The sequence below is a fragment of the Microtus oregoni genome, unplaced genomic scaffold (genome assembly GCF_018167655.1).
Source record: "Microtus oregoni isolate MIOR12 unplaced genomic scaffold, Mior012 000081F_ref0000091, whole genome shotgun sequence".
NCBI classification, from domain to species: Eukaryota; Metazoa; Chordata; class Mammalia; order Rodentia; family Cricetidae; genus Microtus; species Microtus oregoni.
In genome coordinates, this window is record NW_024544541.1 from 4,910,884 (window position 1) to 4,982,972 (window position 72,089).

The following is a 72,089-nucleotide window of genomic DNA, read 5'->3' on the forward strand; positions in this document are numbered from 1 at the left end:
GTCCCCTTCTTGGGGTCCCTAGTCTTATTAATAAAAATTTAAAGCTGGGTGTAGTAGTGCACACCTTTAATCCCAGCACTTGGGAGGCAGAGGCAGGTGGAACTCTGTGAGTTTGAGGCTAGCCTAATCTACAGAGTGAGTTCTAGGACAGTCAGAGCTACATAGTGAGACCCTGTCTTGGAAAAAAAAAGCTAAATAACTAAATAAATTTAGTAATGGGCTTACACAAATGCTCAAAGACAATTTTTCTCTTTGGGCCATATTATTTTTATTAATAATTTTGGGATTTCATATCATGCATACCATCACACTCACTTCACAGTCCTCCCAGGTTTTTCATCACCCTTGTGACCCTCCTGACCACCATCAAAAAAGGAGAAGAAAGAAAGAAAATCCCACAAGTCCAATTTGTGTTACCCATATACTTTCTAGGGCATGGTCAAACTCTCAGTAGATAGCCCCTTAAAGAAAACTGAGTCCTTCCCTGCTTGCGTCCCCTGCCAGAAGCCCTCCATTGTAGAGAACTATACATCTGCATCCTTATCACAAGTGTTTTTCCAAGACAGATTTACTTTGTGTGTAGCCCCGTTTCTCCTGGAACTAGTTCTGTAGACCATGCTGGCCTTGAAGTGACGTAGATCTGCTTACCTCTGCCTCCTGAGTGTGAAACTAATGTGTGAGCCACCATACCTGGCCACGTTTTTCTTTTGTGCAACGAGATGTTTAATGTTTTGATTTTTTTTCTTTCCTCCTTCCTACCATTCTTGTTCTTTCTTATATTTCTTTGTCTTTCCTGCATTTTGCTTCTTTGTACTTTTTCTTCTAACCTTGTCCTGTTTCCTCTTTCTCTGCCCCTTTCCTTTATTCCATTCATTTATTATTTTTGTCACAATTAAATTTTTTTTGTCCCTCAGTTGACAGTATCCCATTTGCACATCTTTAGTCATAGGTGTTATAGTAGTTCACTTTAGTCAGTTTTAAGTCTATTTCTACACTCATTTGGTGGTGGAGTTATTACAGTGAGTTCTTTTCTTTTTTTTTATTTTACTTTATTTTTTTAAATTTATTTATTTATTAAGGATTTCTGCCTCCTCCCCGCCACCGCTTCCCATTTCCCTCCCCCTCCCCCGATCAAGTCCCCCTCCCTCATCTGCTTGAAGAGCAATCAGGGTTCCCTGACCTGTGGGAAGCCCAAGGACCGCCCACCTCTATCCAGGTCCTGTACTCTGACTGGTTGATTGGGAGCAGAGCTCTCAAGAGAATGTGGCTGATCAGGTCAAACCAGAAGATGCAGCCACTCCAACATTGGGAAAAAAAATGCAAAAGTATCAAGATGATTGCTCAAATCACCCAATGAGCAATTCTAAAGGTACATAAGTGGTTGAAGTGCCAGAGAAGTAATCAAAAACCCAACTGCAAGAAATGTTGATGGCAGTACAGAGGTAGCACAACCCTTAAATTCAGCACTTTGGAGGCAGAGGCAGGCGGATCTCCGTAAATTCAAGCCCAGCCTACTCTACAAGGGAGTTCCAGGACAGCCAGGGCTACACAGAGAAACTCTATCTAAGAAAGAAAGAAAGAAAGAGAGAGAGAGAGAAAGAAAGAAAGAAAGAAAGAAAGAGGGAAAAAGAAAGGAAGGTTAACATCAATGATGAAATAAACAAGCAAATAGAATGAGGAAGCGAATTGAATTGAAGATAAAGAAGTCAACAATATCTCTGAGAATTTCAGCCTTGTATCTGAGAACTTCAGCATGGAATTTGAGATTTGGGGGAAAATGTATGTTGGGAATGAAAAACTCGGTAAATAAAACTACAGTGATAAGTGTTATCAAGATACCAGATCAAGCAGAGAGGAGAAAAGCAAGTATGGAAGGAAAGGCCAATATGACATCTATCTAGAATTTTTTTTTTAAAAGAACAACCACAAGCTTCAAGAACCCTGGGAAATGATCTAGAGATCAAACCTAACAATTTATGGGTAGAAGGAGCTGAGATAAAAATTAAAGACATTGTTTTGGCTATCCTGGGTTTTTTGTTTTTCCATATAAAGTTGATTATTGTCCTCTCAAGGTCTGTGAAGAATTTTGATGGGACCTTGATGGGGATTGCATTGAATCTATAAATTGCCTTTGGTAGAATTGCCATGTTTACTATGTTGATCCTCCCAATCCAAGAGCAAGGGAGGGCCTTCCATTTTCTGGTATACTCCTCAGTTTCTTTCTTCAATGCCTTAAAGTTCTTGTCAAATAGATCTTTCACTTCCTTGTTTAGAGTTACCCCAAGATATTTTATGCTGTTTGTGGCTATCGTAAAAGGTGAAGCTTCTCTGATTTCCCTCTCTGCTTCCATATCCTTTGTGTATAAGAGGGCGACTGATTTTTTGGAGTTGATCTTGTATCCTGCCACATTACTAAAGCTGTTTATCAGCTGTTAAAGTTCTTTGGTGGAGTTTTGGGGGTCGCTTATGTACACTATCATATCATCTGCAAATAACGAAAGTTTCACTTCTTCCTTTCCAATTCGAATCCCCTTGATCCCCTTATGTTGTCTTATTGCTATCTATTGGGAGCTCACCAAGGCCAGCTGGACTGTGACTGAAAAAGCATGGGATAAAACTGGACTCTCTGAACATGGCGAACAATGAGAGCTGATGAGACGCCAAGGACAATGGCAAGGGGTTTTGATCCTACGTAATGTGCTGGCTTTGCGGGAGCCTAGCCAGTTTGGATATTCACCTTCCTAGATATGGACGGAGGGGGAGGACCTAGGACTTACCACAGGGCAGGGAACCCTGACTGCTCTTTGGACTGGAGAGGGAGGGGGAAAGGAGTGGGGGGAGGGGGAGAAGGGTGGGAGGAGGGGGAGGGAAATGGGAGGCTGGGAGGAGGTGGAAACTTGTTTTTTTTTCTCATTTTCTCAATAAAAAAAAATTAAAGACATGCGGGTGGTGGTGGCACAAGCCTTTAGTTTCATCACTTGGGAGGTAGAGGCAGATGGTTCTCTAAGTTACAGGCCAGTTTGGTCTTCAGAATGAGTTCCAGGACAGCCAGGACTACCCAGGGCTATACCACCCACCCTGTCTCAAAAACAAAAGAAAACACAAAGCAAAAATTAAAGCATAAAAATCTATCTAATGAAAATAAAACAGAAACAATGCCAAATCTCGGGAAAAAATCATAGTTATCCAAGTACCAGAGGCATTTAAAATCCCAAGGAGACATGATCTAGACATAAAATATCCATTACAGAAACAGCATTGTGGCTGAGAGAAAAATCACCACCTCAATTATTAAAGGAGAACCATCAGGACAACAGAGGACTTCTCAACAGAAGCCCTAAAAGCCAGCAAATCCTGGCATGATACATTTCAAACTCAAGTGAAAACAAACCCCAACAGTCGACCACAAGCACTGTCTCCAGAAAAGTTACATTAGCACCAGGTGAAGCAGCAAGGAAGACAGATACAAGTCAAGCACACCTCAGTACTAAAACACCTAAAGGAATATCACACACAAAGAAATGGAAAGGGGGTTCTTAATCAGAAGAGCACAAGAGAGAACACATTTCATAAAAGAAAGAAAGGGTCTTAGAAAAATAAGAATGATCCAAACCCCAAAACAGCTAGATGGAAAGAAGAAATAAAAATAAAATCCTGGTAGATAATAATGAGTTGTCCTCATCAACCTAAACCATGAAACCCAATATAGACAAGTTCAACAGAACTGCCATATATGGGCAGCCCATGCATGTTTCAGCATTGCCAGGGCATAAATAAATAATAATAAAGGTAATAATGAACTGAAGATAAAGAACATGACAAAGAATCAACGAAAGAAACTTTTTTCCCCCAAAACAAGATCAACAAAAACTTAGTCTAACTAATAAATATAAATAATTCAAGAAAACCAAACATGGAAAAAGAGGCGTTAAACAGATGACAGTGAAATCCAGAGGGTTATTAGGAAGGTCTTTGAAATCTTGGAAAATCTAGAAGCAGTGGGCAACTTTCTAAGACACATATCAATTACCAAAATTAAATCAAGATGATATGAACAATTTCCACAGATCTGTAAATGAACAATGAGATTGAAGTGTCACAATGAACAACTGATGCAGCAATCAATTAGTAAAAGAGATGTGATGTGTGTGTGGGGTCTTCTATCTATCTGTTGCTTTCATTGGTTAATTAATAAAGAAAACTGCTTGGCCTGATAGGTCAGAACATAGGTAGGCAGGGAAGACAGAACAGAATGCTGGGAGGAAGAAGGCAGTGAGGCAGACGCCATGAAGCCAGACATGCTGAATCTTTCCTGATAAGCCACCACCTCGTGGTGCTACACAGATTATTAGAAATGGGTTAATCAAGATGTGAGAGTTAGCCAATAAAAGGCTAGAAATAATAGGCCAGGCAGTGTTTAAATGAATACAGTTTGTGTGTTGTTATTTTGGGTGTAAAGCTAGCCATGTGGGAGCTGGGCAGGACGAAAAGCAGGCCTGCTTGCCTCCTCACTACAGAGATGTTTTCAAGAAGACCTGAGACCAATGTTCCACAAAGTGCTCCATAAACTAGAAAAGGAAGGAACAGTGTCCATCAATTCTACAAATTATTATCCTCACGCCCAAATCAGATAAGCATGCAACAAAAACAAAATACCCTAAAAAATTTCCCCAATAAACATGTCTGCCAAACTTCTCAAAAATATTTGCTAATTGAGTTAACAAATCAAAAAGTACTATGATGATCAAATTTGTTTCATCCCAGGAGCACAGAGATGGTTAAATACATGTCAATTAATAAAAGCAACACAGCACATAAACAGATAAGGGATCCTAGCACATTATGAAAAAATATTTCAGAAATACATTATAAAATAGAGTTAGGACAGAAATCACAGTCTACCATGGATTCATGATGAAATCCCTAAAGAAATTATAAATACAAAGAATATACTTCAATATAACAATATCCATATGGCAGAACTACAGTCAGAATTACACTGCGTGGGGAAAGATGAAGTGCTTTTCTTTTTAAATCAGGAATGATAGGAGTGAGCCCGCCTCCTCCTCCATTCTGTTCAGTGTGCTGCTTGAAGTCTTAGAGAGAGCACTAAGCAAGAGGGAAAAAAAAAGATAAGCTGGAAAGATATTAAATCATCCCTACTTAAAAAAGCAAGCTGAGTGTAGAGTTGCAGGCCTGTAATCTCAGTGCTGGAGAGCTGAGGCAGGAGAGCTGCTGTGAGTTTGAGGTCAATCTTGACTACATTGTAAGTAACAGTCTGGCAAGGGCTACATAGCAAGGCCTTGTCTGAAGAAATCAAGCAAGCAAACAAAGAAAAACCACAAGAGAGAAGCCCAAAATCAACTCACCTGACTTTCCACACAGCCACCTCAGTGAATGAAAGTGCAGAAATTGGGTAGTCACATGTATAAGAAGGAAATTGCGTCCCCACACTCCCAAACAATTACCACTTCAGTTTGGGTCAAAGACTTAAAGATCTGCAGCATGAAAACTGCTTGAGCAAACATAGAGATAACACAAGATACAGACACAGTGAAAGCCTTTGAGGACACCAGTACCCTGGGGGAACAACAGAAACATTGTCAAACGGGATTGCACAAAGTTGCCAAGTTTCACACAGCACAAGAAGAAATCAACAGTCATGAGGCAGTGTGCATAATTAGAGACAATCTTTATCCACTATCTATTCGTCAGGGGATTAAAATAAAGAATACAAGACCAAGCCCCTACCCCCCTACATTAAGGCTGAGCATGGTATCCCACCATAGGGAATGGGTGCCAATAAGCTAGCTTATGCCAGATAGATCCTGGTCCTACTGCCAGGTTCCTCACAGATAGCCCAAGTTTCACTACTGTCTCCCATATATGGAGGGCCTAGTTCGGTTTCATGCAGGCTCCACAGCTGTAGGTCTAGAGTTCCTGAGTTCCTTCCAGCTTGGTTCAGCTGTCTCTGCCCGAATTGAATGTAACAGACTTTGTTGACTTCCCACGAGAGCCCTGCTGGGAGGAGTGGATGGTGGGTGGGTTGGCAGAGGGGGGTAGGGGGCAGGAGGAGGTAGGTGAAGAACTGTAGATAGAATGTAAAATAAAATTTTAAAAAATCAATTAAAATAAAAAAATCAAAGGGAAAAAAGAAACAAATAAAGCATACATACAAAATTGAAAAGATTAATTGCCAAAATTCAAATCATTCAATCAATAAATGGGAAGGTGAATTGGACATATTTTTTTTTAAAAAAAAAGTAGTGTCCAATAAGTATTTGAAAACAAATCAACATTTTTGGTCACCAGGAAAGTACAAATCAAAACTACATTGAGATTGTGTCCCACCCTCGTCAGAACCATTAGGACATGAATGACGTGCTGGGCATCGTGGTACACACCCGAAGGCAGAGACAGGCAGAACTCTGGAAGTTTGAGGTCAGCCCAGTCTATACAACAAATTCCAGGTCAGTCAGGGCTCCATAGTAAGAAAACATACACACACACACACACACTCACACACACACACCAAAAAGAAGGCAAAGTTTTGAATGCACATGTGTGAGATGTAAAAAGGTTCTCTATTTTATTCATTAAAAGAATAAAAGAAAGTGTTACAAAAATCAAGACTCAGCCCTAGCATCAGTTGTGGCAGAATCCTCTTTGGCCATTCTCATCCAAGGTACCAGGGATGATGTCTCATTTCTTTTATTCCTGTATTTGATTTTCCCGCCTTTCTTCCCTGTTGTGGGTTAGAGTGGGATCTTGCGCGTGCTAGGCAACTGTTCTCTCACCATACTGCAGTCATTCATAAGCCTTTGATATAACTAGCTACAGCATTTACAAGGTTCAAGGAACAGGGGAAAAAGAAAAACTTCCTTTCAAAAAAAGGAGCACAGCCATGAAAACCATCTGCTATATGGTACCAGGTCACAGGGACCCCCTGGTCTTCCAAGCGCTTCTTGTAGAGCAAGCCATCATCCCGGACAATGTCCCACTGAAGGGTCACCACAAATGCCTCAGGAACCTGAGCAATAATTTTGTCATCTGCTATGAGGGGACAAAGATCTTCCCTCATAATATGTTTGATTTCTAGATAGGCAGCCTCATTAAAAGGTGCAGGTGACTCTGGTTGCTGGTATTTGCTCCTGAACATTTTAGGGATGTTCTCAGGGCCTAGCCATTTCTCATACTTCTTCCAGGCATGTGGGGGCATCCAGGCACCTGTCAACATAGCATCTTTCCAGGAGGCATCAATGGCCAGATATCTAGTAACACAGGTCATCATGAAATCTTTGGTGAGAAATGGAACATTTGCATTCTGCAGATGTGATGGAGACTGGAGGAAGAGTGGCTGGAGCATTGGATATATCAGGACCTGAGCCCGGATCTTGGGAAGATCTTCTCTGCCCACCAAGGCCTGTGTGATAAATGCTACAGCCCCAGCTCCAATGCTGTCTCCGCAGAACACAACCCGGGAGGGGTCCACCCCATAGGCATGCAGAGACTTCAGGAAGTGAATGGAGGCATTCAGACAATCATGTGCAGAAGAAGGATGATGGTAGTAAGGAAGCTTTCGGTACCTACAGAAGGAAGACGGGGGACAGCACATCAGTGTGTGCAGGGAACTCTGAAGACTTTTTGAATTACATCCTCTACTCACCCAAGAGTCTAATTGATTTAATCTTCTACATGACCCCAGCAATGGAAGAGTGTCATCCCTATTTTCCCCTGTGTGAGTTTGAAGAAGCTGCCAAAAGTCAGTTACTTGAATTCTCTATTCAAACCCATGTCTTGATTAGATATAGTTGACACATCATGCAAGTTGGAACCTATTGGCTTTGAAGATAGAATGAGGGCTAGAGAGATGGCCTAATATTTAAATGCTAGGTTCACAGCTAAAACTATGATGATAGAACAAACTATAAAGACAGAAAAGAGGAAACTGAAGATTTAGTTGATCCTGCTGTGCCTGTAAGCCTAGGTAGAAAGAAGAAAGATGAAATCAAGGTATGGCTGTGGCTGTTTTCAACTATGGAAGTGAATGAAAGGAGGAGAGGGGACAGGAAGGAATGAGAGGGGAAAGGGGTCAAGAAAAAGAGAGGGGAGGAAAGGAGAAGAGAGTGAAGAGGAAGAGAAAAGGAATAGAGAGTAGAAGAGAGGAGGGGAGAGGAAAGAATGGAGGGTGAGAGGGAGGGGAGGAGAGAAAGCTCTTCACAAGTCTGGCTCAGGCAACCCTATCAGGCACTGTCCACTGAAGGTCCTTGACAGTGCAAAGTCTCTGGTAGTGGCTGGTAATATAAATCTAGCTAAGGATGAGCAGTGAGCAAGCCAAAAGCAGTGCTTCTATATGGCTTCTACCTCAAGTTTTTGCTAGAGTTCCTGCCTTGCTTCTTTTGGTGATGGATGGTGACCCGAAGGTGAAAGTCACATAAATCCTTTCTCCTCTAAGTTGCTTTTGGTCAGAGCATTCCATCACAGAGACAGAAAGCAAACCAGGACAGCAGTTACTTAACGATGCAGCAGGCGCCTGCAGACGATCATCCAGCAATGACAGGGGCCTTCATTGGGATTTCCAACCACACTTACTCCTCTCCCATCATCTTCCAGGCCTTCCCTGGGAGAAGGCTCTCATGGGTGTGTCACAGTGTGTCCTCTTTATTTTATGTCATTGAGTCTGTTTATTCCAAAGACATTTGTTTGCTTTTACTTAATTTTTAATTGTGTGCACATGTGCATGCATATGTACATAAGTGACTGGCAGGGCCTGAGGGAATGAGGTGAGGGCATTGGATCCTCTAGAGCTGGAGTACAGGGGAGTACTAGACACTTAACTGGGGTCTTCTGCAAGAGGAGTACATGCTCTTAACCACTGAGTCATCTCTTCAGCCCCTAGAATACATTCTCTTGATTTTAATTATTTTGACTCCACAGGAAAGTTACTAAACTGTTAGCTTTTGAATATATTTTCCTTAATTTTATCCTGCTAGGATTCCTTTATCTTGGCATACCCTCGTGGTTCTAAATAGTTATGTAACGTTCTCTAATATCACATGGTTCAGACGCTTACTTAAAAGACTTCTTTGTTGAATAGCAGCGCCATCTCTGTGGGCAGCCTACATCTACATTAAGAAAGAAATTTGTCCCTGAAGCATTTTGTAAAGCAGAACTGTGGGCAGCCCTTTTCCCTCGTCCATCCTGGGACAGCTTATAGGAGCTTGCAGCTGACTAAAATTGGGAATATTGTACTCAGTAGGGTAAAAAACAAATCAAGAATATAATAAAACCACATATTGTCAAACTAAAAAAAAAAAGACTTCTTTGTTCATATCTTAGTGCCCAGGTGGTTGATTCCGTCATTGAGACATTATCATACCATGAAACTTCTAGCATTATTAAAGGCTCAATTACTGGTGGATTTGTAATTTTCATAATTTGGTTTCATCTTTCAGTAGTTACCATAACTGGTACTATTTTGGAAGTACTGTCACCTACTGGGGCATCTTACTAGCCCACTTAGCCAATGAGAACTAAGAGCACAAAACAGAACAGAAAGAAAATGTATAGTGTGGTAGAAAAGTTGTTGACACAGAGGATGAGGCTGCAAAAGAGTTTAACATATTTAAAAACAAATTGAGGGGATATAGAGCTATCTTAGTGGGTAAGAGTGCTTGCGGTTCGATCACAATGACCAGAGTTCAGATCCCAGCACCAACAGTTAGGTGTCCTGCAAATACCTATAACCTCAAGGGATCTGATGGTCTCTCCTGGCTTCTTTATACACCCACAACAACATATATACACACATACTAAAACCTTAAAATAAATAAATAAAACAACCAAATCAAATACTTTGTACTGGGGCAAAGGGAAAGAGTCCTCCAGAGCTTCTTAGATATTAAACTGATTTCACTCATGACAAACTCCAGGATAAAATTATAAACTCATTTGAAAGACTTTTGCCTGAGATTATAGTACTGCCAGGGTGCCCAGCTTGCACTGGTCCACCTAGAAAATTGTCCTCCCGGAACACATTTCCTACTGATAATTGCCTAGGCATTCAAAGTTCATTGTGGCTATGTTCTAAGGGAGCCCAGCAAATGCTGCAACTAGTGGCGACCTGGGCATCATCTACACAATGCTGTATGTGCAAGCATGTGAAATATAGTCACTGGGTTGTGGAGACAGAGGCCAAGTAAAGTATGAGACAGCTGGTTTCCCTGCACCATACCTATGAGAAGGAATATGTAGGCTAAGCTCCAATGAAGACCTGAGGAAATAGGAGATCCAGGAAATTGAATAATATGCTGAAGGACACCACAAAGAGCAGATGGAGGTCACATAGACTTCTGCCAACAGGACTATAGAAGTACGAATGCCCGAAATTCTGGGGTATGAAACCATATCACCACGTATCAAATAAGAGCATAGAACTCTAAGACTTCATGTTTGCTCTGCTGTCTATTAGCCTTTCTTGGCCCTGGCTTTTGCCTCTATGACACCATTTCTTCCTTTTGTGAATGAGAATGCTTGTCCTGTGCCACTGTATGTTGGAAGAATGTAATTTGCTGTTTGAATTGTATGACCAATTCACAGCTAAGAATGGGACCAAAGTTCAAAAGACTTTAGACTTGAACCTTGTAACAGGGCTGAAACTATCAAACTTTGGGACTCTAATACTAGATGCATTTTACATGATGAGTTGACCATGACCCTTGGATGTTCAGGGGTGGGATATTATTGTGTGTGTGTGTGTGTGTGTGTGTATATACACACACATATACACACACACACACATATATATATATATATATATATATATATATATATATATTATCCCTCAAAAAGTTTATGTTGTCACCTTATTCCCTAGATATGGATCAAATCATTGATATATAACTAGATTATGGAACACTGGCATCATTGATGGTATATTAATTCATGAATTTATAATTTGATGGAATTATTAGACTGTGAATCTAATTGTAAGCTATAGCTTAGGTTCCGTCTTTGAATGTTACCTTGTCTCTGGCCCCTTCTCTCTTTGCTTTCTGGTTACCACAATAAGAACACATTTGATGTATTATACTCTCTTGCTTTGATAATATTCTGCCTTACGGAACAGCAGTGGAACAAGCTGGCCATAGACTGAATTAAGGTTATAGAACTTAGGGTCAAAATAAATTCTTCCCCCTTTAAGTTATTTCTTTGGTATTTGCAATAGCATGGGAAAAAAGTGCACTAAGAGTAATTAATTTTCACCACGGCTATCTCACTCAGTTCCTAATGATGAATGGCTTTCCAGGGTTTTTCTCATTTGTATGAATCTATGCTCATATGTGAGAGGGTCTGTTGGGACAAAGACATGTAGGAATGCCCCTCCTTGTATTTTCCCCTGCTTTGTGAAGAAGCCGCCCACCATCTGAGACTACTCACCCCACTGACAGCAACACTGAGTCTGTCTCTCGGGCCAGGAATGTACACAGGTTATGGTAAAAGTCTGCAAGAGAATAACAGGCATGGCGCACTGTATGAAGAGAACCCAAAAACTCCCCGCCACAGCCCCATGGAACCAACTGATATGGGGACCATGGGATGATCCCTCTGTTCCTAGTATTGTTCTTCTGAAGTGACTCAAGCTACCATGCCAGGGCAAAGTAGGACATCTGCCATAATTTCTTGAGTGTTGGGGGCATAAGTGAACTTTGGAGCACATCTTCTGCACGGTTTAATTTTAAAGTGGGGGAAACTGAAGACCAGGAAGTTTTGAGGTTCTAACTGAACAAAGCCATGTTTGGAGGATTAGCCTGTGGATATGAAGAAATTCACATATTGAACTGAATGTGGCAGCACATGCTTGTGACCCCACCTCTTGGGATATAACATCAAGGTGAACAGGAGTTCAAGTCATTCTCAACTACATAACAAATTGGAAACCAGCCTGGGCTACAAGAGAAGATTCACATATTTATTTGATTAGGAAACAAATGATGAGTAGGTGGACAATTTGGATTAGTATGGTGGTATATTTGAAACTCTAGGAGGCAGGTCCACTGGCATTAGTGGGTAGAAAATCTTTGCCCAGGTTCAGGAACAGAAAGAACTCTCTTTGATTTAGCCCATTCCCTTGATATACAAGGACCATTATCAGTCTTGTGTTCATCTTATGTCCAGGCTGCCACAACTCATTGGATAACGATCTTTGAATTGTGCCAAGCAGGCAGTATGAATCTCTAAATGGCAACAGATAATTCTAGTATTTATGGAGGCTTACTCTGTGGGTGCACACCAGTTACATTGTTAGGCAGAGGATGCAAGTCAGCTTGGAGGAAAACATGACTGGGGAGGTTCTGATCTGAGCTGTCCAGTCAGCGTCTGTCAATGACCCTACCCTCATAGGTTCTGAACACTGCGCAGTAACTTTATTTGAAGACTTTTCAAGTAGGGTGGATCCACCTAGGGGAGGAACTGAATCAAGGTATAGAGAGTGTCTGTGATGTGTGTACCCTTAAAAGTCTCAAGAGAAGTTTGCATAGACAATATGGTATCTCTAATAACTGTCCTGAACCCTAGGACCTGCGTAGACATTGTTGTCTTCCAGTCTTTCAAGTAATTCCTGTTTCAGAGCTTTGAACGTGTTACTTGCCCCCTTTTTCAACTTATTAGGACAAGAGTGAGACAAATGGGAGACCACAATGGGCGCTAAATCATGGGGCCAGGTAAACAGCATTTGATGCAGTATCTTCCAAAATCAAAATTAGAGCCAGCGTATGTCATGAAGAGCACACTTCCAGGACTGTGTTTTGTTGCACCAGGTGGCTCTAGTGAGGGAAGGGGGAAAGGCTTACATCTTCCGCTCCTCCACTTGCTCATGCCTCATTTACCGCACATCGAGAAAAAATAGAGAAACTCCTTAAAATACCTGCACAAACAAGGACTTTTGGAGAAGGGCCCGAGTTCTCAGGAAATAACGCACAGGGACGCAGACAAGTGTAGAGACGGTCTACAGAACAGGAGGCCATCTTTCCTAACCGTGCATCTACTGGAGAATTGCTATTTAGAATATACAAAGAATTCAAAAAACTGAGCAAGAAATCAAACAATCCAGTCAACACATGGGCTAATGAAACAAACAGACAGCTCATAAGATGAAATAGAAATGGCCAATAAACATGAAAAAAGAACTCCAACCTCACTAGACATTAGAGAAGAGCAAAGTTAGACTTCATTGAAATTCCTTCCTGCCTCAGTTAGAACATCCATCATTAAAATAATAAGCCATCAGAGAAGTGCAAATCCAAACAATGCTGAGATTCCATCTTACACTTGTAAGAATAGCCAAAATCAAAAACACTGATGACAACTTATGCTGGAGAGGATGTGGGGTCAAGGGAACACTCCTCCATTGCTGGTGGGAGTGTAAACTGGTACAACCCCTTTGGATATCAGTATGGGAATTTCTCAGAAAATTAGGAAACAACCTACCTCAAGATCCAGCAATACCACTTTTGGGTATATATCCAAAGAATGCTAAATCGTACCACAAGGACATGTGCTCAACTGTGTTCATAGCAGCATTATTTGTCATAGTCAGAACCTAGAAACAACCTAAATGCCCCTCGACCAAAGAATAGCCAGGAAAATGTGGTACATTTACACAATGGAGTACTACACAGGAGAAAAAAATGACATCTTGAAATTTGCGGACAAATGGATGGATCTAGAAAACATCATAGTGAGTGAGGTAACCCAGACCCAGAAAGACAAATATAATATGTTCTCATTCACAAGTGACTTTTAGACATAAAGCAAAGAAAAACCAGCCTACAATTCACAATCCCAGAGAACCTAGACAATGAAGAGGACCCTAGGAGAGACATACATGGATCTAAGCTACACGGGAAGCAGTAAAAGACCAGATCTGCTGAGTAAATTGGGAGCATGGGGAGCATGGGAGAGGGTAGAAAGGGAGGGGAGGAGAGGAGAGTGGAAAATATATAACTCAATAAAAACAATTTAAAAAATAATAATAAAATAGAAATTAAAGAAAACATCAAATAGGTATGGTGGTGCATGCCTTTAAACCCAGTACTCAGCTGAGGCAGAGGCAGTTGGACCTCCATGAGTTCAAAGCCAGCTTGGTCTACAGAATAAGATCCAGGAAAGGCAGGGCTACATAGTGAGACCCTGTCTCAAAAAATAAAGAAAGGAGCACAGGCAGGAAGGAAGAGCAGGGGACAATGACAACAAATGCCAGAGAGGGATGCATGCAGAGAAGGGACACTCCACACTGTTGGTGGGAATGTAAACTAATCAGGCTACTACGGAAATGCCTCAAAAATTAAAAGTAGATCTTCTCTATGGGCCACCCGTACCACTCCTGGATATTTAGCAGAGATGCTTGCACACCAGTGTTGACTGTAGCATTGTGTACAATACCTAAGCTATGAGACCAACCTGGGTGTTCTACAACAGAGGAATGAATAAGAAAAATGAACTACGGATACACAGTGGGATTTGAAGTTACGTTGATTGCAGGAAAATGGGTACAACTGAAGATAATTGTATTAAGCGAATGAAGTCCGTCTCAGAAAAGCAGATGTCACCCCTTTTCTTTCATTTGTGAGTGCCAGGTTTTATGTGTGTATATATATGAAATTAGAAATTAAATTAGAATTAAGATTGTCTAGGGAGCAAATGAGATTAATAAGGGGGGAGGAGGCAGAAGATAGTGGTTTATGGAGAGGGTATACTCAAGGAATATTATATAGTTATATGAAAATAGCCTTATGCAATCCAGTATAATTAAATATAAACTAAAAATATTTAGAATAAGCTCCTACTCTGTGTTTGTATAAGGAACTCAGCCCTGTTAATTCCTGTTTTCATATGAATTCTTTGTTCTTCATGGCAATTTTCCCCTGAGTCTTTTCTAATGGGTTTGCTTTTGAATTATGTGTGTGTGAACATGAGGAGTGTGGAGGTCAGAAGAAGGCGTTACAGGAGCTGGAGTTCCAGGTCCTTGTGAGCAGCCCTGTGCATTCACAGGGAACTGAACCTGGGTCCCCTGCAAGATCCCTCCTCACCTCTGAACATCTTTCTCTTAATACTGTTTTGAAATGTGATATCGTTTGTCTTAGTGTCTGACTTTCTAGAGTCCTTTGTTTTGCAGTCTAGAGCCCTGGCCTCACTCAGCTGACCCAGATCTCCAGTTATGTAGCACTGGCTCCTCCCATTCCTTGATCCCGGCCTCCAATCTCACTTTATTGGAGAGACTGCTTACTCAGAAGCAATGAGGTGCTGGGACTCCAAGTCAGTTCCTATTCTGGGCCTCCACGGTCCAATCTAAAGCCCTCACCCTCTCATTTGTGTTCTGCAAGGTCCAGCCTCTTACTTTGACTGACAGGCCAATGAGAGCAGGGACTGAGCCTTGTTCTCTAGTCTCTGAGAATCCAGTGATAGCTACAACACAAGTTTCCACTCTCAGTGTTTCCATTCTAGGTGAGAGAAGACAGAAACTAAGCAAGGAAACATACTGGGGTCCAAAATAAACATGGACAAAGTAAGCTCTGTGACAAGTAACAGGGAGACCCTCTAGATAAAATGTTCCCTTTTCTCCTCTCAACATTCCCCAAGCAACTCCTTCTTGCTCTTTAAAATATCTGACCTCTTTTCCCATGAACTGTTGTTATGCACATCATGTATATACATATATATTCCTAAATATTCATACAGCCTTCTCAGTCTGTATAATGCTACTTATATGTATGCTTACAGGGCTGCCTATTTGTTCTTGGATGACAACAAGAGACATGTTAACCTAGACTGAGGAAAGCCCACAAGGCCTCAACCCTACACAAAACACGACAGGCAGCGGGCGATGGTGGCGCACGCCTTTAATCCCAGCACTCAGGAGGCAGAGGCGGGCAGATCTCTGTGAGTTTGAGACCAGCCTGGTCTACAGAGCTAGTTCCAGGACAGGCTCCAAAGCCACAGAGAAACCCTGTCTCGAAAAACCAAAAAAAAAAAAAAAAAACACGACAGGCAACTAAAGAATACTAAGACAAGAGAAATAGCCTTCTCTAGGGAAGAAAACAACAATTGGTTATCCAATGCCAAATGGTCAGCCCTGAATTGTACTTTTAAAGATTCTTTTTTTTTTGAGACAGGGTTTCTCTGTGGCTTTGGAGCCTGTCCTGGAACTCCCTTTGTAGACCAGGGTGGTCTCGAACTCACAGAGATCCACCTGCCTCTGCCTCCCGAGTGCTGGGATTAAAGAGGAGTGCGCCACCACCGCCCAGCCTAAAGATTCTTTTTTTGTGGAGAAAGAACCAGCCAGACCATTAACAATGGAGCATCGGGGTCACTATTAGAAGCAGGGCTTAAGGGGGTGAGTCATTGAAGGTGGATTTGGACCAAGGCGACCCAGAAGATTTGAGAGCAATGAGTGGATTTGTAGAACAAAGGGGATTGGAGGTTGACCTCACACCTAATTTTCTGAAAGTCCTACTAGGCAATCACTGCCTCCACCTCAACAGAGATATGAAATTATAGAAAACATTGTCATGGAGGCAACAACCCCATTTACTGGCATGGTCTTCAGTCTTAATCTGCCTGTCACAAAAGGAGCTCCTATGACTACTTGCTTTGACTCCCACCAAAGAGATCCTCATGGGAAAGTGGGTGGGTTGTGGAAGTTATACTTTCTTACTACAGGGATCTTCCTTACCTAGGCTGCCCAGAAAGGTACCTCCTCCATGTAAGAAGAGGATTCCTCGCCGGGGCTTGGAGGAGGCTGCCTTGGGTTGAAAGAGCCTCACAGGGATTGTACCAAAACGCAGGTCCTTCACAAACACACCAAGGTTCTTCTTCCACACAGAGCTGTCTTGTACAAAGCGAAAAAAGTGGGGTGTGGAGCAAATGTTCATCTTCTCAAGTATATTCCCCTGTAAAAAAGAGAGAGCAGTTGGATGTTTTCATAGCTCCCCTGTCCTTTCCATCCTGCAGGCTGCCCAAGCTGCTATCTGTCTCAGTCATGGACTTTCCAAAAAGCTCCCACTTGAATGTGGTTAAACTAGTTTCTCCCAGGATGCATGAATATCCAAAGTTGTTCATGAAGATCTAGAACATGGGGGATGTGAGCAGTAAGGAAAGAAAAGCCATGCCTCCTTGCAGACAGAATTGCCTGGTGGTCTTTCTAGACCCGTGGCCCAATGGTTCTATGTCAGTCTCAGCTCAGTCCCACCATGTTGTATCTGATTTCCATGGAACAGCGAGCCTTTGTTGATAGTTTTGCCCATTCCTTCACAGAGTATGAGGAAAGCCACTCTTCCTGGTCCTTGTTCCACTTGACTCTTATTAGTCCCGTCTTCAGAGTCCACAGCAAAGCCCAGGCTTGCTCTAGAGTCTGTCACAGTCTTTGTAGCGATAAGGCCTGTCTTCAGCCCTCACTGCTTCCCAAAACTTTGCACTTCAGGGAAATTCACTATACCCTTCTTTATAGTTCCCTCACTTACAAAGCAGAGAGCAATTATCATCTGCTTCAGACTTGTATAAACGGAATAAAGGGAAGAAGTATTAGAAATTAGCACAGAATTGAATTGGCAAAAGCTGGCTGCCATTTGGCTGATTTCTTGAGCATCACTAATGCCCTTGGCAGTGACAATACGATATTCTCCAAATGTGAAGAAGGCTGTCGATGGGGATGAGACTACCAATAAGCCTGAGGTCATGACCTCTGTAATTCCCAAGAGGACAAGAAGTGGGACTGGAACCTAAAAGCTATGTATGTCTGTCCATAATAAGTAGATCAGCTCTGAGGCCACTGTAGGGCTGAGGTTGTGACTGAATTAGTGAGCTAGCTGTCACTTCTTACCACATTCATGGACATCAAAACAAGGCATAACAGTAGACTTTCTTTGTCATAATTTGATCCACATTGTACTGTCATGTGCTCTCTTTCTCCATAGGAGAAACACTGAGAACTTTAGAAGATGGTTGGGGCCTTAGATAGTCCCTACACAAAGCCTCCAAGATCTCTTCTGGAAAGAGGGCATTTGTTATATTTTCCTGGGTGTTCTGAGGGTAGCCGAGTTCCTGAGCCTTGTCCTCTGGGAAGTTATTACAGCCTATGCCTCAACCAAGAGCGCAATGACCTAGATTTACATCAGTCCACACTGACAGGGAGCTGCATGAACAAACCCTTCTAGGGTTCCCCCTAATAAACTATTGGAGTTTCTGCCACACCCAAATCCTAAACTCCTTTGCCTTTTTAATTCAACTCTCTTTGTTTACATGTCCTTTTAGGTAACAAAAAAAATATTTTATGTGAATAAGTGTTTTACCTACATGTATGTATATGTACCATGTGCACACTTGGTTCCCTTAGAGACCAGAAGAGGGAATCAGGTTCCCTAAAACTGAAATTAAAGATGGTTGTGAGCCACTATGTGGGTGCTGGACACTGAATCCTGGTCCTCTTCAAGAGCAGCATGTGCTTCTAACCATTGAGCCTCCTCTCCAGTCTGGTTTAAAGGTTTTCTAAGCCCTCGGGTTAATTACTTCTTAATAGTTTGTGAAGTAGAAAGACCTCACTCCTTGCTTCGGGTCACATAATGCTATTAATATATCAAATTATTTTTAAGTTAAACTTTCTTTTGATGATTTCATTTCCTGTAACCCAGGACTGAACTTAAGACATGATAAGACTTTACTTCTGCCCTCCACAAATCTATAATAAACTAATTTTTACTAGCAGCAACCATTGCCTGGGAGATACTAAAAACCCAGGACTCTAGCTTCTGAGAGCTGTCTCTACTTATTCCAAGCTGAACAACAGCCATAGACTCTTACACATCTCATGAGGCTAGGCTCACATATCCCTCACTGAAGGGTCTTGTTTTACTTATGAGGAATCAGAAGTATTTTAACCAACCAGATAAGGGCTTACTGACACACGCTGCTCAATCCCGACAGAGTCACCAAGGGCTCCAACTTCCCAATCCAATAGCTGACATTTGTAAGGGCTTCAGACTTTCTATCAGCTCCCCACTTTCCCCCTTGCTGATTATTCTTCGTGGAAGTAAAGGAAAAGCGAGCACACATCCAGTTCACTCAATAGCCTTCCTTAACAGGCCCTCAGCACTACACCTTGCAAATCACTGACTAATACACACTGGCTGTTAGACTATGTGATTCTTGGTAAAACGCTTTCCCCAGGCTGCAGTTCTGCCTATGCTGGCAAGAAATGATTAAGAAACAAATCTTACCCATGTCATCGTGAGATGAAAGCAGTAGTGCAGAATCCGAAACTTCAGGGGGTGCGTGAGGGCAGGAGGCACATCAATAGTGAGGAGGTGATCTATGAGAACCCACACATTGACTCCCATGACCAGGAGGCACATGGTAGCAAGGAGAAGTTCCACCAAAGAAAGCATGATGCTCTTGTGCCTTCGGAGTGAGCTGAGGAAACCTGTGCCCCAGAAAGACTTTATAAATCTTACCCACAAACTCAGACACCTTATAACCTTCAGAGAGGCACCATGGCCTAAAGTCACCTCTTTTCAAACCCTCCAGCTATTGGAAGCATGCCCATGTGAACTGATTGCAACAGGTGGTAACCCAGAGAGGTTCCTGCTCAGCATCAGTGGAGCCCTTATACCCTGTACCCAGGTCAGAGTCATCTTTCATCACGCCACCCAGGAAGACACCAACCTGCTTAGGAGATGGGCACTGCTGGAGAAGTGGTAGAAAGGGATGCCAAGTGGCAATCAGTTCCCTCAGAGGTTGAGGATACTTGCTGAAGTCATATAAAGTACTCTGTGGCTCTCTTCTCGGGCATGAAATCAGAGATTAGAGAGGTGGTGTGTACCAAAGTAAACCACAATGAGGAAGGACAGAACGAGGTCCCAAACCACCATGTCCTATCCTCACCCCTCCTCTCTACTCCCTAGCCTCATTTTCTTAAAACCATAAATGGGTTTCACAATTGCTCCTTGTTTAAGCCCTGACCTTATGTCCTGCAGTCACGCATTTTGAGGTCTAAGGTCATGCTGTTCTAAACATGTCACCCTAATCTGAAGATATTAAATTCTGAGAGATATTAAACAACTTTCTTCTGAGCACATTTTTGTGTGTCTACGCATGCACACATGTGTATGCATTCTCTCTCGTGTGTGTGTGTGTGTGTGTGTGTGTGTGTGTGTGTAGCAGTGGAAATCAGGTGTTTTCCTCAGTTGATCTCCACTTTATTTATTAAGGCATGGTCTCTTCCTGAATCCAGAGCTCACCAACTATAGTCAGCTTGACTAGGGGATCCACCATGTCTCCTTTCTTACCATCATATCTGCCCAGACATTAAGTGGCCCAAGCTCCCAATTCTCACATTATGTCTTATGAACTGAGACATCTTTCCAGCACTGAGCACACTTTTTAAAAGATAAAATGAGAAATCCAGTCCCTGAATCTGCAGCCACTGCCTTTAATGGATTTTCCATGACCACCTTCCACCTGCCATGCCCTGGCATGGGTTTTCTACTCTCTTTGTGGCTTTTTTTTTCACTGCAGAAATCTTCTAGTCTAAGTGGGCTCATGTAGGTTAAAATATTCATTAATATGCTACATTTAAAAGTACTCAAGAGATAAGTGTCTTCGTTAGGTATATAATAACATGCCAGAGACCATGGATTTATCTTCATTATCAAAATCCCCCAGTGGGTGCTCATCAGCAATTGATGGTGTAAGTCACAAAACAATCTCACACCAGTGGAATTATGGAATTCTATAATTCCATAATCATGGAATTATGATTAATAAAAGGGTTATCTATTTAATGGGGAAAACTTAAAGATCACTGTCCTAGACAACAGCCCTCAGTGCAACCAGGAACAGAGTCTAGCAGCTGGAAGCAGAGCCAGAAGCAAGAGAGCAAGAACAGGGCTACCACTACTTTTGAAAGCAAAAGAGATCATGCCCAAGTAGGCTGGTATCTTAAAGGCTATTGGCTGAAGGAGCAGAAGGAACTCCCACAGCACCTCCCCCCTTTAAGTAAGAGAGTTCCAAATCCAATACAAAACAATATACACTAAGAACAGATATAAAGTATAAGATTAGAATTACAATCAGCATAAACAATATTATGCAAGGAACATATGCTAAATGTTTTAATAAACAATCTATCCTGAGAAGTCTAAGTCTTATATTGGAAATGGCTTGACTAGATCATAAGAGGATGGTAACAGGTGGGGCGACCAGAACAGTAGAATTCTGGGAAAAGGAAAGACTCAGTCTGCAGTCATCACCCAGACACAGAGGAATCAACATGAGATGTATCACTGATAAAAGGTACCAAGCCACGTGGCTAACACAGACAAGAACAATGGGCTAATGTACCGTGTAAGAGTGAGTTAACAAGAAAGCTCCAGCCAATGGGCAACCACTTTATATATAATGTAGGTTTCTGTGTGTTTCTTTGTGACTGAAAGGCTGGGGGACTGGGGGACAGAAACCTGTCAACAAGGCAGGGCCTTCCCAGCCCTTGACTGCCAGACCTCAGGCCTGCCTATAAGTGGAGGCTCTGAGTCCCACGATGTGAGGCAGACAGCTAGCTGTCACTGCCTGACTTTATTCGGAGGAAATGCGTTGACTATGCAGAAGCCCTGTGCGTTTTTACCTGGTCAGTATTTCTCACTTGTTACCAGTTCCTTCCAACCTCTTACCTTGCTGTTGTACGAAAAATGTTTTATAATGAAAGACCTTCACTGGGGATTGAGCTGCATTTAATAAAGTCTATGTTTTTAAGAAAAAAGTTTAAAAAAAAAAAGAGGATGGTAACTATGACTATCTAATCTTCAACCCTATCGAAGGCCTGAGAAAGGAGATAATATTACTTGAGCAGGCAGGGAATGCAATCAAGTAGTTTCCAAAGCAAGCAATATATGATGGAGACAACTAGCTATCTGAACAATCACTTAAAGTCTCATTTTGCAGCGCTGAAGCAACCAACTTTGGCTATGGCCTAACATAATTTACAAACCATTTTCAGAGGCAGGAAATTTTTCAAAACCGTCTTATCCTATCTTGGCAAGATTTGACAGTCCTGCTTATCCATTTCTGGATATCATGTAACTTGTCAGTGGTTGAGGCATTGTCAGTTCCTTGTCCAAAGACAAGTTTTGCCAAGAAGAAAACAAGCTCCAAGTGGAGTGTCTTTGGCGTTCAACTTTCTCTCGGGAACAGATTGGTGCTGTCAGAAGCAGTCATGTCTCTTGTCAACAAAACCCTAAGTTATTTAAATGTCATGTTCTACAGATCCTTGAAGTAGTTGAAGATTCCTTATCTAGACAGAATACAGTCTCTATATATCTAAAGAACCTAATTGATCTGACTGTATATACAACAAACACGAACAACTATTGACCTATAATAATTAATACCTTATTATGTAACTTAAAGAGTAAAACTTCATGTCAGAATATTAAACATTCTATAAATAAATGTGCAACAAATGAGGGCAGTGACCTCAAAATATAAACAATCTATAAGTATTTTGATCAGAGGTAGGAGTAATATATAATGTAATATGAAAATATATCCTAAAAGTTGTATCAATATACAAAATGTCCTAAACCAAGGTAGAAACATGAATATATACAATCTGAAAAAATAACTTTGCATTGGTATACAAATGTAAACAAAAGTAACAGATATAATTTGAACTTGTATCAATATACAAAAGCTATACCAATGTAAATTATCCATTTATAATAACTAACAAGTATTTACTCTACCCAACCCTCTATCTAGTACAAGCAATAATCATCAACCCCTAAACAGTGTTCCCAACCCTATGAACAAACTTTTTTGGGATAGGGGACACCATCCTCTAGAATTGCTTCCTGCTTTTATGGTGGCAATGTTCTCTTAATGGGATCCTGCAAAAATTAAGTGGTGGTTAAGTTCCAAAATTACTGTCTAGCAATTTCTGGGCAGTCAATAGGATTTTTTGTTTTGTTTTGTTTTTCAAAGTTCTCATTTGGAGTTCTGGCCAGAACATGAGAAGGCGCACCATTTCAGCAGCTGGTACCCAAAACAAGCAGTCTTATAGTAGTTCTGTCTGCATTATGATGTCATCTCAGCTAGGTGGAGTTATTGTTGTAGGTCCCTATCTTCCTGGAAACTTCAGAGATTACTGCAGGAAAAGGATTTGTAGGAAAATCTATGTTCATCATGAAAAACTTAAACATCATTCATATAAACATACATTCAATGAAGAATATGATATAGACAAAAAAGGCATGAAGAAAGTAAAATTTTTTCCTAAAGTCTTTATTCTGTCCCATACCAGATGGCTCCTGATATGAGACAGAAACTCTGAATGTTCCTTTTAACAACAAGCTTGGATTTAGAGAGGTACAGAGCCATTGTCCAACTCCAAAACCAGCTATGTTTGTGTGTGTGTGTGTGTGTGTGTGTGTGTAAATGTAAGTACCTGGATTTATAAACCATATTCTGTTTTCTAGATGCTCCTTAGTGGATAGTTATTTTTTCTTCTGTCAGCATTCAAACATCCAAGGTCTCTTGATTTTTTTAATGATGTGTATTTTCCTGCAAAGATAAGAGCAGAACCCTGCCCTAACCCTTATGAGCTTTATTTACCACCTGTATGATTGTCACTGTTGTGGATGTGGTATCATCTCCCTTTTTCAAGAGGTTTCTCCTTTTCAAAACGAATCTTTATTAATTTTAATGGTATCCATAATTTTTCTTCTCCTGTGGAAATAAGAGCAAAACCCTTTCCCCAACATAGTACATCTCCTGGTTTCCATTTTGTGGTCAACACATCCTTGAAATATACCGGTTGATTCAATTCAGAAGTTTTTTTTTTTTTGTTATCCAATGCCCCTCTGCTGCTGTTGTTTCTTTCTCATTAGCATTAAGAAAATTCAAGGTTAATAAAGCATTATACAATCTATTTCTTGGGGTATTTTCCATCCCTTTCTGTTTGTTCAGCATATCCTTTACAGTACAATTTGGCCTTTATATAACTGCCTGACCTGTAGAATTATTTGGTATACCTGTAATGTGCTTTATATTATAATAAGCAAAAAATCATTTCATTTTCTTAGATACATATGCTGGACCATTGTCTGTCTTTAGTAAAATGATAGTTAAGATGGTTGGAGTCTCTCCCAAACCACAGGTGTGTCTGCAACACAGGGCAGTGGAGGGAATTTAATAAAGTAGCCTTAGGGTGAGACAAGGTGACCAGTTCAGAGATGTCACTGAGGGGCCTAGGAGAGGCTGAAGATCAGCAAGGACAGGTTTCACGTTATATCTTTAAAGAGTCCTCTGATTCAGGGAGAGGGTCAGCACAAAGTGGGGCGATGAGACCTTTACTCGGATGCAGAATGGAAGGGTCAGGCATTGTGGCCCCAGCAGAATTAAATAAAATCCATGGGACTGGGATCCTGGTGGGACAGACTGGATAAGATGGTAGCTGTAAGGATGGAGGGATGGGAAGGGAGGGGGTAGAGAGGAGAGACGAGGGAGGGCAATATAGGGAAATGAATTATTCATACTCATTACCCTGGAAGCTTTGATCTCGCTGCTCACTGTTAAACTGAGACTACGGCATAGATGTGACTCTCAACTTCAACCTACTCACTACGGAAGGATCCTCAATGATTGTGTGCTTTGACTCCATCCCGAAAGGACCTTGCAGGAGTGTATTGAAGTTATGCAGGTCTTGAGGTACCTCTTTCCTCACGCCCCAGGGTTGCTTCTTACCCAGGCTGCCAAACATGGCACCCCCTCCGTGGTAGAAGATGATGCCTCTCCTGGGACTGGAGACAGCCTTGGGCTGGAACAGCCTCGAGGGACATCCTCAAAACACAGATCCATCAGAGCCACTTTATGGTTCCTCTTCATAGCCACTGCATCTTGCAGAAACCGAAAAAAATGTGGGCATGGAGCAAATTCTCAGCTTCTCCAATATAGTCCCCTGGTGAGGAGGAGGAAAGACATAGAAAATTAAGGAGGCATGAAAAAGGAAAAGATTTTGAGAAGGGAGGAGACCTCTTTACCCCAAGTCTGATTGATGGCTGCTTTCACCTCTTTATGTAACAGGCAAGATGAGAAGTATTGACTTTTTTTATAAGATTTATTTATTTTTGCTTTATGTGTACGGATGTTTTGTCTTCATGAATGTCTATGCATCACATGCATGCCTAGTACCCATGGACCAGAGGAGGGGGTCAGATCTCCAAGAACTCGAGTTGCAGGATGGTTGTGAATCAAGATGTGGGTGCTCAGAACTGAACCTCAATGCTCTGCAAGAGCAACAGGTACTCCAGGCCCCTGCTTTTCAGCCAATAGCTTTTGGGGTGCCAGCCCTATGGGCATGGTCTGAGGTGCTACGTGTGTGCTGATAAGCAGAGAGGAGAAGCGTGCTCGCTCTCTTGGGAGCTCGGAGCAGAAGCAAGCTCGTGGGCTTGTTCACATCTCCTCCAGGCATAGTGGTGGGACTCTGCAGTTTCTACCTTGTGCCGTGTTCGGTAAGTCTATGTTTTCCTTTGTATTCCCATAATAAACATAGTTTGAGACTCTTTCAGTACCTCTCACATTAGCCTCCAAATGTTTGCTTGTTGTTTGTTTGTTTTGGAAACACATGGCCAGAAATTCACTATGTAGACCAGGCTGGCCTCAAACTAACAGAGAGTCTCCTGCCTCTGCCTCCCGAGTGCTGGGATTACACACGTGTACTGCCATGCCTTGCGTTGCTTAATGTTTGTTGGTTTTTAACTTATCAGTACTATGCTCACAAGTAAACTGCACAATTCACCCCAACAATCAGCTTACAGTCATCAAAGATAAAACTCCCTCTCCTCCACCTCGCCAGCTTTGCGCTCCCACCTTCCCACCCCTACCCTTACCTCTCCACCTCCCCATCCCCATCCCCACGTAGGTATGTGAACTTCGTTTTCTTTTTTTACTTTTTATTGATCCTTTGTGGGTTTTACATCATGCATGGCTGGCCCATTCATCTCCCCGTCCCTTCAGATTTCCCCTCTTCCCTTGTAATCTCCGCCCACAAGATAAAATAAACCTTAAAAGAAAAGGAAAAAAGAAATCTAAAGAAAAATCTCCTCGTGGAAGCTGCAGTGTGAGCCAGTGAGTCACACAGTACACCCTTTAGTCCACACATCTTTACTTGCAAGTGCTCATTGCAATGAGTCATTGGTCTGGTTGGAAACCTCTGATTTCTGTTGTTGTCGTTTTTATTCTTTGCTCTTACTCTTTGGGGGCTCGCCACCCAGCTCCCAAATAAATCATACATGGAGTCTTATTCTTTCTTATAAATGCCCCCAGCATTTGCTTGACTTATTTCTAGCCAGCTTTTCTTAAATTGTCCCATCTATCTTTTGCCTTTGGGCTTTTGCCTTTCTCTCTTTCCGTATATGTTTCTTTCCATCTTGCTCTGTGTCTGGCTGTGTGGCTAGGTGGCTGACCCCTAGCATCCTCCTCTGCTTGTTTTCTCTTGCTCCTCTTCCCTCAGATTTCTTCTCCTATTTATTCTCGCTGCCTGCCAGCCCCGCCTATCCTTGCTCCTACCTCCTATTGGCCATTCAGGTCTTTATTAGACCATCAGGTGTTTTAGACAGGCAAAGAATCACAGCTTCACAGAGTAAAACAAATGTAGTATAAACAAAAGCAGCACATCTTTACATTAAGAAATGTAAAAAAATGAAAAACGTTAAACAAATATTCCACAGCATAAACAAAAGTAACACACCTTAAAATAATATTCTATACCAAGTTTCTGCTATATTATGGATACTAGGCCCTCAGTGGGTTTCCTCTTTGGTATCCTGTTGCTATCCTGTGTCATGGAGATTCTTTACTTTCGGATCTGCAGGATCAGCCCCTTTGTATGCTCCAGCAGACATAGGTGGGATGGATATTGGGATGGGCCAACTCACAGTCCTGGTTGTGGGCCTGGGTGGTTGTTGGGTTGGTCAGCCCATCAGTTCTCCCTTCATCCTCACCAGCAGGGTGAGTTCTCCAGCACTGTCTCAGCTAGTCAGCCCTCTGCAGCAAGGAGCAAGTGGCAGGCAGGTTCTCCTGCTCTCACGCCCTCAGGGTTAGCTCACACACTACACCACCAGGGCCAGTTCTACTGTACTGCCCAGGCAGGGTCCTGCAGCTGGTAAGGGGCAAGATCAGCTTTCCTTCCAATCATAGGCGGCGAGGGGTGAGGGAGATGGGCATCTTTCTCCTGCCCTTGCCACCGCATGATGGACGAAGGCTTAGGACCATCTCTCCCACTCCCACAACCCCAGGCCAGGCTCACCTGAGCCCCCACCACAGCGTCAACTCTACTGTGCTGCCTAGGCAAGATGCAGGGCCTATTCTCCTGAGTGTTGAAGCTGGTGAGGTGCAGAGCCAGCTCTCCTGTTCTCATGATCTCTCCCACCTGCCACAGGCAGTGAGGGGGCAGAAGTTGGGGGAAGGGATTTAACTTGGTTCTTGCCACTTTCAAAAGAATCCAGCATGTATTATTCCTGTGAAGCACTGATTATGAATGTTTTACCTGTTTTCTTTTGTAATTACTCTGGGAGTTAGTGCAGTAGGGACTAGAAATGACTAATAGAGTCACTGAATATGTTGGTTGAATCTACCCATTAGGGGGGAAATTATTTTAAAAATGTGTTGCAGGGGGCGATTCTGTAATTTGAAAATTTTCTTTTTCTTCTGTTTAGAACCATAAGAATGGCTAAAGAGACGGCTCAGTGTCTAAAGGATTAACGTACTACTTGTGTAGAGGACCCAGGTTTGATTCCCAGCAACCACATCAGGCAACTCCAACTTCAGTTCCAGGGGCTTAAATTTGTAAAAAGAAAAGGAGAGAGAAAAAAATCCACACCAGATCCCTCTATTATGTTGTTGGTATGCAATCGCATTGCTGTACATAAATAAAATATGATTTTATAAATAATAAAATAAAAAGGAAGCATAACAGCATAGTTTACTAATCCTTAGGTATAGACCACGCCTTTGAACACTCGCAGCTACATTAGGATACTGAAGTGTGTCTCTTTTTCTTAATGCCCACACTCAATTCCAACTGTATACCTATTGCTTAATAAACTCCATCTGTGTTTCAAACTGATTCGTTCTGGAGTTTGTTTCTATGATGCGAGTTAAGAGCACACGTCAGTGGAATCTCTGGCAAGAACTCCTTAGGCTGCATAGATCCCAACTGCCAGCTTTATTTTACACTACCCTTGACATTCTTCTGGGGGGAGGGCTTCACCTGAGATCGTCCGAAACACTGCATCCCCCCCCCCCCCCCCCCGCGCCCTGACCACCACTGTCCCTAAAGCATTGTCTACACTGCATTCTTAGGTCAAATGGAACCATCATGGCTCCTGGAGGAAACATCACTGTAAGGAATGATGTACCAATGCTGTAAGTCACTCTGTTGCTAGCAGGCGAGCTACCCAAGAGCTTGTAGAGGTGAAGAGTCAATCACGGATTGAACGGCTCAGAGAAGTTAACGCCTTTGAGTCACACATGCTGGATTCTGAGCACACTTAGAGGGCCGGTGGTTTCGTTCATCTAAAAGTTGCAGAAGTCCATCTGTTCTCCTTATGGTAGCTAGGTATTCACTACCCTTCCTCCCCATCCTCACACACTAACTGCCTCTGCAAATCTCAGAGTCCCAGCAAGAAGGAGTCTTCCCAGCGCTGTGTCTCGAAACCACATGGTAGAGTTACACTTGCGGCCCCAGCGTTTCTCTTAACCTCTGACTTTTACTATCATTTTGCATTCATATTCAAATGACTGTTTGGTTAACTCCCTTCCATTTTCATTCCTTTCTTTAATACCTGTTATAACTATATCCCAGGAAGAAAATTCCCTATGTGATTAGAGTAACTTCCGTTTTAAAAAACAGTGTTAAGCTGTGTGTGGTGGTGCACACCTTTAATGCCAGCATTTGGGCGGCAGAAGCAGGTAAATCTCTGTATTTTTGAGACCAGCTTGGTCTACATAGTGAGTTCCAGGCCACTCAAGTCTATGTAGTAAGATCCTGTCTCAAAAAAAAAGTTTTAGATAAGGGGGTTGGAGAAATGGCTCAGCAAGTAAGAGCATTTGCTGCTCTTCCAGAGGATCTAAGTGGGGTTTCCAGCACCTACATGGTAGTTCACAACCATCTATAACTCTAGTACAAGCCTAAATGAAATTGCACCATATGGGGTGATAATGTTTTACCCAAGAGTCGTGCATTATCTAACACAAACCCCAGAACCAGGCATGAGAAATCTCCCTTTAAGTTGTAGGTCAGGTTCGGAATCCAAAGGACTTTCCAAACAATATAAGCTATTGCCAATATAACTATAAACAATAGACCAGTATTGCCAATGTCTTTGGTTGTCTGCCAGAATTGAAGGTAAGACCCTATTGTTGAAGACACCACAGATTTTGGAAGAATCGATTTGGAAGTAACAGAGGAGCTTCCTCCCTGAGAATTAGCTCTCACAGTATCAGAACATGTTATGTAAACTGACCAAGGGGAAAAGCAATCAGTACTCTACACAACTGCAAAGCCCATAAGTCACAGCCATGACTGGCCTGCCAAAATACCTCCAGTGGAGCAGTAGTGGTTCTTCTACCTTGTGGATAACCAACAGCTGTCCAATTGGACTTAAGGCCTATTCAGTACAAAGGACTTCATGTGTGGTGTCAACCTAGCTAACTCTCCGTGGTTGGAGAGGTCATAGACCCTAGAGGAGAACCTAAAACCATGTAATTTCTCACTGTGTTCTGAATACTTATCCTTAGACCTACTGTTAAGTATAGCTCTCATCCCTCATTAAAGAAACTTCTTGCAACACACAGAGACCATCACAGGAAGCCACAACTGGTCAAAATGCAGAGAATAGGTGGCCGTTGAGTGTCCAGCCCAAGTGGATACATCTACAACACAACCCCTAAACCTAAGGTGCAGCAGAAATGTGGAAGGGGTGGTAGTGGGAAGACTGTAAGAGACAGAGGACCAGGATGTGTGCTGCTAGATATGGTCTTCTCGACTGACAGGGAAGCTGTTCCCATGGACTCTCAACAATATGATTGCCTAGATAAGATCTGCATAGTGACAACAGCAATTGACATGCCAATGTGGATAGCGTGGATCTCACAGGGCCCCGCCTAGATGAAGAGGTACAGGCAACCAATGACTGCTGAGAGAGAGAATCAGTTTTCCCCAGGGATGAGACCCTTGAGAGTTATCCAATCCCAAGCAATCAGCTTTAAACACATGCACATGTGAGCAACTCCAAACAAACTCACACACGCTTGCACACACATGCGCACACATGCACGCCGCGAATTTTTGAGGGTGTGAGGGTCATGAGAGGAGCTAGAGCCAGGGAGGCATAGGGATAGAAATGATGTAAACACACCACCAGGATTCATGTGTGAAACTCTCAAAAACAAAACTAAAATAATAAATCTCTAGAAATTGCATAGTATATATTAATTATAAACAAAATTACTTTCATTATGACATTTAGTGGACATATAAATGTCCACTAAATATATATAAATATTCTGTTCTATTCCCATTGCCTCCTCCCACTGGCCACCTTCTTCCAACTTCTAGTTTCTGTCTTTTTCATTTTTTTGTGACCAATGAATTTCATTAGATATACTTACAGAGATGTGGGTGAGTAGTTACTTGCAGCTATGTCACTAAAAATGTGCCCTTCCCCATCCCATCAACAGTAACAACCTCAGTAAGGGGTGGGGGCCTGTGAGACCCTCTCCCATCCATACTGATGGATCCCATCTTGTCGATCTTCTCACAGCTGCTGTGTGTTTAAGAGCTTTTCCTCCACTTCTGGCTCTTACATTCTTCCCAACCTTTCTTCCACAACAGTCTCTAAAGTTTGCATAGGGTGATAAAGATATCTCATTTATGGCTAACATTCAATAGCCATTTATTCTCAGTATTCTGACCAGTTATGACTCTCTATAGGCATCGTTGGCCACTGCTTCTCTGATCAAAGATATGCTCATGGGTGAACACAAACAGAGTTCCAGAAGTAATTTGATGGACATACATATGTACTTATGAAAACAAGATGATAGTTTACTCCGTAGGGGTTTCTGACCTCCTCAGTCACTGGCATTTGGCCAGGTTTTATAGTACCAGATATGAACTATCTCCTGTGGAATGTGCATCTAATGCAATCAGGAAGTGATTGGTTGCTTCCCATGATTGCCATGCCACTATAGCTCTTGTGGGTACATCTTGCCTGGCAGGTTGATAAAGAGACACACAGGATCCATAGTTGAGAAATGCCATTAACAATTCTCCCTCCTCAACCTTCAAAGAATCTTTCAGCATTCCAAATTACTGGCAGTATTTACTACGTGAGAAAATTTATCCTCTTTCTGACTGGTTCCATCTTTTTAAAGGTACGTTATTCTCTGTGCATTCCAAGAGTAAAAAGGCGGGGGCTCCTCTTTCTTTGTCATGGCACCAAAAATGAATGCCTCAAGAAAAGATACACTCTCTAACATCCCTGCTTATGATACAAGCAGGATATACCCACAATAGTTTCTGTGACAGTCTCCTCAAAAGTCCTACAAACAGTAGGATCTCAGTCTGAAACATCCGAAATAGACTCCACAGGTCTTCATTTCACAAAAGATTCAAATGCAGCCACTGTGTGGCGCTAACCCTCACTTTAAGACTATTCTCAAGCGACTCCCTGAAGCTCAAGTACTCACTAGAACTCCAGGGACACCTGAGGGGAAAATAAGCACCTCAGGTAAATGTCCAGTAGATGGCAGTATTGGGGTGGGCAATCACATTTAGACCGGAAATCATTGAATTCTTTAGGAATATTTCCTTTGACATCTCTCTTTTAAACACACAAGCAAACACAGGGGCAACATTAAGGTAACTGTGGGTCTTCTACTCATGAGAACTCATCTTTAGTTTTAATTTTATGTAACTGGGTATCTTTAAAGCGGATGCCTCGAGAAAGAATAATGCTGTTCTACAGTGTAAGTCAATGAGGTAAAGAAGAAAGTAGGGAAAAGTAGCCTCAAAATGGGACTGTAAACTGCAGCACAATTTTTCTCTTAGATTTGTTCTGAAAAATGGAAGGTAAATGGTCTGACTTTTTTTTTAATAGAAATAAACTCCTGAGCATAGTTTATGTCTAAACCCCACTTAGGTAACTCTCCTATGATGTTCCCTCAATTTCCATTGTATAATGCTGCATAAAGAAAGATATTTTCAACTGACCTCTGTGGGCCTTCAGTAGCCAAGATTTACATCTCAGATCAAGCTGATGTCAGACCATGCATCATAATCATTTTAATTATTTTTCAGGAACATGGTTCTCAGACACCTGACAGTGGTAGTTAATCTTTCTATTTTTGCTTTAAGCCAGGATTAGTTATGACTAAAATTGATCTGCTGTGTATTTTACTGATGATGTGACATGATGTCTCGAGTGATAATATCAGCTGCTCTTGCTCTTCCTGCCTGTCTTAGCAGATGATTTTACATGAAGCTCCCGTTTGGATGTGATGAAGAAGGGTCACTTACTATGAAGCTAAGAATTTTCTAATTGTAGTAAAAGAAACAATTTATGGTGATGAACACATAATGAGATTTGCAATGACTGGTTGCTTTTTTTGTGGTTTCTTGAGCATCTACCACGTGTTTGGGAGGGATGGTACGAAATTCTACAAGTACCACAAATGTGCTTCACAGGAATCAAGGCTGTCAGTGTTACTGAGGTCTTGGCAACTTGATTTCTAAGAGGTAAAACATGTGGCTGGAACACAGTAGGCTCTAAAATCTCATAATAATAATTGTGTGAACTCTATAGCCACCCTACCAGCTGGGGATGGGGTTACAGAAGTGAGTAGACCTAGCTGTCACTCAACAGGTCCACGCACATGTAGGTGAGAAAAGGGAGAAGATACTACCAGACAAATCAGAGAGGTGTAACCTGCTCCCTGGAAATTTCATCTCATTGGGTCTAACACTGATAATCTTAGATGATCCCCAGGGCCTTATGTGGTCCCTGTTCACAGCCTCCCCCCCCCCCCCAACCAAAGTTAAGTCCATTTTGTCCTCTACTTACTCTTACAAACATATTGGACTTTCTCTTCCCAAACACTTAAGCCCCTAAACCACAGTTAACTGTACTCCAATTTTGACCCCCCTTATTTCTATACAAATTTATTAGTCTTTGATAAATGACATATAAACCCTCTTGTCTAACCCTTGCTTTAAGGTTCTCATTATTCATAAGTTTCATAAAGCTATTAATATAACCAAAATTGCTCTTCGGTTATTCCGTCCTTTGTCTGAGAGTTTCAGAAAAGGCAAACAGCAGAAGACATTTTTTTTCATCTTCTTCAGACTCTATTATAGACCAAATTTTTTTAAATTTATTTTTTATTTTTATTTTTTTTTTTTGAGAAAAGGAAAAAAAGTTTCCGCCTCCTCCCAGCCTCCCATTTCCCTCCCCCTCCTCCCACCCTTCTCCCCTCCCCCTACTCCTCTCCCCCTCCCTCTCCAGTCCAAAGAGCAGTCAGGGTTCCCTGCCCTGTGGAAAGCCCAAGGTCCTCCCCCCTCCGTCCATATCTAGGAAGGTGAACATCCAAACTGGCTAGGCTCCCACAAAGCCAGAACATTAAGTAGGATCAAAACCCCGTGCCATTGTCCCTGGCTTCTCATCACCCCTCATTGTTCGCCATGTTCAGAGAGTCCGGTTTTATCCCATGCTTTTTCAGTCAGAGTCCAGCTGGCCTTGGTGAGCTCCCAATAGATCAGCCCCACTGTCTCAGTGGGTGGGTGCATCCCTCGTGGTCCTGACTTCCTTGCTCATGTTCTCCCTCCTTCTGCTCCTCATTGGGACCTTGGGAGCTTAGTCCAGTGTTCCAGTGTGGGTCTCTGTCTCTATTTCCATCCATCACCAGATGAAGGTTCTATGGTGATATGCAAGATATTCGTCAGTATTGCTATAGGATAGGGTCATTTCAGGTTCCCTATCCTCAGCTGCCCAAGGAACTAACTGGGGACATCTCCTTGGGCTCCTGGGAGCCAATCTAGGTTCAAGTCTCTTGCCAACCCTAAGGTGGTTCCCTTAACTAAGAATTGTGCTTCCGCGCTCCCCTATCCAACCTTCCTTTATCCCAATCATCCTTTTTCCCCAAGTTCCCCCCATCCTCCCCTTCTCCCTTTTCTCTCCCCATCTCCCCTTACCCCCATCCCACCCCACTCCCAAGATCCCAATTTTCTCCCCGGCAGTTTTGAATAGACCAAATTTTTATTGGCTACTTCCAACTCTCCCCTGGGAAATAATAAAACCGAGTTTTGTGGTTTGCGATTGCTGGTTCCAACCATCCAAAGAACTAAAAAAACATCGACTCTTAGACTTGTCAGTTTGTTGGAACCCAGAACACCAACAGAAGGCTCTTTTCTTACTAAAGAGCAAAAGGATGTATTTAACCAACTTAGTAGGGACTGAAAGATTCATGCTACCCTAAGAAAGGTCATTATGAACCACCCATTTGTCAATTCAAAGTATATAAGATTCCCAGATTATTTCTTATAAGAAAAATCCTCTCTTGCACTGGGGGCCTTATGCCTTTAATCCCAGCTCTCAGGAGGCAGGGGTAGGTGGATCTCTGTGAGTTCAATGCCAGTCTGATCTACAGAGCTAGTTCCAGGACAACTAGGACTAGTACACAGAAATACTCTGTCTCTAAAAACCAAAAAGAAAAAAAAAATTCTCCCTTGCTAACACAACTCCTGCATGGAAAGTGGAAAGGTGCGACACTCAGCTCATTGAATAGGCAGAATGCTGGCCATTGTCTAGAACACACAGTGTCTGGCATCACACACTGCTCAATGCTGTTAGACTATGTTGATTTTCGCAACACACTCTCCCAAGGCCTGAGCTCTGTCTACTCTCACAGGACATAGCTATTAAGAAATAAAATTTACCCATGTCACCGCCAGATGAAAAACATAGCGGAGAATCCGAAACTTCATGGGATCTGAGCTGGAAGGAGGCACATCGTTTTGAGGAGGTAGTCTAAGAGAACTCATGGGGTGACCCCCCCAGGACCAGGAGACACATGGCAGCAAGGAAGAGTTCATTGGGATCCAAGGGAAGCATGTTACTCTTGCTTGTTCAGAGTAAGATGAGGAAAACCTGTTCCTTAAGAAGACTTCATTGAAGTTCTCATCTACAAACGAGGCCCTTATAATCCGCAGAGAAGCACCATGGCCTGACTCCAGCTCCTTTAAGCTTGTTCCTGATACTGAAAGCATCCTCTTGTGAACTGACTACATCAGATTGCAGCGTGGCCATGCTCCTACCCAGTGGAACTCTGGCATTTTGTCCACTTTGCCCCAAGGCGGGTCAGGCTTTCATTGTACCACCCCGGCATGAACTATCCTTGGTAGCAAATGGACTTCTAGTGGAGAAAAGACTGTCTGCAAGGTGAAGCCAAACCACACCCAGATCTTGGGAAGGCTGGGAAAACTCACTGAAGTTGTGTAAGGTGCTCTGTGACTCTCCTCTCGGGTGTGAAATTGGAGATTAGAGCAGCGGGGTGTGTGCCAAAGTCAACCAGAAAGAGGAAGAGCACAGTCGAGGGAGAGAACAACCCTACTACATGCTCCTTTCTTACCTATCTGTTCCCTATGCCCTAGCCTCATCTGCTCAATGTCAAAATGCATATTTTCTTCACTGACCTCATTCTGTCTTTTCTCCATGTGGATACAACCCTGTAGTATCCAGGAATAACTTGTTTCATTTCCTACTGCAACTCCAATATCAAGGTAGACTCCAGGGTCAAAGCATTGAGTCCTTTGAAGTTGCACACTGTTGTACCTTTCTCTGCTGAAGTGAGCGCTGGAGACCTCAGAGATGACCAGTAAATTCTGGGGGCTTCCAACGTTGCTCCTCTCTTAGATGAGCCTTGAAATAACAAGAGTTCTGGCTGGTTCTTGATTGGGGTTGAGAAGACCCTGAGTCAAAGGCAACAGTGAGGCTCTGTCCTCTCAAGAGAACCAGAATGACACTGATTTTTTGTAGTTTGCAGCTGCAAGCACTGAAGGTGATATTGTGGAGAAGAAAGAAGTAGAGAGCATCGTGAATTCCCAGAGAGAAATGCTGCCATCACAAGAATCTAAAGGTGCGCTTGGCAGACTTGACCTTATATTCAGTTAGCAGCCTCTGTCCCATGAAGCTGACACATGAAAATGACCTCAGCAGAATTTCTGAAGGTGCACAAAACGATTAGACCGCAATTCAGACTTCCAGTCTCTAAGACCAGCCATATGATTACATACATCAGAATGTTCCCTTTAAACAAAGGGAGATTCATTATATTATAGAGGTGGGAGGACATTTATGGCTTTAAAACATGTTCCTCTATTTCTTCTACTTACAAGGTGCATGGATATACATGAAGGCAAAACACCCATACACAGAAAGTCAAATAAAAAGAGAAAACTGTTGTGAAATTTAGTGACGTTATGTAAGTGCACAAAATGAAGCAGTGGTCTCTCACATAGTCCCCAAATCCAAGTTAATTTGCAGATATGAGTCTTTGAATCAAAGTGGGGGTCAGCTTTCCTTGAGAATGAACCGTGACTCTTTGTACCAACTAAGTATTTCGTTTATGTGTACTTTATTCCTTAAGCCGTGGTCCTCTTCTTTTGCCCTGGATAGCAACAAACTGCCCGTTTTCCTACTTCAGTCTTAGCTGCTTTAAATCTTCTACCATATGGTTCCCAGCCCACCAGGGATCTACGACCATTTGTCAGGTGGACCTACACAGCAAAGTGTAGGGTTAAGCCAGCCCCTTTAGGGGGCGGGTTTGCCTCGGGCGAATGTGTACTGATAAATGGGCACGCGGGAGGCGGCTCAGGAGCCTCGGTTCTGTAAGTTTTATTTAATCATTAAATTTGTATATATTCTTTAATATTTGCCTGCGTTTATTCACGCCGATACAGTAAAGAGAAAATGCCATCCTACAAGGGACCACTGGACACCTGGTCTGAGTGGGTCCTATAACATTAGTCAAGCCCATATACTCATTGGATGCTTTGCCAACCTTCTTCCTTTCCTTTCCCTGTGCATTCCTAGGTTTGGAGGTGGTGACTCCGTGATCTGACAATATCTCTTACAATCCACCAGACTGGAACCTTTACTGGACATCACAGTAGGAGGTAATAACACATTTTGTAGTCGCTGTTTAGCTTGCCTTCAACGGAACAATGTAACAGCCAACCTCACTTGCCTTGGATTTCCCATGTGGCCATCTTTTATAACCTAAGCATAACTATAATCTTAAGTTATATACTCTTCCATGCCCCTGAGTCAGGTAATGCGTGTGTATTGTTTGCTAAAAGCAGAAAATACAGAAGTTGAAAGCAACTTCCCAAAATCTACCCATAAAGGTTGAAGCAACAGTTTATGGATACTGGTTGATAAGCAATAATGTTTGTTATCTGAGTCAGTTTGGGATCAGTTGGATCCAGTGACTTAATCCCTAATAAAATACTAAAGGTTTCTGTAAAGAGTCCCATTTCTTCCTTGTGTAATTCGTTCTGTGCTGCTCAATAAATCCATAATGAAGACCTTTGTGAAGGACAGGCAGTCACGCTGCCCACATACAGACACCATACACACACATTCACATAGGCAGTCCATACAACAGCCAGCCATAGGGATAGATACACAGATGTGCCACCATGACCATCTAGGTAAGTTTTTATACATACCAAGTACTTAAAATTGACCAGTGCGTGCAACGGCTAACAACTGTGGCTTCCTCCTCCTGATGTTTACAGTCCGAGACTTCCCACCCTCAGACACCTCCTATGGAGACTAACTCACCCGTTCCCCTTGCTGCACCTAATAAACACGCTGAGATTTCAGTTCCCTAAGTATCAGTGGTGTTAGCAGAATCCCATCGGATCCCAGCTTTGCTGTACATAGTCTGTGTGTCTGTCTTTTCTTCACTCCCTCTCTGGCCCTCGCCTGGGTTCTGTGACCCAAGCCATTCAGGTCTTATCAGTTCTGCTACAAGTTAAAAAAAATAATGCTTTGAATATGATCCTGGTGCCTATGTATTCTCAATGAATCTCTGAAACAATAGTAGTCTAATTTGGTAACTTGTAAATCAGATAAAAACTTCAAACTCATTTGGAGGTTCTATGTCATTGCCTTGAAATGGTTTTCCCTTGACACCGAGAACATTGTTGAGTTTCTTCAGGAGAGGAAGCTAAAGGGATAACGGGAAGGATGGGACAGTCTTTCCGATGCTGGTGTGCTGAACCCCAAGGCATCTGTAACATTTGCTTCTCTAGCACTGGGCCCCTGCCACATTTAGCCTCTCCACATGTGCATCCTACAGAATTAGCTCGACCTAGTGTCTAGCTTTTGAAGCTTGCAGCAGACAAGGCAACAAGGGTGACCTACAGAATTAGCTCGACCTAGTGTCTAGCTTTTGAAGCTTGCAGCAGACAAGGCAACAAGGGTGAACAGCCTCCCTTGTGTGACAGTGAGTGCTAATTGTCATCTTGGCAGGCTCCAGAAGCACCTAGAAGATGGGCTTCTGGACATGCCCATCAGGGGGATTATTTTAATTATATGAATTGATGTGGGAAGATTGTCTTAACTGTCATGACCATCCCCCGGGGAGGGGATCCTGGACCATGTGAAGTAGAGGAAAGTTGAGTTCTGGCATTCTTGCCTCTTTTGATTCACTGTGACCAGTTGCCTCAAGGTCCCATTGCTCTTATTTCCCCCACCATGATGGGTTGGACCTTGAACTGTAAAAAAAAGCAAACTCTTTCTCCTATGGCTTGCTTCTATTAGAGTATTTTTATCACAATAGGGAGGGAAAGTGAAATGCTTGAGAGCCACTCAGCCAGGCTTCCTGCAAAGCTAAGCTACTTCCCCAAGACACACCTAACACCTGATGCCATGATGCTGACTTATTTTAATGGTCATGCTCCAAGATAAGCTCGATTTCTTTCCCAAGAGCAGTCTCTGGGCCTTGTATCTAAGAATCATTGTCTCCCCGTGTCTTCTAACTAGGGCCTAATTACTCCACTCTCTAAAATACTCCCTACTTTCTGTTTGTACAGTGGGACCTGCAGAAGGTCTTCAGTGCAGCGAGTGGTATGGGGTTTGGAAAACGGTTTCTACACAGAGTGTCAGGGCTCAAAGCCGAACAGACTGTGTCTACCTTGGTGATGCAAGACTGCAAAGGTGTGCTGCTGGCCCAGCCACAGAAAGGCAGATAGTTTTGCTCTTACTAACCGCTATGGAGAAAAAGGCACAGGACAGGTGACCTGGTACTTTTCCAAGTACCTGGCACTTTGTTTACCTGATTTAATGGAGACATGACAGCTGGGGGACAGCTATAGCTGTAGTCACCACGTGAGTAACAGCAGCATCATCCACACTCATTCCCCAACGTCTGTCTGACTCATGAGCATTTCAGGTGGATGAGTTAGAGCAAGGGGTGATGGGTACTTTTGTGAAGTCTTTTGTGGTGATCCTGAGGTCTGCAGTGCTTTGTGCAATACAGCGCGGGCTTCCTTTATTATTTTTGCAGAGAGGGTGAGCTTCCCACGACTTCCCACAGTGACTCCCAGTCTGTGGCTGGAAAGTTAGCGTGCAGTTCTTTGGGTTTCCCAGTATGCCTATTGCATGAGCAATACAGACAGCAGGTAGGCACAACAACAACAAAAAGTATGTCTGTGAGTCGAGGAGCACAGCTGAGGCTAGAGGCTGTTTACCAATCACAGTGAGCCTTGGGAGCCTCGGCAGCCCTGTTAATCCTCTGGTGAGTATTCGTTCAGAACAGACGCCTAGTGATTCCTGGAAAGTGTACTGTTTTCTTTTCTCCTGCATAGAGTCAGCCTCTCAATTTTGCAGCGTGTTCAGTATGGAATTTGGGGGAAGACATCAAGCAGAGGTAGAGCTGGCTGGTCAAGGCAGTCCCTGTGTATAATATTGGCTCCTCAGGAAGCAAAATCAAGAGATTCCCCAAGTTCAAGTCTGGGCTTACAACCATAGTTAAGACCTTTCTAATTAAGCATATAGCTATTACAAAGATTCAGGACCCTTCTTTGTGAGTACAGAGTCAGTCTGTACTCAACTGTGTGGGGTTGAACTGCTCATGGTACTAGATTTGAATCATCTTTCTCTTACATACAATGATCCTCTAAAAATTTGGTAATATAATTTATTTGTGGGGCACTATGGTCCTCCACTCACTGCCAAAATCCCTGTGGCCAGATCATGGTGATAGCCAGTGCAGCCTTCCTGCTTCTACTTGGCCCTAGTGAAGCCACTCCCCATTTTTACTCTAAGATCTCATTTCTTCAGACCCCTGTCATCAGTAAGGGGAAAGGGAACTGGAAGCTGCACATAACTCACACCTATTGCACCGAGAACAGAGGCTGGGTTAAAAATGGTATTAAAGTGGGGTCTGGGGGCACATGCTTTTAGTCCTAGCACCCAGGAGGCAGGGGCAGATGGGCCAGCATCTCCATCCTACTAAGGAATCTATCTTGATGTGTTTTTTTTAAAAAGCCATGATTGCCCCTGACTTACAAGAAGGAGCACCCAAAGGATAATTTTACCAAGGATGTAGGTGTCCCCACCATTCTGATGCAAGCAGATCTCTATGAGTTTGAGGCTAGCCTGGTCTTACACAGAGAGCTCCAGGGCAGCCAGTGCTACATAGTGAGACCTTGTCTCAAAACCAAACCAAAATAACAAAGACACCAGCAAAGAGCCTTGTCCTTGTCAGGCTGGGGAGGTGGATCAGTGGTTAAGAGCACATGCTGCTCTGAGAGAGGACCAGAGTTCGGTTCCCAGCACCTATGTCAGGTGACTTACAACTCTGTATAATTCTAGCCCTCTTCTGGTTTCCATGGGTGCGGCACTCGTGAGCACTTGTGAGCACTTGAGCACACTCATTTGCGGTCCTGTGCTTTTGTGTTCACGTATACACACATAATCAAAAAATAAAAATGTGTTTTAAGAAGAATCGTGTTATCAGCCTCTTTTCTCTCTTCAGGAGTGAGAATAAGCAGGTCTAAGGAATTGCCATTAACTGGGGACAATGTACCCCAAAATATCACCTTTAGTTTTTAAGGGGCGCTTGGAAAGTTGACCTTGCAACCTCGAATGAAAAGTAACAACACCAAAAGGGCAAAAGAGGATAAAGCACACATTTGGAAAATAAGATAGCACATCAAAAAAGAAAGTTTTTAACCACCCAAGGAAGGGGCAGAATTTGATGGAAAGAATGCCAGTGTGGTCTACAAGGGTCACAAGGGGCTGGTGCAAAGTGTTGAAGGTAAATTTCTTTTGGAAGAGGCTGCTCATTTGTTCTCTGCTGCCCAGATCTGAAATAACCACTCAGAAACTATATTATTTGCAATACTGTTTGGCCAATAGCTTAAGGATATTTCTAGCTAGTTCTTACATCTTAAATTAACCCATTTCTACTATTTTATATTTTACCATGAGGCTCGTGGCCTACTGGCAAGGTTCTGCTAGCAACTACATGGCTTCTCCCTGACTCTACCTACTCTTTCAGCATTGCTTAGTTTTCCTGCCTAGATCTATTCTGCCCCATTGTAGATCAAAGCAGCCAATTAAAGCAACACATATACAGAAGGACTTCTCACACCAAGTTTGTAGTCTACAGTTTTGTTTAAAACCAGCTGTGATATGAAATTTTATGCTTCTTTTTAAAATGTTTATTATTTTTAAGAAGTTAGTATGCGGATGTGGAGGGAAGGTTATATGCACATAAGTACAGGTGCCCAAAGAAGCCGGAAGTGCTGAGGAATTATAGGCAGCTGAAAGCCTACCAGTATAGGCGCTGGCAACCAAACTCAGGTCCTCTACAATATCAGTATGCGCCCTAAACTCCTGAGCCATCTCTCTATCCCTGCAGGAAATTATCCTAATGCAACAGTAGTCCCAACTATTACCAGGCATGAAATTCTGCTTGTCACTGGAGAAGATGATCACAGAGCAGCTTCAGACAGCACAGTCCAGTCACAGTATCCATGTACAGAGATAAGCAAGGGGCAGGAGATAAGAAAGTTCTCTTCTGTAGCATAGGGTGCTGACACATCCACACTGTCATAGTCACAAATGTTCATATGCCCTCTACCTCTGCCTTTCTTTCTTTTTTGTTTTTGCTTTTTTTTTGTTTTTTTGGGAGGGGGTGAGACAGGGTTTCTCTGTGTAGCTTTGAAGTCTGTCCTGGAACTCTGGCCTCGAACTCACAGAGACCCACCTGCCTCTGCCTCCCAAGTGCTGGGATTAAAGGTGTGTGCCACCCCCTCCCAGACCTTTCTTTAGATGGGTGCGTATAAGATGACCAGTGGTGAGGCTGAATGAGGCAGTCTGACAGACGGAGACACCGAGAGGCGACCTGGTGAATCGCTGTGAGTTTCATTTGCATACTTGGAAATGATGGACAGGGACATCATGATCCCTACTGGATGTTACCTAATGGGCCACCAATCAGCTGTGTCACGCTCATGACTCCGGACGTAATCACTCAAGTATCTTTTTTTTTTACATGTTTTTTTCATACATCTTATTTGTTTTTATATTTATCTTCACACTAACATCTCTTTTAAATTATTGTATTTTTTCTCTTAGAGATTTCAACACAATTACATTAACCCCTTCTCTTTCCTCCTTCCAAATCTCCCGTATACTTCTTGTTCTCTTTCAAATTCATATATATCTATCATGAATTATTGTTACACCCACATATGCTTCTGTAGCACAATAATATCTTTAAATAGTCAGTGGCTGTTACCTCACTTACTGTCCATCTTGAAAACGTCACATGACTTTTTGTGTCATCAAGGTACATTTTAATTTATTACCTAAATGTATCGCTCCCTAGACATTTTGTTTTTCAAGCTACCAGCTCATTCTGTTTTTTTTTCCTTCCTTCCTTCCTTCCTTCCTTCCTTCCTTCCTTCTTTCCTTCCTTCCTTCCTTTCTTCTTCCTTTTCTTTCTTTCTTTCTTTCTTTTTTTTTTTTTTAGATGAGGTTTCATTGTCTAACAGGCCTGGCTGTCCTGGAACTTGCTCTGTAGACCAGGCTGGTCTGGAACTGACAGAGAACTCTGTCTACTGAGTGCTGGGATGAAGGACATGCGCCTCCAGTGAGAACAAACATTCTTGTTCCATTTGTCTCACCAGAGTGTACTTCCAGATCCTTCTAAGAGCTGTGCAACAGTAAAATCATTAAAACACGAGTGGGCTGGAGACGTGAAAGAACAGGTGTTCTGTGGCTGACAAAGATTTACCGTGGGCAACTGTGATCATTCGCTGCAAGATGATGAGCTTGGCCCCAGAGCCAGATTTGAACAGAATTAGATTTAAATCAAACTGACTTTGAATTGGATGGGATTCCAACCCCAGTGCTGCAGACCTCTTGCAAGCTTCTTAGCTGGAGGTAGCCAGATTGCTTTGTAAATGTGATTTTTTTTTTTTTTTGCTTCCATGAGCACCAGACTAGAGGCAGCCTCTGTGTGACCAGGTGACAGAGCAACAAGATAAGAAAAACATAGACTTTATCCCGAAGAAAGAAAACGAGGAAGAACCTCAAAAATTCACATGAGGAACCCCGAAGAATGTGGAGAGAAAAACCAGGTGATACTCAGAAAAAAAAAAAAAAAGCCAAGTCCAGCACAGTTCGAGGCACACACACTGCCCCCCAGCAGGTAGAGGGGAAGTGGAAGAGGAAGCATCTTCAGTAGATGCCAGGCAGCCCTGACGGAAAGACACCGGTGGTCTTTCCTCAGCACGGCCAACAGTCCTCACCAGCCTCCAGACCAACTGCGGGTTGTGATGAGACAGTGGTGCCCTGGCGCTGGAACGGGCACGGCAGAGTGGTTTCATCACTCTGTGACTCAGTGTACATGGGCCAGGTGCACTCTTGAGAAACGACCGGTTTGATACTGAAATACCCTGGGGGCCCAGGAATGGGAAACAATTAGTGGGCAGGGAATCTGAATGCAATCTAACAGCCATAGGAGACAACTACTGGAGGCAGATTTAGAAAACTGGGAGGGACAGCAGGTGGCCAGGGGACACAGTTACAGCAGTGGCATTTAGAGGGAAGATGGTTTTGCCTCTCTGTACAAGGAGCAAACATCACCTACTGGGACTAATCTGGTGTGTGGTAGCCCCGAACCCACTGCATTCCCCCATCATGGTGATTAATACTTAGGAAATCTTGAAAATATAATGCCACCCCGCCACCACGTACAGAGCTCAGTACTGTGGTTCCTTTTCAAACTGGCAATGCACTTGGGAGGCACCCCCGATAGCTATCTAGTAGGTAGGAGCAGGGGAGTTTTAGGAAGGTGAGAGGGGGTGAAAGAGCCTGCCCAGGCCACAGACTACAAAACTGAGTGTGGCTGGTAGAGGCCCCTGGAATGCAAAGAAGGAAAACTACCAAGTGAAGATAGCCTGGGTGGGCATTGGATGCTTGTCCACAGAGGCTAAACACCATTGTAAACCACAGCAAAGGCCGTGGCACACGTCCAGCCATCCCCTGCACCAAGCACTGGCAGCCTACGGTCTTTGAAGAATCAGAAAGACTCTGCTTATGCTTCATTTGTCATTCTCCTGGTGATTTCCTTCTTCTTCCCTCTTAATTACACGTTCAGCAGTGTTTTTTCTTACACACACATTCACACAAACACATATACACACATACACACATATACATACACATATATACACACATATACACACATACACAGGCACACACACACATACACACAAACACACATACATGCATACACACATATACACACATACACACATATACATACACATATATATATACATATACACACATACACAGGCACACACACATTCACACAAACACATATACACACATACATACACACATACACACACATACACACATACATACACATATATACATACATATACACACATACACAGGCACACACACATACACACAAACACACATACATGCATACACACATATACACACATACACACATACATACACATATATACATACATATACACACATATACACACATAAACACACATACACAGGCATACACACACATACACACAAACACACATACATGTATACACACATACACACACAAACACACGCACATACACACATATATATACATACATTTACACGCAAATGCACACACGTAAACACACATACACAGGCATACACACACGTACACACTTACATAAACATACACACACACAAATGTGTATATAGAAGAAAAGTTTTCTTTTTTATGCAAATGGGTTGACTGGACTAAAAAACTAGATCCAAAAGACTTTAGTGCTAAGACATGAACAATCTGAGAGTCAGAGTATACAAGCCCAACAAGTGTCTGGAGAGATGACTCAGTGGTTAAGAGCGGTTACTCTCCAGAGGATGGGGGTCAAACTCCCAGCACCCATATGGTGGCCCACAACTCTGCAACTCCAGTCCCAGAGGATTGAATGCCCTCTTCTGACTTTTGGCACTGTATGCGTGTGGTGCACACACATACATACAGGCAAAACTCCATACATATAATATAAAAAAAAGTCTTTAAGAAATAATAAAATGCATCTTTTAAGAAGGCTCAGGATAAGATGGAGTTACTGCCAAATCATGCCATAACTTTAAAGAAGAGTTAATGTCAAAAATCCCTAAATTGTTCCACAAAACAGAAAGAGGAATATCACCCAGTCCTTTTACAAACCTAGCAGTATGCCATACCAAAACCAGATAAAGAAATACCACTAGTAACAACAACAAAACCAATCTCCTTGATGACCATAGCTTAAAAAAAACCAGTAAATTTCTTGCAAGCCATATTTAAGATCCCATAAGAAAGCCGTATACCACAACTAAGTTGACTTCATCCCAGGGATTATTATATAATTTTCCACAGATGCAGAAAAGGCTAGTGAGAAGTACAATGTGTCTTTTTCTGCACAGAGAACAATCTATGTAAGACAAGAACACTTTGCTGGGCAGTGGTAGGGTGTACCTTTAATCCCAGCACCTGGGAGGGTGAGACCAGTTTAGTGTACCCAGTGAGTTCCAGGACAGTCAGGCTACACAGAGAGAGAAACCTTGTCTCAAAAAGAACCAAAACCAAAACAAACAAACACACAAACAAAATAGCTACGCTAGGTTATTAAGCACGTAGCAAGCAAAAGAACAAAGCTGGGTGGTGGTGTAGGCAGTGGTGGCACACTCCTTTAATCCCAGCACTCGGGAGGCAGAGGCAGGTGGATCTCTGTGAGTTCAAGGCCAGCCTGGTCTACAAGAGCTAGTTCCAGGACAAGCACCAAAGCTACAGAGAAACCCTCTCTCGAAAAACCAAAAGAAAAAGAAGAAAGAATAGATAGCAAGTAGATAAAAAGAGCTGTCAGATCACAAACATCACCAAATAAGGTGCTTACAATATCCAGTAGAAACAAATGAGGTAGCAAGCAAAAGCCACATTATCAATTCTGACACTTCTGATATCCAGTACAAATGACTGGGAAACTCTGCTGAAACAGTGTGGAGTGTCAGACTGCGCTATTTCCAGACAGAACAGGGCATTCTTGCCATGGATGAGCGTCTGGGTTCTTGTTCCCACCCTCATTTCTCTCCCCCAATGCCCTGCTGTTGCTGCTGCAGCTGCTGCTGCGCTCCTCGCTGCCCAGACCTTTCAGGGCAACAGAGGATAAAGAGGATAAAGAGACTTACAAATAGATCCAAGCGGCTTCCAAAGTGGCGGAGAAAGTAGAGGAAGGCAGAGGGCACACCTGGGGACGGAGGGACACAATCCAGCCCTGAGATGGCTTGATCAGCAGCTCTTTAAGCTTTGTGGTGTATCTAGTTAATGACCTCACGTGGAGGAAGAGTGAGACCGAGCTGTATCAATTCTCTGCCACGGCTGTAATAAGTTACCACAAACTTAGCTTCTTAATCCTTCGTCCATTCTGGAGGTAGGAGTCCAAGCCCTCAGTGTGGAAGGGAAAGTACTTCAGGGCGCTCATAGTCAGATCCTTCTCTTTCCTAGCTTCAAGAGGCCATCTCTCTTCCTCACCTCACGATCTCGTCCCTGAATCACTCTGTCATACCCTTTGGCCATTACCCCTGACCCTCCCATTGCCCTCCTATCAGTCGCTTGGAGAATCCGGGATGCTGTGCTCATCTAATGTGGGTTTTTTTCCCTCTGGCCCACTGCCATCGTGGACTAGAGATTACCGGATAGTAGTTATCAAAGGCACGGAGGCCTACAGTAAAGATGATGAGACTACTGATGCTCACTAGTCAGAGGAAAGTGGGGTTCACAGGAAACTCCGCTGGCATGGTAGACACTGCTCCCTTATTCCATTCTCTAGCCATAAGTGATCTTGGGAGATAGTAGAGTATATAAGAAACATGTTGAGTAAGATAGTTTTCCATGACAACCTCCACAAGGTCACCATGATGGGGTAGGATGTTGTGGTGATATAGCTATTTGGGGAGTCACCCACACTTCTGTACCAACCTCTCTCCCCTATGCCAGGTAAATAAACCAAATAAATGCATCTGTCTGCCAATTTGACCTTAGTGGAATTGTTATTTTTGTCTATCATTGGTGTCAGGGTTTGAGGGTCAAGGAGAAAAAGGGGGTTGGAGAAAGAAGCTTGAAGTTGCATTTTTCGTTTGTCCGGACAAGAGCTTTACTGATGCCGACAGGCCGGCAGGCAGCAGTGCTGCCGGGGTCTGAAGCAGAGCGCTTCAGGAGGACAGGATTTGGCTTTCTTTTAAGTCCTTTGAGGAAAAGTAGGGAGGGAGACACGTTGTGCCAGGAAGAAATGGATCCACGTTCAGCTGATGTCACCAAACTAGACTAAGAGACACTGTGTTTTCTTATATTTCTGGCCAAGGCAGGTGTTCAAGAGGTCCCAAGAGCACTCCTCCACAGGAGTGCCAGGAGGAGCAAAGGGCCTAGTCAGTACGTGAGGCAGTAGTGGTCGCTTGTTCTGCCCGTGGCCCTTCTCCATTCCAGGCTTTGCCATCTGAAAGGGCTCCTCACCAGGATCAGGCTCCCCACCTATCCTCTCTGACAGCGGGTATCCTTTCTGGGATGAACAGATGTTTTTCAGGCCTCCCCAGGAAAGTTAATGCAGCACCATCTCAGAAAGTTTACTTGTTGGTGCAAAGTCCCCTTTGTCTTTAAGTCCCACATGAAGCAGGATTCATTTACCACCTCCAGTACCAACAAGCTGGCTAGCGCTTGACATGTTAGGCACCTGCCTGGGTTACTGTGACAAGAATTTGACTTGGTTATTATTCCAGTGGGATTGCCTTGTGCATGGCCCAATGGCATCTTGGGCTAGAGGTCACCATATCATACTCAGATCCCGCTAGAAGCACTCTTCACATTTCTGGGATCCTCTTCCAGGGCTGGGGTGGAACCCTCCAGTCCCCAGCTGACCTGTCCCTGGTGTATCCGCAGAGCTCCTTATGACGATCTTCTCAGAGCATCCTAGCCGAGTGTCCATCTGTTTGCCACTCAGGCTCTGATCGCATGACTGTATCACCAGCCTCTTTCTGATTCAGCCTGTGGGAAGAATGTGCGTGCACAGGCTTGTTGAACGACACCAGGAACTGGGGCCAGGTGGCTCTGGACATTGCCCACTTCCACCTGTGGCCCTGAGGAGCAGGCAGGCAGTTCACCCAGACACCTGTACATGCTTGTGTCTTTCACTCATGATCTCGCCAGGAGAAGTCACTTCTCCCTTTCAGAACAGGACAGTAGAGATGGGGAGAGCCCGGAATCCCCTCTTTGAGAGAGCCTTTTACTGAGGGAGTCTTCACCTTAGATGCTTCCTAACTTCTGACTTTGCACCCATTGAGTGCAAAGCAAAAAGTATTATATCATAAGAAAAGAACTATTTAGTAGCAGTGGTGAAGGGTATTGCTGTGGGCTGAATCTTGTCCCCTGATCCCTAAACTGTATTTAAAGTCCTAACGCTAAGTACCCAAAAGGAGGCATTATTTGAAGATAGGGGTCTTAGCAAGGCTGTTCCATTAAGCCCCTGTCAACTGGATTTGGGACGCAAAGCCAAACAGAGAAATGAAGAGGTGGGCTACACAGGGTGAGAACAGCCATCTCTAAACCAAGAGGCCCGCAGTGGATCCATCCCTTGTAGCTCCCAGAAGGAGCCCATCTTGCTGCCACACTGATTTTCTTCCAGCCTCCCTGAAGTGGCAGAGATGAAGGTTCTGCTATTTAATCCTCTCAGCCAGTATTTTATGACAGTCTGAGCAAAGACTACTAACCATGCCTGTAGTGATCAGTTTGTAAATGCTTGATGAACATGGCAACACACTGCACAGGGAAAATATGATCAGGAATTCAGGGAGACATTACGAAATGTAAGCACACTGAGATGCACCACAATCTGTGAGGCAGGAACTCTTGGCCTCATGCCATGGTTGAGCCTCAAGGATGCCAAATGTTGTGATAAAATTAGCGTGTGGTCCATATGCCAGAGCCTGGCACTCAAGGCTTGACTTTTTTTGAGCACAGGGTGAAGCATGGGAGGGTAGAGGAGGGGAGTAGAGCAATGTTCCCAGACTTTTCTTTTTGTTTTTTGGAGAGAGAGAGAGAGAGAGAGAGAGAGAGAGAGAGAGAGAGAGAGAGAGAGAGATTTTATTTATTTAAGAAAGGGGGAAATAAAGCAGTGGAAATTATTTGAAGAGTCAGGGAAGCATTTTTCAAAGCTCAAATCTGCAGGATTACAAACAATAATTTGAAGCAACAATTTGACAACATTAAGGATGATGTCAGCCAAGATTTAAAGATAGTTACTGGGCAGTTATCCTTGCAGGGTGTGTGTGTGTGTAAAATTTTGTGGCCTTTGGGCAAGGTTGAGATTCTGGGAGAGTTAGTTAGTTTATAAGACCACAGTTTCCCCTCCCTTCTCTCCTCCCAGCCCTTCCCCCAACCTCTTCTCTGCCTCCACCCCCCCCCACACACACACACACATCCACTCCTCTTCCAATTTCCTCAGCAAAGGGCAAGCCTCCCATAGATACCGACAAAACATGGCATATCAAGTTGTAGTAAGACTAAGCACTTTGCTTTGTATTAAGGCTGGGCAAGGCAACCCAGTATGAGGAATAGCGTCCCCAAAGCCAGCCCAACAGGTAATCTGCAATAGTGTATGCAAAGCCTTCTTCTGTTGTCTCCTGCTTTTATTTTGTTAGTGTTCACGCAAAGGACTCCATTTCCATCCTGACAACAATGACGTCAACGTTTCTCTTGGTGTGATTTTCACCCCGTTGGAAACTTTCCTATAAAGTACAGAAGTGATCTAGAAGTGGGGGCCGTTTCTCCCTGGCAGCAGCTGAGAAGCACAAGCACACCTCGAAGGCAGGATGTGTTGTTATCCACAGCTTCCCGTGTCCTCCTCAGGAATTAAGAGCAATTGTTCTTGCAGAGGACCCAGGTTCAATCCCCATCACCACTCACTTGGTGCCTCACAACTACCTCGAACTCCAATTCCTGAGTTCCACACTCTCTTTCTGGCTTTCGTGAACACCGTATGTACATGGTGCACATACAAATAGGCAGGACGCCCATACTCATAACATGAAAAATAAAGAGAGCTGGGTGGTGGTGGTGCACGCCCTTAATCCCAGCACTCGGGAGGCAGAGGCAGGAGGATCCCAAGTTCAAGGCCAGCCTGGTCTATTGAATGAGTTCCAGAACAGCCAAGACTACACTGAGAAATGCTGTCTTGAAAACCCATAATAAATAAACCATGGGATCCACAAGGTTATGCAGTAGATCAGATGACATTTACAAGGCCATCCCACCAGAGATTTACATATCTGATGCAGGTTAAATCTACTTAGGCTTGTGAAAAATCCTGCCTTTTGAATAGCTGGCTGTCTCTAATTGCAAATTCTCTTGTGTGATAGCATGTTCTCCTGCGGTGTGTTCCTCATGTTGGGCATAATTTTCCTGTGTTGTTAGTAGGATGACTTTCCCCCCCAAACTGTGTATTCTGGCAAATAAAATAAGACAGTCTAACCTTTTGTCCTATACTACAACAAAAAACAAACAAAAACTTAAAAGCCTGTTCTCTATAATTAACTCCCTGACGGGATGACTTGGCCGGATGGAAGTCCTTGTGAGGTGATCACAGGAGGAACACTCATAGAGCAGAACTGCAGGTGTCTGACCTTGCTAGATCTAAATCCTTCCAAGATTTATGATGAATTAGGGTAGTATTGCAGGTGTCTGTCCTTGTTCTATCTTAGTCCTACAAGAGATCAATAACACCTAACTGCCTAACCATGTTCAGATACTATTAATGACACTTAGGAAATGTGAACTACGTACTGGCTTTGTGGGAGCCTAGGCAGTTTGGATGCTCACCTTACTAGACCTGGATGGAGGTGGGTGGTCCTTGGACTTCCCACAGGGCAGGGAACCCTGATTGCTCTTTGGGCTGACGAGGGAGGGGGACTTGATGGGGGAAGGGGGAGGGATATGGGAAGTGGTGGTGGGGAGGAGGCAGAAATCTTTAATAAATAAATAAATTAAAAAGAAGAAAAATAAAATCATTTATTTAAAAAAAAAGAAATGTGAACTAGTACATGTATTTGTTGCCTCTTCCTTAGATCTCTCATTGGTTTAGTCTCTTCCCTTTGTAACCTTTAGCGGCCCCTTTAAAAGGTGGCAGAGACCGCCTCCCAGCTGCAGCTGCAGCTGTGCTTGGGAATCTGTAACTGCAGAGGAAACAAGGCTGGAAGAGTAAAGAACAGAGAAGGCTAGAGAATGCAGGAAAAGGAAGGGAGACTGAAGAGGAACTAGAACAAGAATGAGCTGGACTAGAGATTGGTAACAGAGAACTGGAACTGGAATTAGAATTGAGACAAAGAATTAGTGCTAAGAAATTATAGACATTTAGGGCAAGAAAATGAGAATGAATGCAGCAATAAAGAGACCCAAATGGAACCGCAAGTGCGTGAGTCCTTACCCAAGAGCCCTTTGCTACACTGACGCAACTAATGGAACCCTGGGAGGAAGTCAACAGAGGTGGATTCTGCTGGCTTTTGATTAATAAATAAAAAGGAAAAAATTTTAAGTCAAGCCGACTAAACTGAACATGCAATCCCAGCAATTGGTGTGTTGCAAGTACAAGAATGATCGTGTCTGATCTAGTCTGGATTGAGGTAGAAGTTGACACAGCTGTTTTAAGAGATAATATCTCTATGTATCAAAAATATGGAAGTATTCTCTCTTTTTTTAAATTTAGCAATCCTCACTTGGGTTTTCTTTTTCTCCGACTGCAGTAACTATTACAAAAGATGGAAGAAGAAAATCAGATACAATCTAGACGTCTAACAGTAATTGATTAAGTCAATTATGCAAGTACAAATGACATAATGACTATTCTATTTATCTTGTAGACATTGAAAATTGCACAAATAAATCCATTGGTATGGAAAAGAAGAGTAGGTTACAATATCCCATGTAAATACATATGCATCTGTGTACACACATACACACACACTTCTAGATTTGGTTTGGTTTGAGCTCATACAATTTTGAGGATTTTATTTAAGAAAAAAATGTGAAGCTGTGAATCTGGCTTAGATTCAAAAGTGAGTGAAGAATTGTGCCACATATCTGTAATCCCAGCACTTATTGGCTGAAGGAGAAGGATTGTCCCAAGTTTAAAGCCAGCCTGGAACACATAATGCTTCACAGGCCAGCCTGAGCTACCAGTGTGAGTCCTTGTCTCAAAAGAGACAAGGTGATGTCTTGACTTTAAGAACAACAACATCACCAATGCGAGTCTTAGCACTGGCTTTTTTCTTCCTTTTGTTAAACTTTTCTGTTTCTTGAGATTTGATCTTGCCCCAGGATGGTCTTTAATCTGTGGGCCTCTTGCCTCAATTTCTCATGTGCTGGGACTATAGACTTGAGCACCATGTCCTGTTTCCACTGTTTTATTATTGTTTATTTTTCAATATTGACTTTTGTTTGTTTTTGAGGTATTGATTTTGTTTTGTCTTTTAATCCAATCACTCTGGAAGCAGAGGCAGGTGGATCTCTATGAGCTTGAGGCCAGCCTGGTTCCAGAATAGCCGAGGCTACATAGAAAGAACCCATATCAAAAAAAAAAAAAAAAACAATAAAATAAAAAAACACCACCACCAACAGCAGCCAGGTGGTAGTGCCTTTAATCCTAGCCCTTGGGAGGCAGAGGTAGGCGGATCTCTGTGAGTTCAAGGCCAGCCTAGTCTACAAGAACTAGTTCCAGGACAGGCCACCCAAAGCTACATAGAAACCCTGATTCAAAAAACCAAAAAACAAAAACAAAACAACAACAACAAAAAATAAATAAATAAGTAAGAAAGAATACTCTAGGGACTGTGGGTGTGGGTCAGTGGTAGAGTACTTGCATAGAAAGCCTCAGAGCTGGTCCTCAGTGGCACACACGCCGGTGCCTCTCACACGGAACTTTTATTATTAGTATTCTGTGTGTGTGAATGTAAGTGTGTGAACACCATGATTGGTGTGTGATCTTTTCTTCCAACACGGGTTCCAGAGATGAATCAGGATGTCAGACTTGCACTGCCAGCGCCTTTATTTTCTGAGCCATTTCTCCAGCCCCTTGGAACAATTTTTATATCAGTATGTCTTCATAGATAAGAAAATAAGATTTTCTGTTGTGAAACAAGCGTTGGCCTAACATAGATTTGCAACCATCTGCCTATTGAGCAAGCCATGGGCCGTTCCTGCTTAGAGTGTGTCCTGATGGTTCATGCTTCTCCTTAAACCAGACAGCTAAAACCTGTATGGTCGCTAGGGGTTTTCTTTGTTAACTGAAATCTTGTCATTGCATAAAAGGGGGTACAGGAGGAGCCTCCCTTGCCTGTGAAGTCCCCTGTGACCAGTACTTAGGAGTTTTTCTAACTTTCTGAAAGCTGTTTAGCTTTATCAAGGCTCAGTTTTCTTATCCATAAAGTGGGCACACGACTCGAATCTCTTGAAATGCTAGACAGAGCAGAGGAACTGAACATGTGTTGTCGTTTCTCTTCTAACTAGTCTTGAAGAGTCTAGAACAAGGCTTGGCCTCTAAGCCCTATCCTCAAGAGACCTTGTTATCACAGATACAATGTTTTCCATGGCACCCGCCTTCATCTTGTGAAGACTCCTGCCTGAGGGTCTGAGCTGTAGCGGGAAACTTTGGTCAGATAGCCTTTGTGATTCTTGTCTTGTTTGTTTCTGGCTCATCTTCATCAAGATACTTGCTGGGAGAGACCTGATTAGGCAGAAGGCCAGGTTCAGGATGCTGTTCACAAGAGACACGTGAGGGTGACTCAATAGAACACATGCAGTAGCAGAATTATAGTACTGCCCACAGGTTCCAAAGAGGAGGGTGGCATACCTGGCAGAACCATCAGAGGAAGGCAGCCAACAGCTGAATTCACTGGGAGAAGAGTGTTGTTTGAGGGCCCTTGTTGGTTCCCAGCCGCTCAGCCCCAAAATAAACACACAGCTACTATATTATTCAAATCATTGTTTAGCCCATTAGCTCTAACTTCTTATTGGCTAACTCTTATATCTCAATTAACCCATCTCTATTAATCTGTGTATCGCCACATGGCTGTGGCTTACCAGGTAATGTTCCATCTGTCTGTCTCCATGGCTTCTCTCTGACTCTGCCCTTCTTTCTCCCAGCATTTGGTTTAGTTTTCCTACCTACCTAAGTTCTGCCCTATCAACAGGCCAAGGCAGTTTCTTTATTCATTACCCAATAAAAGCAACATATAGACAAAAAGACCTCCCACATCATTTCCCCTTTTCTGTTTAAATAAAAAGTAAAGCTTTAACTTTAACATAGTAAAACTACATATAAAAAACAGGTATCAAGCAAGAATTACAGTTACAATATTTATCTCTACTTTATCTTTTATCATAACTTAGGAAAAATATAAATTCTCCAACCCCATCAAAGACTCCAAAGGATATATTACCTAAGTAAACAGGAAGTACATTGTAAGCAACTTCCAAAACTCTAGAAATGATAGAGACATCCCAAAGTTCTTTGTACCGTTAGGGCATCCATCTTTAGCCTATAGGCCCATAGTATCTAGCAGACATTTCCATGAAGCAGGAAATTTCAAAGACAGTTACACCTATATTGGCAGTTTGTCAGTTACTTTCTTCTGTGTCCCACATCAGAAGAGTGCCTGTGGGTCAGAGCCTTTACTGGGAGCCAGAGAGAAGGCCAGGCTTGCTGCACAAGGCTAACAGCCTGAATTGGTCACAAACCACATGGTAGAAGAAGATAACTGACTCAAAAAATTGTCCTCTGATTCTACATCCCTGACTCCTTTATCTCTCTCTCTCTCTCTCTCTCTCTCTCTCTCTCACACACACACACACACACACACACACATATGGATACACACAAACACACACACTATAATAACCAAAATTTAAATGAAAACCTTTATTCAAGTCCAGAACACTATTCATACACGAGTTATTCAGTGAGTAGCTGCGTGCGTGTGTGTTTGCGTGTGTGTGTGTGTGTGTGTATGTGTGTGTGTATGAGAGAGAGACAGAGAGAGAGAGAGAGACAGAGAGAAAGAGAGAAAGAGAGAGACAGAGAGAGAGAGAGAGACAGAGAGAAAGAGAGAAAGAGAGAGAGAGAGACAGAGAGAGAGAGAGAGAGAGAGAGAGCATACCTGTGGAAATCAGAGGACAACTTGTGGAAGTTGGTTCTCTCCTTCCACAAAGTGGGTCTCAGGTATCAGACTCAGGTTATCAGGCATGGTGACAAACTCTTATCTACTGATCTGTCTTGACAGATTTCCATCTCATTTTTTGAGATGGGTCTTTCACTGAACCTGGTCTTTTACCTCTTCAGCTAGACTAGCAAGCCAGCAAGCTTCAAGAGTCCTCCTGTCCATTCCAATGCTGTCCTCCTGCCCATTCCAGTCCTGTCTTCCTGCCCATTCCAATGCTGAGGATCGCAGGCGTGGACTGCTATAAGTGGCTTTTCACATAGATGTTGGGAATCCAAACTCGGGCCCCCATGCTTGCATGAAAACATTTTATGGATTGAACTGTCTCTCCAGTCTTACAGGAAAGAGCTCTAAGTGATGGGTTATATATGTAGGTATGAATCTAGTGCCACCCTACGTCAAATTGGCCACCACAACTTTTCTTTGACATCCATGTTGGGTGTGGAGGTCAGTAGAGTGAGCCAGGGATGTTATGCCTAGCTGTTCCAAGGAGGGGATGTCTTAGTTAGCGTTTCTATTGCTGTCGTGAAACACCATGCCCCAAAACAACTTGAGGAGGAAAGGGCTTATTTAAGCTTACCACTCTCAGGTCACAGCCTGGGGAAGTTGGTCCAGAAACTCAAGGCAGGAACCTGGGTCCAGGAACTAAAGCAGAGCCATGGGGGATAAATGTTTATTGATCTGATCCTCCTAACTTGCTCAGCTTGTTTTCTTGTACAACTCTGTGCCACCTGCCCAGGGGTGGCATGGTCCACAGGGGACTGGGCCCTCCAACATCAATCCTCAATCTAGAAAAAGCACTACGGACTTGCCTACAGGCAAATCTTATGGTGACATTTTTCTCTATTGAAAGTCTCTCTTCCCACATGATTCAAGTTTGTGTCGAGTTGACAAACAACTAGCCAACACAGGTGAGTTCACAAAAGACCAGTATTTGGCTTTAACGCCAGTGATTTAGAAGCAGCAGAGCCCTGAAACAGTGTCAAGGGTGACTGAGCCCTGATTTATGGACCAACAAGTTAAACCTGAATATGTGGGAATGCACCATCACACCTTAACATATGCAAAGGATTTGGCCCAGGGCTTGACACAGAGGGGGAGAACAAAGCTCAGACTTTAGTCTACAGATGAATAAACTGAGGGAGAGAGACAGAGACAGGTAGTCAGACAGGCAGGCAGAGAGAGAAAGAGAGAAGATTGCCATCTTCCCAGGGCTGTTTTCCACACAGAAGCTGGGAAGACCACGAGCAATGACCTTCTTTTCTGTGGTCCTTCCTCCACAGCAGCTCTTCTCACACTACGGCTGGAGGTATGGATGGGAATGTGGGGGACCTTACAGGTTAACTACCAGAGCCAACAGCTTTGGGTAGAATCCAGAGCAAAATGAACACAAGGGATAAAACCAGAAAGAAATCTGCAAGAGTGGGGTGTAGTTAAACCGGATCTAGAATCTAGTACGGCTGATGCCAGCTGTTGCTGAAACAGCCACGGTGAAAGGTGGCTGCCAGAACAAGCAACCTTGCCTCTCTGCAGCTTTATGTAATGTTCCCACAATATCTTGCAAAAAATGCGCCCTCTCAGTTTTCTCCCCACATTGCCCCATACCACTCCCCTCCAAGCTCACCATAGGGCTGTGACCTGATAAGACTACCAGGAGCCGTCCCTTTCCAGAAAGATCCCAACACTCTGTAGATGCTCTACAGCCAGGCATTGGAGGACCGTGTAGATGCTCCATGCCTAGGCAGGGGCTCCAGCATCCCCACTCACACCCCACTGGTCAGGTTGCATCCTTAGTTCCATCCCCTTTCAGGGGGGCCAGAGCACTGCACTCTTGTGGGCGCACGAGGGATATGAATGAAGAACATGGAGGAAATGTGTTGGTCGTTGTTTTTGCCACTGCCACCTGTTGAGTCTGTGGCATGGCACACTCATACTAATGCTTTGCAGCTGATGATGTGTTTGGGTGTACTCAACCAACCCCCGAGGAAAGGTTGAGAAACTGTCAGTAACTTGCCCCTTGTTAGAATGCTTGGCACTGAGCAGACCCAACATTCCAATCCAAGCGCCCCTGACACAGGTGTGTCGATATGCTAAACCAGACACTTCTGCGTGGCAGGGGCCAACTTAAGTGTAGAGATGCTTAGCACATCTCTGGCGTCTGTCTCTGAGCTGCTAATGCCCAACTCATCTGTCAACCACAGTATCTCCAGGCATTGTTCCGCTGACTCTCCCCCCCACCCTTAAGATTTATTTTGTATGCAGTTGTTCTGCCTGAAGGCCAGAAGGGGGTGCCAGATCTTATCATAGAAGGTTGTGAGCCACCATGTGGTTGCTGGGAATTGAACTCAGGACCACTGGAAGAACAGCCAGTGCTCTTAACCACTGAGTCATCTCTCCAGCCCCGGTCCCGCTGACTCTTGAGAGGCAAAATCCCTTTGTTTGAAAGCTTCTGCTTCCTCACCAGGTTGGAGAATGTTCTAGCTTCATTTCTGTGGCTATCATAAAACACACTGATGAAAAGCAATTTAGGGAAGAAAAGGGTTTACTTCGGCGTACAGTCCATCATTGTGGGGAAATCGAGGCAGAAACTGCAAACAGCTGCAGGCGAGAACAGAGAGAAAACTTAGCGCATGCGCACTCAACTGCCTGCTTGCGTGCGCTCATCTCCGTTTTTCAAAGGCTGGAGTAGGGTCTGGTTCTCTACCAGGCCAATGCAAAGCTACACCAAATGGAAGGATTGATGAACAGGTCTTTCCTCTCCATTGTAAAACAGAGAAGCTTAAATATGCTTGCTTTCTAGGTCAGGTCAGATGCTAAGGCAGCTTTCATAACCTTTCCTAGCAAGGAGGTTCTATATAATCATAACAATGGGGGCATGGCCCCTGTCTCCTGTCTCCCTGTGATGGTCGGCTTTAATCATCGAATTAACACAGTCCTGAATCAACTGGGAAGAAAGTCTCCATGAGGGATTGCCCACATTCGATTGGCCTGTGGTCATACCTGTGGGGGATGGTCTTAAATAAATTACTTGATGTGAGACAGACCCAGGCCACTGTGGGCAGCACCAATTCCTAAGCCAGGGTCTTTGAACTGTGTAAGGGGCTAGAGAGATGGCTCTGTGGTGCAGAGTATTGGTTGCTCACGAAGAGGACCTGGATTCAATTTCCAGCACCCACATGGTAGCTCACAACCATCTGTAACTCTATTTCAGAGGATCTGACACCTTCTTATGGCATCCAGGGCACCAGCAGTCATGGTGCACAGACAGATGTACATTCAGGCAAGATACACGTAACAGAAAAGTAAAAATAAACAAATCTTAAAGCAGCAACAACATAAACATTTCTGCATTCAAAACGTGTGTTCTACAGGCAAGGGACTGGCATCCTGAGTGACAATAAAAGCCGCAGATGAGAATTAAACAGAAAGGACCAGGGGGCTGTCGGTAGTGAAGTATTACTGCTTTATTTATTTATTTTTAATTTTTGAGACAGGGTTTCTCTGTAGCTTTTGGTTCCTGTCCTGGAACTAGCTCTTGTAGACCAGGCTGGCCTCGAACTCACAGAGATCCGCCTGCTTCTGCCTCCCGAGTGCTGGGATTAAAGGCATGCGCCACCACCGCCCGGCTAGTATTACTGTTTTAAATAGCTAGCTAGACAGAAAGTGACATTTGAGCAGCAACTGGCGGGATAGGAAGCATAGAGCCCGGACGGCATTTGTGTGTGGGGGGAGTGGGGGGCAGGAGTTGCTGCACAGAGAAACAGCAAGCGCAAAGGCCCTCATCCAGGTAAGGAATAGTAAGTGTGGCAAGACTAGAGTTAGGTGTGGGCGATGACGTTTGTGGAACTGTCTATGACTACGGTAACTCCGTGGCTTACCCAATGCAATGTCTAGTAGCAATGCCAGGATTTAAATGGGAGCTCTTGAGATCTCTTTCCAAATGAATGAGCCGATAAGGAGCCACTTTCTCCTCTGCACCGCAGCTCATCTAGAACCACACCCTCCTCTGTGTCAGCGACTCCAAGTTTGGGCTGTGGGCTGGTGTTTACTAGAAGCAGGGAGGAGGGGAGAGAAGCTGGTGATATATAAGAGGCCTACTGGGTTGCACTGCATCTTCCAGGGCCTGTGACAGGCACAAACGACACTTGGCCTCCTCTGAAGCAGAAGCAGCATGGTGGTTCTGGCCCTGACACTCCTTGTAGCCGCTGTTGCTACGTTCTCGCTGGGAGTCCTGCTGTGGGTGGTCTGTATACAGTTTTGGACTGAACACATCCCTGAAGGCATCACTCATCCTGTCAGGCTGAGGATCCTCAGCTGCCTTTTACATCTGACCATGACGTGGGTGAGTTTAGGTTTTGCTTGCCTCCTTTGCCTGAGGACTGAGGACAGAAGTGAGGAAAAAGCAAACACTGGATGCTTCAATACTAATGATTCAAAGTATGTAAAGAGAAAGTAAATATTCTTCATGTTTCAGTCGACTTCTTATTACTGTAACAAAATACCCAAGACAATGGGTTTACAATGCAAAAAAGGTTGATTTAGGCTCATGTTTTCTGAGGTTGTAGCTTGTTATGTTAGCTTCAGTGTACTGGGCCTGGGGAAAGAGAGTATATTCCAGTAGGAGTATAGGACTGAGGAAATCTTCTCATGTCCCAAGGAACAAAAGAGGAAGAAGAAGGCTGAGGTCCCACAGTGCCTTTTCTTTAAAGTCATCTAGTATTTATTATACAAAGCAATGGGCTTCGCTGTGTATTTTAGAGAATATATGTCATTAGACTTTGTTCTTTTTTTGTTTTGTTTTTGAGACAGGGTTTCTCTGTGTGGTCTCAGCTGTCCAGGAACCCACTCTGTAGACCAGGTTAGCCTGAAACTCCAAGATCTGCCTGTCTCTGCCTTCAGATTGCCTAGCTTAGACTTCGATCTTTTTTTTAAAAATTGTTTTTATTAAGCTATATTTTTTTCTCTGCTCCATTCCCTTCCTCTCCCCTCCCCTTCTTCCTTCTCCCGTGATCCCCATGCTTCCAATTTACTCAGGAGATCTTGTCTTTATCTACTTCCCATGTAGATTAGATCTAAGTATGTCTCTCTTAGGATCCTCTTTGTTGTCTATATTCTCTGTGATTATGAATTGCAGGTTGCTTTTTCTTTGCTTTATGTCTAAAAGCCACTTATGACTGAGTAGATATTATATTTGTCTTTCTGGGTCTGGGTTACTTCACTCAATATGATGTTTTCTAGATCCATCCATTTGCCTCCAAATTTCAAGATGTCGTCATTTTTTTCTGCTGTATAGTACTCCACTGTGTAAATGTACCACATTTTCTTTATCCATTATTCAGTCGAGGGGCATTTAGGTTGTTTCCAGGTTCTGGCTATGACAAACAATGCTGCTATGAACATAGTTGAGCACATGTCCTTGAGGTATGATTGAGTATACTTTGGAAATATACCCAAAAGTGGTATTGCTGGTCTTGAGGTAGGTTGTTTCCTAATCTTCTGAGAAATTTCCATACTGATATTGAAAGCAGCTGTGTCAATTTGCACTCCCACCAGCAATGGAGGAGTGTTCCCTTTACCCCACAACCTCTCCAGCATAAGTTGTCATCAGTGTTTTTGATCTTGGCCATTTGTGCAAGTGTAAGATGGAATCTCAGAGTTGTTTTGATTTGTTTTTCTCTGATGGTTAAGGATGCTGAGCATTTCCTCAAGTGTCTTTCAGCCACTTTAGATTCCTCTGTTGAGAGTTCTCTGTTTGGTTATTGGATGATTTGTTCTTTTGTTGATCAATTTCTTGAGTTCTTTTTATATTTTGTAGATCAGCCCTCTGTCTGATGTGGGGTTGGTGAAGATCTTTTCCCATTCTGTAGATTTCGACTTTATCCTCTACCTTCCCCGAGTGGTCTATATCCCCAGTGATCTCAGCACCTCTCAGCCTTCTTTGCAGAGGCTCTATTACCTATAAATAGCATCACCCTGGGGCCATTTCCAAATGAAAGCCTGAGAAACATGGAATTGTGCAAACTATGGTACCCAATTAACACAGAAGGAAAGTCCAATCTCTTTCTCTCTCTCTCTCTTTTTTTTTATTAGTCCTGGGTAATTTGCGAAGGGATGAGTTTTTGGGCTCCAGTAACTACAAACCTACTAATTAGAGTCAGCAAACAACAAAAGCAAGAAAACAGAAAGTAAATTAGTAAATTAGCTCAAGACATGAGCAGAACCATAAAATATACCTTTAAAAACAAAAGAAAACAAACTATCTTTTTTCATTTTACATACCAATCCCAGTTTCCACTCCTTCCCTTCCTCCCTCCGCCTACCCCCTATCCCACCCCCCATCCAGTCTTCAGATAGGGTAAGGCACTTTGCTTTGGAGAAGGTTCAAAGCCCTCCCTACTATATTTAGGCTGAGCAAGGTAGCCATCCAAAGAGAATAGGTTCCCAAAGAGCCAGTACAAGCAGTAGGGATAAATCCTGGTGCCACTGCCAGTGGCCCTGCGGTCTGCCCCAGCCATGCAACTGTTATCCACACTCAGAGGGACTAGTTTGAACCTATGCTGGTTCCTTCTGGCTGGAGTTGGTGAGCTCCCATTAGCTCAGGTAGACTGTTTCAGTGGGTGTACCGATGATGGTTTGACCTCTTTGTTCATATTCTCACTCCTCCCACTCTTCAACTGGACTTTTGAAGTTCAGCCCAGTGTTCTGCTGCGGGTCTCTGCCTCTTTTTCCATCAGTTGCTGGATGAAGGTTCCATGGTGATATGTAAGATAGTCTTCAGTCTGACTTCAGAGTAAGGCCAGTTCAGGCAACCTCTCCTCTATTGCTTAGGGCTTGGAATTTGCATGCAAATGGATGAAACTAGAAAAAACATCCTGAGTGAGGTAACCAGATCCAGAAAGATGATGAACATGGTATGTACTAACTCATAAGTGGATATGTAAAGCAAAGGATATTGAGCCTAAAGTTCATGATTTTAGAGAAGCTAAGGAACAAGGTGAACCCTAAGAAAAACATACATAGCTCTTCCTGGGAAGGATAAATAGACAAGATCACCTGATAAAATTGGGAGTATGGGGGTTGAGGGAAAGGGAGGGCAGAAGGAGAAGAGTAGGGGAGAGGGAAGCAGGGAGAAGTGCTTGAGGGAACGGGGTAGTTGAGATGGAGGAAGGACAGAGATGAGAGCAAGGAAAGAGATATTTTGATTGAGGGAGCCATTATGGGGCTAGCAAGAAACCTGGCACTAGAGAAATTCCCAGTCATCCTAAGGATGATCCCAGCTAGAACACACTTTTTAAAAACAGTAAAATTCATTTACGTTATGGGTATGGGTTTCTCCCTTCTCACGGCCCCCTTCTTATTTCTAGCTCACAGCCACACTCCCAACCATTTTTACACACACGCATAAAAATGACTAGGTGATCCAGATATGAGAGAGCATGGTTTCTGTCCTGAATCTGGGTCACCTCACTTACTCTAACACCCTGAGGACCCTGTCTCCTACCACACAGACATCTGAGCATCCATGTTCACTGCTGCTCTATTCACAACAGGCAGGAACGGAAACCACCCTTGACATCGATCAAGAGATGAATGGATGAAGAAAACACACAGGAGGAAATGCACAGTGAAAAGAAATGAGACAAGGTCTCACTATATAGGCCAGGCTTGCCTTCAACTACAGAGATGTCTGCCTGTGTCTGTCTCTTGAGTGTTGGGATTAAAGGTGTGCACCACCACACTCAGACACAATAGAGACGTCTGCCTGTGTCTGTCTCTTGAGTGTTGGGATTAAAGGTGTGCACCACCACACTCAGACACAATAGAGTTTTACTCAAGCATTAAAGAGAGAGGGAGTATTTTTAGGAAACTGATGCAACTGGAGATCATTATGTCAAGTGTAATGTACTGGCACATTTAAAACAAACAGCACCCTGGGCCTGTTTTTACACACGGTCAGACTAGAATCCATGATTTTCCCTCTGTCATTTTCTTTTGTAGTCTACAGTCCAGGTTCCTAGTTATCATGACTCAGTTTCCCTGTGTGCTAAACAGGGAATCATAGCAGCCCCTACAGTCTGACATTTCTCGAGGATCCCAGAGTTGAGCTATCCAGAGGGCATATTGCAACCTCTGGGCTAGGATAAGCCCTGCTTGCACATTGCCCGCTGTTACTGTTGATTCTTTCTGTAATGGAATGTTAAGCAACCACTGTGTGTCCTGGCCCAGGATCTGAGCCCAGAGATAGGGGGGGGGGGGGGGAATAAAAGAGGCAGAGTCTCCCTCTGGGGAGCTTGCAGTCCATAGTAGCAGAGGGCAGGGGCTGGCCCAAAGGACTCTAACTGCAAAGGGTTTCATACAAGGGCCCGACCCAGGAGGAAAGCACAGCAAGGCAGAGGGGGAGACATGGACTTGCTTACTCAAGAGTCAGAATGCAAGCAGCCCATAGCTTTGATGAGTAAGGATACAAATTACCCCCTTTTCACTGCTAACCTATACAGCATCTCCTGCCAACGGGGGTTAGGAGCCTGGAGGTTAGCAGAACACGGTCTCCAGGGCAGAAATGTAACTCTCTCATAAGAAGAATAACAAATGTTTTGACTGAGGGATTATTTTGTGTGCTACAGAAAGTGGTAGCCTTATCCCTTTGAGACCAGGGTGCTGTCCAACGGCATGTTCATGTGTGTGCATATGTTCAAGCGTGCGCATCGTTACAGCATACATACCATTTGTCTGATGGCTCCAAGGAGATGAAACTGCCTTCCTGGGTGAATTTCTTGTATTTATGATATATTTTAAAGAATGTTCTGTGGCACTGGGAAGATGGTGCAGCCTGTAAAGTGCCCACTGCCCAAGCACGGGAACTTGAGTTCAGATCATGAGAAGCCAAGCACAGACCTAGCATGATGGTTTAAGCCTGTGCCCGGGGAACGGAGGGAGGCACAGAGACAAGAGAATCCTTGAAGTTCATTGATGAGAATGAACTTCCAGTCCAACTGATGAGATCAGTAAGGGACCCTGTCTCAAAAAATAAACTAGATGGGTCTGTGAGATGGTGCGGTAGCTAATGTCAGTTGGTACCACCCTGATGGTCCAAGTTCTATCCCTTCTAGAACTTCCACATGGTGGAAGACGGAACAGACTCCGCCAAGCTGTCCTCTGATCTCTGCGCATGTACTGTGGCTCATGTGTACCCCCCCACACACCCACAAATAAATAAATACACTAAAATAATAAATCATTAAATAAATAAAGATGATGCGGTCGAGGAATGACACCTAGTGTTGACCTCTGGTCTCCTCATACACACACAGATGTGCATATACCTGTATTAGTAAATACATACAGCACATACATCCAACACACTGTAGACATACCAAAAGGGAAAAAAATGTTCTGAGGTGAGTCCACAGGCTTCAATCACAGTCCAGAGGGCTGGGATTTAGGACTAGAAACTACTGGAAAGATCCGGGGAGTACCCGCTTATTTATTTGTTTGAAAATGATTTTTCATACAGCATATTCCATTCATGGTTTCCTCTCCCTCATCTCCTCTCAGATTCTCCCTATTTCCCCAGCCATTTGACTCCATGCCTCTTTTCTCTCTTTCTTTAGAAAACAAACAGGCCAATGAAGAACAAACAAACCAGAATAAAAGCAAATAGGAAAACAAACGGAAGCCAGGCAGTGGTGGTGCACACCTTAAATCCCAGCACTTGGGAAGCAGGGATCTCTGAGTTGGAGACCAGTCTGGTCTACAGAGTGAGTTCCAGGACAGCTAAGGCTGCACAGAGAAACCCTACCTGAAAATAAGAAAATGAAAGAAATAAAGAAAAAGAAAAATAGGAAGGGGCAAAAACAAAGAAAAAGCAGGAGAAAAAAAAAAGAAAAAGCAAGAGAAACATACACAAACACACACACAAATTCGAAACTGAAAACCATAACAGATAATCAAAATACAAGCAAAGTTGGGTTTTTTTTGTCTGTTTGTTTTTAAAAGCCCCACAAAAGCATTATGAGACAAAACATTTCTAAAAACATTATTGAGTTATTTTGTGTTGCCCATCTACTTCTGGGTATGGAACTGCCCTTAAATATGGTGTGTATACCCAAAGAGACTCCATTAGAGAAAACTCTTTTCTTTTTTGAGTGGTTGTGAATTGGAGATAGTATCTTGGTTAGGGATGGGGCTGGTGTCCACTTCCCCTCTCAGCACTGGGGACCCTATCTAGCTTGGACCTTGTGTATGCTGCCACAGTCTATGTGAGTTCATATTTGTGCCAGTCCTGTTCTGCCTGGAAGACACGGTTTCCTTGGCATCAGCTACCCCCACCAGCTCTTACCTATTCCTCCTGTGCCCTCAGAGAAGGCTTTGATGGAGACATCCCATTTAGAACAGAGTGTTCCAAGGTCTCTCACTTTCTGCATATTTCCCAGTTGTTGGTCTCTGTATTTATTCCAACCTCCTGCAGGAGGAAGCTTCTCTGGTGATGGTGGAGTGAGACACTGGTTTATGAATATAGAAGAATGTTGTTCTGGGGCTGGAGAGATGGCTCAGCGGTTAAGAGCATTGCTTGCTCTTCCAAAGGTCCTGAGTTCAATTCCCAGCAACCACATGGTGGCTCACAACCATCTGTAAAGAGGTCTGGCGCCCTCTTCTGGCCTTCAGGCATACAGACAGAATATTGTATACATAATAAATAAATAAATATTTAAAAATAATAATAATGTTTTTAAAAAAGAAGAATGTTGTTCTTTGTTAATATTCATATTTCTTTTGGAAACATTTACCTTGATCTCAAAGATAGCACAATAACCTGAAGAAGCCTCATTTGCCACCACCGGTATTGACATCCCTGACCATGTGGTCAAACACATACACCTTCCCACTTCTACCCTCATTCTTAATTTTCCTAAAGAGAAAAGCCTTTCACGATATGTATTTTCCAGAAAGATTTCAGTAATTGCTCTGGAAAGGCGAGAAAACACCTCTTTCTCCCTCTTCAAAAACATCATCTCCATAGCAATACATATTTGGGAGACCCAGGCTGTCTTCCCTGGAGAGAAGACCACACCCAGACCCCAGGTAGAACAGGAGTCTTTAAAAGGGAGTCTCATGGATTAGCCAGAAGCCTAGTTTGTCGTGTCTGGCAGGTAAAGTGTCTGGGGAGAGTGTGATTGAGAGGAGTCGGTCTGGTGATGGAGCCACATGGGCCTGGGTAGGTGTGGCTTTACCTGCAGATGCCTCATGCGGAGGCTGAGAGACAGCGGAAATGCACGTCTGGGGTCCAGTCTGATCCTGGGGAGGGTAGGTGTGTCTGACAGGCTCCGGGCTGCATGCAAAATGACTGATACATAATCTTAACCTATTGTCTCTTCTCTCTCTGACAGGGGATGATTTTTGAGAAGCTGGGACTGTGTTATGCACCCCAGTTTGCCAGTTTTGTGCATGATCTGAAGCCCCTCAAGAGAGATCCTGATGTTGTGGTCACGGATCTTCGCTTTGGGACAATTCCTGTGAAACTATACCAGCCTAAGGAACACTCCTCCACTCTTAGGCCTGGCATCATCTTCTTCCATGGTGGTGGAACCATCCTAGGGAGCTTAAGTAAGAAAGTTTTTTTCTGGCTTCCTTAAGGCCCTTGTCATCCTGCTAAGTAGGCTTAAACAATGGTCACTTTGTAGGAGCTGGAGAGATGGCTCAGTAGGTAAGAGCACTTGCGGCTCTTCCAAAGGACCCAAGTTTGGTTCCTAACACCCATCTATGACATCATACAACTGCCTGACACACCTTCACACATGTGTGTACAACATATCCACAACAGGAAAAGTAACATAAATCTTAAAGGAAGGATGGTCATTCTCCCTGTAGATGGTTTAATGTTATGCCTAAGAAAACCCAGGACAATTAGTAGGCACAGATCACTTTGGTGGTATACTGTGCAATGGTCTGACCTCTTCCTAAACTGATACCACTCTCACACACTGAGCCACTGTGATCTATCCACTTTTGATAAGTGTTGATGCTCAGTGGGTCATGGGCATCTTGGAGAATGCTGTCCTCGCAGCCCACAGAAGCAAAACAGTGAGGAGTTGGAAGGATATTTACTCAACAGTCAGAGGTTATTTTATGGCTGCTCAGCTAACTTAGGCACTCTGTTTACAAGAGAAGAATGGCCACAAGGGCTGCAGAGAGGAAAATGTCCTAATAATGTGACGTTTGATTTGTTTTACAGGAACGCACCACAACATATGCTTACGTTTGTCCAAGGACTGCGGCTCTGTTGTTTTGGCAGTTGGGTGAGAAAGGGGCTAATGGAACACATAAAGCAGACAGCCCTGATTTGGAGTGACAGTGTCTGGAGTTTAAACCTGAAGCAGATGGAACTGGAGAGGAGAATGGGGGAGGGCTGGGCTGTGAGGACCCAGTAAGGAGAAGCAAGGAACAGAGGAGAGCGGGACGGTGGACTGAAGCCCCTGCCTTGGTGCATGAAATCTTTGTGGATTAAGGCATCATTTTACTCTGTCTTTTGGAGGCTGGTGGGAATGGGGATGGCACTTTGATTTTGGCTCGAAGAGTTCCTTAGGTCTAACAGCCCTGCCCATAGCAGACATAGCATCTCCTCTACCTAAAGCCAGCAGTGCCCTGCATGCCCACTGGAACATCTGAACAATATCACATCCATTTTCAAGTGCAATTGCCTCCTCTGAGCCCGAGTGGCAGGCGTGAAGGCTTTATGTCTACTGTGTGTTTGGGTCCTTGCCTATCTCCTCCTGTTCAGGTGTCAAAAAGGGATTTGAGATACGAGACGTTAGACAAGGGTCCTTTGGGTTTGACTGGGCATCGAACATAATCTCTGGTCCTTGATTCCACTTCAGATACAGAAAGTCTCCCAAGTACAAGTACCCAGTGATGAAAGACGACTGTATCGCAGCCACCACCCAGTTTCTGAAGTCATTGCAGGTGTATGGAGTGGACCCGGCTCGGGTTGTGGTCTGTGGTGACAGCGTGGGAGGGAACGCAGCCACTGTGATTTGTCAAGAATTTCTGAAGCAAGGAGATCTCCCCCAGATCCGGGCTCAGATTTTGATCTACTCTTCACTGCAAAGCATAGATTTCCGGGGCCCTTCTTATCAACAGAACGCCAACATTCCACTGCTCTCTTGGAATCTGGCCTTTTATTGTTGGTGTTGTCACCTAGACTTGAGGACTTCCTGGAAAAATGCCATCAAGAATGGTACCCATTTGCCTCCGGAAGTCTGGGAGAAATACAGAAAGTGGTTGGGCTCAGAAAACATCCCAGAGAGGTTTAAGAAGCGAGGCTACCAATACATACCCCCAGGACCTGTGAATGAAGACGCTTACCAGGAGATAAACCTCACACTGAACTCAGTATGCTCGCCCCTCATTGCAGAAGATGATATAGTGTCTCGGCTCCCAGAAACCTGCATTGTGAGCTGCGAGTATGACCTTCTTCGGGACCATTCCCTCTTATACAAGAAGAGGCTGGAAGATCTGGGGGTGCCTGTGACGTGGCACCACATGGAGGATGGTTTCCATGGAGTGCTTAATACCCTTGACTTTGGCTTCTTGACTTTCCCTTGCTCCTCAAGAATTATGGATGTGGTTATCCAGTTTATTAGAAAGTTGTGACCCTCATCCCTTCCTGTGGTGGCTCCACCAACATAGTTTGGGTCCTAGAAGAGTACAATGTATGGTCTTTACGATGAATAGAGAAGAGACAGCCTGGGGAGAATGCAGTGAGACTCTACGTCCTTGTTCACTCTTGGGGAAAGTCTGAGCTGACCATCTTCAGCATCCATTTGAGAGACTGAATCTGCATGAAGCTTGTCCAGAATCCCCTTAGCTAGAAGTCAGGCTGTCTAGGCTGATTGAGACTGTATGATAGGTGTATCTGTTAGACTTGACCTGGAAGAAAACAGGTGTGTTGTGTACAGTCTCACTGAGCTTTGCCAGTGTGGCTCAGGATGTAGAACTCTGATGCCCAAGTCTGTTGGGTGGTGGGTGGTCTGTGGTGGTGGTGACACTTTCTGGGTGCCCAACTTGCTTGAACTGAAAGCTACGAGACAATGGACAGATTCTCCATGGTACATGGTATAAATGGAGACTTTTCTCCTCGTCTGGGCCCAGTGGAACCGTTTCTCTCTGCCCACCAGTCCCTGTAACCACTTATAAGATAACCACTCAGAGGCTCAGTATTAATTGTAATTGTTTGGACAATGGCTTTAGGCATATTACTGAGTATCTCTCACAATTAAAGTAACCCATCTCTACTAATTCGCGTATCGTCACATGGCCATGGCTTACCAGTGATACCCTGGCATGGTACTCCTTTGGCTGCTACATGGTGTATGCCTGACTCTGCCTTCTTTCTCTCTGTATCTTTGGATTTCTCACCTGGCTCTATTCTGCCTGGTCACTGGTTAAATCAGCTTTATTCATCAACCAATGAGGGAGACACATATTTACAGCATACAGAAGGACATCTTACATCAACATGGCTCTTCTATAAAGATGGATAAAGACAGCCAGAGTTGTATGCCTAGGAGAACTTAGAAGTTCTGGTATCAGAGTTGAATTCCCAACAAATGGCCCTAAAGTAGTATCATAAATATTAAGACCAGAAGGAAGCTGAGTTCAACCAAACTCAGGCCACATTCACAGTGGGAATTCTAAAGAGAGCCAAGGGAATAGATGTGTTAGTGTGAACTATTTGTTCTAAGACAAAGAGTCAACAAATATTGCCCCAAGTAGCCATAAATGGATTGGCATAGGTAGCTGTGAATCTCAGGTATAAATCAGGTGTGGCGTGATGGAAGGATTTTAAGATAAGAGCACTAACTTACCCTCTCTTATTTCTGCCTTTATCTACCCCATGCCGATGTCTTTGTCTTTCTATGTGGTACCCCTAACAATTCCCTACTAAGTTCTTTAAGAGTTATGTTCATATGGGCATATCCATTTTCCTCAGCTGACTCAACAAAAATTTCAAAGTGATTTATTGATTCTACTGGTTTTCTTGAGCTGTGTGCTGTGGTTACAAACAAAGAAATAGACTTTGTTTGTATAACTGCTCAGTCCAAAGTCTATGCTATCCTTGGAGTAGAATATATGTAGTTGGCTATTTTTTACTCTTTGGTTCTTTGGGAGGCCCAGCACCCAGCTCCCAAATAAATCATATAGAGTGACTTTCATTCTCATAAATGCTCAGCATTAGCTTGGCTTGTTTCTTACCAACTTTTCTTAAATTATCCCATCTACCTTTTGCCTCCAGGCTTTTACCTTTCTCTGTTTCTGTATATCTTTCCTTTTCTTCTTATTCCATGTCTGGCTGTTTGGCTATGTGACTGTGCGTGGCTGGCCCCTTCTTTTCTCGCCCCTCGATCTTTGAACTCAGTTTTCTTTTCCTATTTATTCTCTCTGCCTGCCAGTCCCAACTATTTCTCTCTTTCTGCCTGGCTATTTGGTCATTCAGCTCTTTATTGGACCAATCAGGTGTTTTAGACAGGTAAAGTAGCACAGCTTCACAGAGTTAAGCAAATGCAACATAAAAGAATACAACACATCTTTGCATCAGTCCCCAAATGTTCCACAGCATAAACAAATGTGACACATCTTAAAACAATATTCCACAACAAATATGGAAGAGCCTCCCTGGTATTTGGAATGAGCCAGGGGTGAGGGCGAGGAAGCAGTGAGTACTTCCCTAGTTGAAAGCTAGATGGGTGTTGGGTAGGCATGAGTGTTCCCTCTACTATGGAAGTGACATAGAGGTCCAATTGAATCAAGTTCACGGAAGTGGCAAAATGTGCCAGAGACAAGACGACCAACTGCTGCCCCTTGGAAGTGAAAATCCCTTTGAAGGGGATGACCACATGGTCCTGCTGTCTTTAGGAGGATTTGCCTCTTGTTGGCCAGCAGCTTTCAAAGGCCAGCACCCAAGTCCACTGACCGTGGAATCCAGGCATGTCTTAACTTGCTTTCAGTTGACTGGGCTGAAATACGGTGAGGTGGTTTCTTGGGCCATTCACAACTGGCCAGCAGCTGGCTTTGGAGAAACATAGGAACCAGCCATGGAAAATATGCACTATAGGAAGCAATGGGATCCTGGGAACCTGGTCCTCTCTGAGA

At 43.5% G+C, this 72,089-nt stretch overlaps 2 protein-coding genes across 2 annotated transcripts; one reads left to right on the top strand and one right to left on the bottom strand.

Moving 5' to 3' along the window:
- Nucleotides 1-6,811: 6,811 nt before the first annotated feature.
- On the bottom strand, nucleotides 6,812-24,883 carry LOC121441825 (arylacetamide deacetylase-like 4). Its single transcript, XM_041643146.1, has 5 exons — nucleotides 24,790-24,883; nucleotides 19,272-19,474; nucleotides 16,733-16,949; nucleotides 11,440-11,503; nucleotides 6,812-7,586 (listed from the first exon to the last, which is right to left on the bottom strand). The coding sequence occupies exons 1-5, from the start codon at nucleotides 24,803-24,805 to the stop codon at nucleotides 6,812-6,814; spliced, it is 1,275 nt and encodes a 424-aa protein (XP_041499080.1). The 5' UTR covers nucleotides 24,806-24,883.
- A 35,228-nt stretch (nucleotides 24,884-60,111) lies between these two features.
- LOC121441727 (arylacetamide deacetylase-like 3) lies at nucleotides 60,112-69,590 on the top strand. The gene is made up of 4 exons (XM_041642975.1): nucleotides 60,112-60,282; nucleotides 67,328-67,544; nucleotides 68,173-68,236; nucleotides 68,816-69,590. The coding sequence occupies exons 1-4, from the start codon at nucleotides 60,112-60,114 to the stop codon at nucleotides 69,588-69,590; spliced, it is 1,227 nt and encodes a 408-aa protein (XP_041498909.1).
- Nucleotides 69,591-72,089: the final 2,499 nt, after the last annotated feature.

Excerpts from the sequence above, each read along its gene's own strand:
- LOC121441825 (XM_041643146.1), bottom strand. Across the intron at positions 16,950-19,271 it reads TTCATCTCACGATGACATGG|GGGAATATACTTGAGAAGAT; the intron begins GTAAGATTTGTT and ends TCTTTTTTACAG. Across the intron at positions 11,504-16,732 it reads TACCTTTCTGGGCAGCCTAG|ACTTTTACCATAACCTGTGT; the intron begins GTAAGGAAGATC and ends ATTCTCTTGCAG.
- LOC121441727 (XM_041642975.1), top strand. The coding sequence starts at position 60,112 with ATGGTGGTTCTGGCCCTGACACTCCTTGTAGCCGCTGTTGCTACGTTC. Across the intron at positions 60,283-67,327 it reads TACATCTGACCATGACGTGG|GGGATGATTTTTGAGAAGCT; the intron begins GTGAGTTTAGGT and ends TCTCTCTGACAG. Across the intron at positions 67,545-68,172 it reads AACCATCCTAGGGAGCTTAA|GAACGCACCACAACATATGC; the intron begins GTAAGAAAGTTT and ends TTTGTTTTACAG.